At 40.0% G+C, this 72,089-nt stretch overlaps 1 protein-coding gene across 2 annotated transcripts; it reads right to left on the bottom strand.

The window, feature by feature from the left end:
* Positions 1-33,900: 33,900 nt before the first annotated feature.
* On the bottom strand, positions 33,901-63,858 carry CDC42EP3 (CDC42 effector protein 3). Of its 2 annotated transcripts, none has more exons than XM_068156467.1 (2): positions 63,681-63,858; positions 33,901-36,063 (listed from the first exon to the last, which is right to left on the bottom strand). In XM_068156467.1, the coding sequence occupies exon 2, from the start codon at positions 35,730-35,732 to the stop codon at positions 34,965-34,967; it is 768 nt and encodes a 255-aa protein (XP_068012568.1). In that variant the 5' UTR covers positions 35,733-36,063; positions 63,681-63,858; the 3' UTR covers positions 33,901-34,964. The 2 variants fall into 2 exon arrangements, with proteins under 2 accessions (XP_068012568.1, XP_068012560.1); XM_068156459.1 differs by lacking the exon at positions 63,681-63,858 and adding an exon at positions 63,131-63,309.
* Positions 63,859-72,089: the final 8,231 nt, after the last annotated feature.

The raw sequence follows: 72,089 nt of genomic DNA, 5'->3' as shown, positions 1-72,089 counted from the left end.
GTGTATTTTTTGATGGCTGATATGGTGAGTGCTCTGCCCAGCTTTCAGCAGTGTAAGTACTAGAAATATGTAGTTGCTTATCATTACAAAGATGGAATTTTTCCAATGAGACATGGACATAAATTACAAATAAGAAAAAAAAATATTTTTACTTGTCCTCTGAAGGAGTGCAACTGATTATGAACCTCCCCTCTGCCATTTGCTACCTTACATGTGGAAACTGCCTAGAATAAAGTCAAAAGCAGTCTTAGCTTGTATAAGTGATGAAAATATGGAACACCCCCATTATTGCCTTCTCCAGGTATTTCTTCATGATTTTGGAAACAGAAAATTGAGATGCTGACCTAACTGAACAATTGCCTACAATGCCTGCACTATGCAGGTTGTTAATGCACTAAATACACTGACCACACCACACAAGGCAGTAGCTTGAAAAATCCATCCACATGTATGAACCAAAATGCTTGCTAAAGAAGTAGAAGCAAAATCTCACTTGAGGTCAAGAAATGGTACTATTTGTACTCACATATTAAGAGTTTGACTGCTAGTGGCATCAATAGCCTTAGAGCACAGCCAATAAGAAAAAAGTAACATTTATGTCTATTTTTAAAGGCCTACTCTGTAAAATGTATGCATACATAAAATGTATGTTTCTTCACAGATTGGTGATGATGCTTCTCATATCTCTCTTCCTTTAAGAACCTATAAGCAAAAGTCCATAGATTAGAGGAGATACTATGTTACTGGGGAGCAGTTGATGTATTTTTCTTTAGATACTGTAGCAGGACATTGCTTTGCCTACAATTCAGTTTTAAAAGAGCCTCTTTGTTGCCTGAGATGAGGTACATGCTATCTGAAGGGAATATATAGGACAATTAAGTAGTAAAATCAGTGATACAAGACTCAACAGGAACTAAGCCTTATAGACTTAGTAAAATTGTGAAATATATAAATTTTAAGAGGCTAATCTAAACTACAAACATATTTCAAGTTTAGCATTTCACTATGCTTTAATTTGAAATAGGAAAGATTATTGTTGTCAGTTTATATCTAACAATTGCAGTTGCTCAGAAGTCTGGTAGAAAGGAGGGGTTTTTTGAAAACTAGTACCAAAAATATTCCTTGGGGTTAGAAGAAATAATAATAGTAATAATAATAATGCAGATGAGAACACAGATGTCTTTTCCTAGATTAATTGAGGAAAAGTTCAAATGAAGTAATTTTGTCAAGTTGTTGAAAGCTTGCAGTACACAGGCAGATTTGTCACCAGCAATTCCCTCACCCAAAATAACACTGAAGGAATAATTGGTAAGAAATGGATATGCTCAAAATGGTAAAAAAAACCCAAACCAACCAAAACCCAAACAAACAGCAACAACAAAAAAACCAAAACATCAAAGCAAACAAAGACTTTAAATCCTGCCATCTCCCTATCATTTGCTTATATATGGATTGGATCTTTTCAGTTGCCTAAGTAGTTGTGGTCTACCTGTTGCAGAGGAGCAGAGACTACTTTATTTTCACATTGTAACAATTATCCCATTTTAATCGCTTTCAGAGGTGTAAAATAAAATACTAGCACAACTTTAGTGGTTGTAGTCCTGCAGTTTGCAGGCTCCATTAATTTATTTGTGAGTTGGTAAATATGAGTGGTGCTGAGTAACTCCTAAGAACAGGGAGTATTCTCAGAATCTGCTCTGTCATTCTTCTTACCAATCATCCAGTGCCTTTCATTCATGCCACCTATTTGTTTAAAACCAGCTGTGACTTTAATGCAGAAATTAGTTTATAGAGACAGTTGATACAGAACACTAACATTTCTTTCTCTTTTTCTTCTGGCAAGATCTGAAATGGCTAAACCACTCCCCACCCCACCTCCCACTTGATTTTGAAGCCACAGGAAGTATTGGTGCCACACAACAACACCTAATTATAAATGGCCATCAGAAAAGACAAAAATTAACTTGTATGAACAGCTATTAAAGTTCTCCTTCTGCCCTCAGAGGATGATTATTTTCAGTTCCTCAGGGGATGGTCATCCTGTTGTTAGGTCTTTACATCACTTTTATACACCTTCCCTAAAAGTTTCCTTTGCGTGAGGTGTTTGCTAAGCTTGCTGCAGTGATGCAGTCCACTACGAGCTATCTCTACAGGCAAGTGTGTAGCCCTACTCACTGGGAACTGACTAAGACACAGAAAATTTCTTCTGCACATAATGAGGATTTTGCCACTCACATCTTTGTGACTTAAGGTCCTATTTATTGTAGATTAAGTTTTTACAACTCATGGTCCTGGAGTTGCTGCATATAAAATACTGGAAATAGAATTTTCTTATCAGGGTAAAAGAAAAAAAACAAACCACCCAAAAATTTAACTGAACTGAAAAAATGCTGGAAAGGAATTTGTTTCCATTTTCTCCCCTCACAGTATATATACAGAATATTAATCTTCAGAGATAGGCAAAGGATGATAACTGGTGTGAGCAGGCATGCACTACAATCAAGGATGATTTAATTCCATTCCAGTTCTAACATTTAAAACCATTATCCTTTCTAAGCATCACCAATCAAGTCCTTGTTTAGCAAATACCAAATTAGTTGCTGTTGCTAAAAAGCATTGATAGATTTTTATATTTAGGGGGAATATTCCACCGTTGTTTTTTGCTCAGATTTGGTTGTAGGTTATTAACTTTTCAACAGGAATGTTACAAAAGGCTTGTTAAGCACATCTCTATCTTCAGACTTGAGATGGAAGGGAACCATCTGCAGAGCGTAAAATATCCTTGGCATGACTGTGATCTTACAGACAGCTGCACTCCCATCCATGACAGGGGTTGCTGGTTTCAGTGCCTGTGATTTTCTTCTAAATTATTTAAAGTTAATGTAGTTCAAACAAGTGAGTGCTGGGGTTTGTTTTGCTTTGTTGGTTTGGGTTGTGGGTTTTTTTTTTTTTTGGGGGGGGGGTGGTGTTGTTTGGTTTTGATTTTTTTTTTTTTGCTTTTTTGGCATATAAGTAATCTAATTAAGGTTTGATCACTAACTGGGTAACTCTGTGGTTTGCTAAACAGTCTGGTAGGAAAAAAAATAAATGTGTTTTATGCCTAGGTAGGATGAATAACAATGAGGTAGGATGATACTGTTAGGAATGAAATTATTTAAATCTACCTTGAGTTTCCTCATTGAGTTCCATGTAGCGTGTTAAGGAGAGGAAGGGGAAATATGAGCCTGTTTTCCATCTAACCCAATTTGTAGTTCATATACCCATTTTATAGCAGTTTTCTTCCATTTGTAATTTTACAGTTTACATTTTAGGAATAATATTGCAGTGTTTGGACAGATTAGCTTTCAGACAACTTTGCTGCACATTTTGTGACCTCCTGCATAGTAAGTATCCTGCACAGAGTATCATATGTTTGCACAGTGGAAGGAAGAATGGATTAAATACAGGGAAATACATCACCATTTGAAAGTGTTGTTCTGTGTATGAGTAGTAGAAAACCATGAATATTTGAGCAATTTTGTTAAAATGAGTGAAATAGGCCTGAGCAGCTGGTTAACGGCTTCATGAAATGGCTGCTCTATTAAACTGATCTGAAATTGCACCAGTTTCCTCCAGAAATGTCTGGCACATGTTTCAAGCTGTATTTTTTTGTGGCCTGCTCAGAACATCACCAATGCAGTAGTCCACAGATTACATCATAGCTTCCTAAATGAACACTTCAATCAGGATTTAACTTTCAGTCCAACTCTATGCCAGTTAAAATCAATTGAGAGAGCTTGAGAATAGAGAAACCTTCAAGAGTTCTTTATAGAAACACTTCTCTAACATTATGCTTACTTAAGAGTTGCATTTGCTTATGTTGTGCCAGGATGAAGTTACTATTTAGGAAAGATTTGTGGCATTCCTGTAAAATCCATAGAAAACAAAATATACTCACCAACCTGAAATGCAAAGTAACTTTCCTGGGGCAAAGAATTCAACTAAAGGTAAAATCATGATCAGAAGCGTCTCAGACAACTGCCTAAATCTCTAGGCTATATAAAATACCTTTGTCCCCAAAATTCCCAAGTCATCTTCTTAATCTGTAACACTAGGGGCTATATTACATAGCAAGGGTTATGTTGCGTTTATGTCTCTGTTATCTCCTATGAATGTTCCAAATAATATTGGTGTATGTTCAAGTAAGTTTGGTGAATGATTTCCTGGAAGAAATCATTTACTATGGAAAAGTTCAGACAAAGTAAGTGTCAGTCACTACAATTACAAGAATAATCTAAAAATTATTAGGAGGATACATGGACATTTTCTAACATATTTGGATGCATTTGAATTGATCCCTTCAGTGTAGCTGTGTCTGCCAAGGTTGTCTCTGGGAGAATTAATATGGGCATCCATTAGAGGACTGGCTTTGCAGTGGCATGCTCTGATACCTGAAGTTACTCTACTGTATCTGCAATCTGCAAACAGTGAACTGTCTTTGCAAAAGGAAAGAATATGTGAGCAATGGATCACCTTATCTCTTTCTCATACTTTGACAGCTTAAGACAAGGAAGTTGTTGGGGGGGGGGGGATTTTTTGCTTATGCTTCTCATCTGCATTAGGGTATCCTTTCTTGTCTACTCTTCTTCCCTATGTCCCACTGTCTTCACATCCATTCTTTTCCTTATAATTCTCCAAAAGTTTTCCTTATTCTCTATTTCTATTTATTTCTTACTTCCATGAAGAGCTAATTCAGTTCTTGAGTGAACTCTGCCCTCCTTACCTGTTCCTCATATTTAGTGGTTTGCCTCAGTTTGTAACCTCTGCTAGCTGTCTCTACTTCCTTTACTGTGGCTTTCTATTATATCACTTCTAATCTCACTTTCATAACCTTCCTATGTCTTCTCTTCGTGGTTCTACTGCCTCAGAACCCCACTTTCCTACCCTAAATACAGTGAATAGTTTCTATTGCCTCTTTTCAGTTTCCTCCTCCTGACAATTTTCCATGGTTTTCTTCCCCTTTTTCAAGTTGTCTTAAGGCTGTCAGGCCTGCTCTTCCTTGTTTTCTCTTGTGAACTAGCATTCCTCTTTCAAAACACTATGTATCTCACACTTTTCTCTGTGTGGCTATTGTCTCCTGCCAGTTCTAACCATGTATTGTGTGTTCTCACAGTCATCACATGGGAAATAGACATTTTGAAGAGATTGCTGCAATTTGATTCTAAGAATAGACTCTGGAAAGAGAGAGCATAGCTACTCCAGTGGGTTAAAGACAAGTACTGAATGTGACAGTTTGATTTAATAACAAAGATGAATATGGACACATTCTATGAACACATACCTGTGTTAGGGGTAGATATCCATGTCCTGAACAGTTTCATTTATGTGTCAGTCGTAAAAAAGCCCCTAGGCTGCCAAACTCACTCCAATACTGCAAAATTTCAAACAGACTGAGCCCTGTTCAGACCAAAACACTGCAATGAGTGCCCTCACACTTCCCATTCATGATTTGTACTTCTGAGTGACTGCATTTTCTTTATCATGACAGGCTTTTGAATCTGAAGTTGGCAGAATTCTATTACAAGACCAATTAATTATACTCCTAATTCTGACAACCTTTTTTTCCAAACTTTCCATCAGTACCAATTAACAAAATGAAAGGAATATTGAACTCTTAGTGAAGCACCTAAGTCCTGTTTCAAAAGCAATGACAACCTGAAGGCAGAATATTCTTGGGTTTTGTATCAAAGGCTGTAACGTACCAACAAGTTGTATTGCTGGAGTTAGTTCTCCTCAAAGCATCCTTCTAGTGCTGTGTTTTGCAGCAGTAGTTGATTACACAGCAGTGTTTTGGCTACTGTTGAATAAGTATCCAGGCTGTGTCTTTCCAACATTTCCCCATCCCAAGAATACACTGAAGGGTGAGCAAGATCTTTGGAGGGGACATGGCTGAGCCAGCTGACCCAGACTGACCAAATGGATATTCCATGCCATATGATGTCAGCTCAGGTATAAGAATGAAATGAAAGAAGGAAGGGGGGGATTCGTCCATGGTGTCTCTCCTCCTAAGGAAATAACCAAGCTTAGAGAGCCCTGCTCCCTGAGACCAGCCATCATCCTGCTGATGGGAAGTAGAGACTAACATCTCTCTCTCTGCATTTTCTTCTGGCATGGTCTGTTGCTTTTGCTTATTATTGTTATTAAATTGCTTCTATCTTATTACTGGCTTTTGTTATATTGCTCCCCTCTCCCCTGTCCATTTAAGAAGGGCAGTGATAGAGCAGCTTTGGTGGGCATTTGGCCCCTAGCCAGGGCCAAACCACCACACAAGTACATCAAATTCAGCCCACTGATAAGCCAGCCTCAGCCTGTGCAGTTACCTGCCTTTTGGCAGCAGAAGGCATACTTAAATACATCTAATTTTGACTTACTGTATTGAAAAAATAATTCTGCTTCTCTCTATTGAGGGAGGTATTTCCCCAGCTTTCATGATGAGAAATGAAAAAGTGCATGTAAGCTAAGTTAGTATTTCCTTTCATCAGTTCATAAAAAATGTTTTCTGACACATTAGCAGAAATTTACATGCAATTGCCATGTAAAGGCTTGGAAATGCTGTGATCACTGAGTAGAGTTTGCTGAGTAGAGTTGCTGAGTAGAGAACAGCTGATTGGTTTTTTTGTGTCTTCAAAATATATTTAACATAACCTGCCACAGAAATAAATAAAAATTAAAATCAGTTATCCTAATGAAAGAACTTTTTAGCTGAAAGGAGCTTCAAAAGATGAAGCATTTCCCTGATGCTCATGACTGCCAGAACTGTTCTTTCCTGAAGCTGCTGCTGGCAGAAGTTCATGTTGTAATGGAACTATGGTCCATATTATGAGAAGAAAGGTCAGAAAAGCACTGATACATTTTTCTAGCATGCTTGAATATGTCAGTAATAACTATAAGATTGTAACCTGGTGAGCTAAACTTTGTGCAGTTGCCAGATACAAGAAAGTTTGTTCTGTTCAACTTTTGTTTCATTTAAACTCTTCTCTTTGGTTTCTAATATAATCAACATTGCATTCTTTAATACAATCTTGTTTCAGGAATTGTTACTGAAGTGGACTGCTCCAGAGCAATGTAAGTGAACTTCTGACCTCTGGGGATGAAAGAAGGGAGGTAAAAGACACTAGGTCAGGAGCTCTCTGCAGAATATGACACTGGCAAGAGTTAGTCAGAGCGTAAAGCAAGTCAAAAGAGAAGGGCACATCAGCCACAGGATCAAATACTGACAGGTGTCAAGAAAAATTCTCTATTAAAATATCAACATTTTTGGTTTATGTTGTAAAAACATCTGCCCTCTGCTATCCTGCAAACAGCATTATTAGAAGCACATTTTCAAACTATATAAAGAATCACAGCCAGAGATGGCTATTTCAATAAAAAGTATTTCACTTAATTTGAACACAGTTAATTGGGACAGCTGCTTTCTTGAAAAAGTTTATAGAAAATCAATTTGTGATAGTACATAGAAAAGTCTGGGACTTAATTAGGACAGTAGTCTCAAGTTTTGCTTAATGAGGTGTATTTGGCCACTGCCACAGGCTTACATGGTGTTTAAGCAGGTGTTAAATATGTGTGAAACACTAAACTTCGATCTTTTCAGAGAAACACTGCCAAACATTTACAGACGAATCAATGAAATTCAATATTATTATTCTTATTTTCTTTAGCAGTTCATTTCATCCTGAGCCTGCTACTATCTTTTGTGTGGCGTTCAGTGTCAGGTCTAGGAAATACTACAGATTTCCACTTTTGCATATGAATATCTACATTATAAAAACGATAATTTCCTGAATGTGCTAGGGATCTGGAGGGCAGCAGGCTTCCAGATTCTGGAAGGTCACATGCATCATTCCATATATGTTATTTTAGCTCTAATGTTCTATTTCCAAGCCTCAGATTGCTCTGGAGTCCAGGTGAATGTGCAGGCCTGAATTCAAAATTACTGAGACACCATTCGAACAGCTTTTTCTAACAGTAGATGTTTTGGCATGAGGATTGAGAGCACAGCTTTATGTGAAGGAAAATATTCCTCCAGTGGTACCCAAAGGAGAGGGAAACATTTGTTTCCTTCTATGGGACTTCCACAAAGTTCAAAATGTTTAACTATTTTCAGTGAGTTTTCCTCAAACTGAATTTTTAAAAGTAAAATACACACTTTATCATTGCTTGATATTCCCATTCAGAGATTCTATCTACACAAGAAAAGTACTTATTGTTTTGTATAACCTGACATGTGTAAAAACAGTTTATGCTTTCTGAGCAAATAATTTATTTTACATTTTTAATGTGCTATTTGATTTAGTTCTTTCATATTGAGAATTGCTAACTGAAAAGCTGTTCTAAAATTTAGTGTCAATAAAGAAGCCCCCAGTTAGACTGGTGAACTGGGGAAAAGCACCCTTTGTTTTCAACCTCACCAAGGATAGCACAATAAGGTTAAAAACTGGAGTTCTTGTATGTCCCATGGCAAAAGACATCAAGGACAATGTTAAGGAAGACTTGAGAAAATAAAGGACTTTTAGATGGGAGATGTTTCTTTAGTTTTCTACTAAAGTACATGAAGTTTAATCTTCTGCTCCACCTATTCAGGACAGGTTCTTTTCAAGATATTTAGATGTCTAAACAGAGGGAATAGGTTCCTAAGATGCTCCTAGTCTTCTGAACTCACTCACAGTAAAATCAGTTCTTGGTAACTACATGAGACAACTAGGAACAATCCTTTAAAAAACAACATAGTACTGAAGAATGAGATCACAATCACTAGTGAGAAACAGGGCTTGTCAGAACTACAAAGTTGACTTATCTTTCCTCATCATGTTGATACTCTCTGCTACATAGATTGATTGAGCCTGCTGTAGTGATTCTGAAGAGCATTAGAAAGAGAAATTCCAATTACTTTGCGGAGCAAGGACCCCGACAATAAATGTTTCCCTATTCAGCTGTGAGCAAAACTCATGAAAGTGGAAGACAGAGACTTTAATCATGGAATGCTTTGCTATTCATACTGCTTTGTACAGTCTGGAAAATCTTTACCTTGCAATGGGAGAAGACAGAAAGAAGTAGCAAGCTTTTCTGACTTATTATGGATGTGATATGTCTTCATACATGCTTAGCTTTTCTAAGGACTGAAAAGAGACTACTATTATTCTGGCTTGCTTTGTCTCCATTTGGAGATGAACTGGGGTTTTGGGACAACCAAGGCAATCTGAGGAATCAGGCAGTAAAAAAACAGGAAAAGTAGAAAGCGGCTCAACACATCAACAGAAAAAAGAGATCCAATCTAGCCCTCCTCCATGTAAAGCTAGCTCTGTCCCTATACCCATAATGGTATACTCATAAAAGAGCTTTCCATATATGTGATTAGGGGGTACACTCTTGAGGCTTCCTAACTTTTTCAGTTTGGCAAGTTAAACCTGCAGCCCTCATCTCAGTTCATGGATAAAAAATGTGACCCCTAATGACTTTCAAGCTAATACACGAAGCAGTTATATTTGTACAGCAGCCTAACTGGAGAAGTGTCCAACAAAGTCTGCCAGTAGAACTTCAGCATATTTCCTATTTTAACAGTCTGTAATTTGAGTGGTTGTTCTCTTGAGTGCCTTCAAATTATGCCAATTTCCAGAGATCAGAGTCTAGGCTAAGTACTCTCCATGAATAGATATACAGTCGATCTCTGTTTTAGTTGGAATAAGGTACATATTTGAACCGATTGCTCCTTGCCTCAAAGAGCTATTCAGCTGGCTATAAAAAATGTGGTTTTGACATGGGAATGTTCCTGTGGCATTGTTTTACATATCACTGGCTGAATCAGAAACCTTAGATTCTCTTTGGACATTTCAGTTGTGATGTGGTTTGAACTGGAGTACCTAAGGCTCTCTTTGATTTACTACCAAGGGAGAAGTAAAATAATATCGCATGCTTTCGATGTTCAGAGAAGTCTGTTACTTTCTCTGCAGGACTGCCTTGTTATGGTGCAGGTGCATTACCTCCCTAGTAATAATGACAGCTAATTGATTTTTTTCTGGTGCAGGAAGCTGAATTAAAAATGTCAAGCTTATAACCTTGAACTTAGTCTAAATCATTAAGTGGAAAACATATATGTTTTGACAGACTAAAGGTTAGCAAAAGTATCTTATTAATCCTATTTCCTATACTGAGTCAAAAAATAATCATAGATGTACATCAAGACTACACCTGCTTTAGGTAATGCAGCTAGAAACTGGGTAAAACAGTAAGCATTGTAGATACTGTGATCTATATATAGCCTCAATATTCTTTGACTAAGTTAAAGTTCATTAAAATGTAGATGGAATAGTGATGTTTAACCAAAAAAAGTTTGTGTGCATGGGTGGATTACCACACACCATACAAAGTAACACTGCCTCCTGATAACAGAATGATACATATTTACATGAGCAACAAGAACTAGAAAAACATTGAGAAACACATGTAACAAAATACTCAGGATTTTATGAATTATTTCTTCTGAAAAATAGATATGCTGGTGATCTCCCTGATGTGCTGCTGTAGATTAAGTTAACAAGACAGTGAATGTTTTTCAGACCATATTATTCACCATCAATTATTAAAACAAAACTTAATTTCAGACAGTGGGGAATCTTCTAGTTTTCACCTCACATATAATTGCAACTTTAAATTAAAAGGATTTCTGATATATATATATTTCAGTTGAGTTTTTACATTTGCATTACATTTGAATGAAGAGATTTTTGAACCATGCATGTACAGTGGCTTCAGCAAGGATGACCTGGGTTTTTTAGAGTACACCATTCTTAGATGAGCTGAGGCAAAGTTTCTTTCTGAGTTTTGCTTCAGTAAGCCCTGTAGGATTTGGCCTAGTTTTGCCTATTTTCAGTAAGAATGGTGTAACTTTGGTCTGTTCTTAGCCTGCCACAACATAAATGGCCTTTTGAAACAAAGACTTATAATGTCAGCTTCAGCAGTCTGTATGAATATTGACTTTAACTTTGCTTACTCAGGAACATTATAAAAAGAAAACTGCATATACATGGGAAAAAGATAAAAACATTAGAATGAAAAGATTCAGTTGTTTAAAAATATGTTGAGTCCTAAGTGACCATTAAAAAGAACTAAGCTGTAACAGTCACACTTAGAAAGGAAAAAAAAAAGTTATACTGTACAACTTTTGCTTTCTTTCAACAGAACAGTGTTGTGTTGAATTTCAAGGCTGACCCTGGAAAGCATCCTAGGTGGCAAACCAAAGATCAAGGCTAATGTCAAATTTTTCTAATTTATATTTCTCCAATGCTTTCAAAGTCTTGAGGCAAGATGGAGTCTGACTGGATTGAGGGTATTCTATTCCCACATATGTCTCATGCAGAATTGCTTAGGACTAAGAAAATCATAGAAGAAAAAAATCCCTTATTCTTTTTGGCTTAGAATAAGATGTGCATAAGTGAAGTGTAACTCAAATGAGGCTTTTCAAAATCTCTTGTTTCTGGCTAATACTCATGACTGTGGTGAGTTTTCTTCAATAACAAAAATGCTTTCAGCAAATGACCCTCTTCTCCAGGAGTGAATGCCACTCTACCATACTGAAAGAAGAAAATGAGGAAGTATTTCACTTCAGGGAAAAATGAAAATTGGAATTTGTTTCATATTTCCCCCCATATTTTCAATTCTCAATCATATCTGCATGGCTGATGGTTAACAGGGTGCTTGGCTTCTATGCGAGGAGGCATTTGTTATTGCTTGGTAACTATTTTCCATAGCAACAAAATGTCTCTGTTTAAGATCCAGTGGAGATGAGCAAACAGAAAAGCCTCCAAGAAGTAGTTTGTACAAGAAGCTAAATTAAACTTAACACTTTCAGGTTAACTGTGCAGTCAGTATTTTCTTCTGGTATTGAAAAATACCTTGCTAAGGGCCAGAATGACCTCAATTTTTAAGCATAAGAATGGCTATATTAGGTCCACTATCTCCTTAGCACAGAAAGCCATCTCTGCCAGCACTAGGTAGTGGATTCCTTAACCAGACTGGCATAAAAATACTATTCTCTTTCATTTCTGGTTTTAGTCAATCTTATTTGCATGGTTTATTTCATTACCAGTCCCACACAAACGAATAGCAGCCATTTTCCACATGACTTAGAGCTGCTGTATTGTATCAAAGTATCAATGTATGATATTATAATTAAAATTGTTTTCAACAATTACTACAACAAAATTATGGTTATAGATGCTTTAAAATATGATTAATCAATCTTAATATACCCAGGGATCAAACTATGAAAATATCGGTCAATACTATAGGGTTTTTAACCTCAAAACCATTAATTTAATGGAAGCAACAGACTGATACACTTTACAAAAGAGAGTAGGGAGAAAATGAAAAATGCCCAGGAGTTTTAAGTATGCAACAGCAACAGAAGAGAAGCAAGAAGGCACACAGAAAAGCATATCACAATTTGTGTCAATAATTTCTATTGTCACAATCCAGTCTGACAGCCTTTCAATAACAGCCACATGTACAGCATGGGATGTTTCTTAGAGTCATTTATAAGTTATAGAACTAAGTGTTTCATGTAATAACTATTAGGTTTTTGGTTTTTGGTTTTTTTTTACCCAGCAGGTCAATATGATGAACATAAGATAAAAATAACATCCTAAAGTCTGAACTGATTTCTAGAATTTGTGTGTGGCTGAATCTATCACCAAAGTCCAGACGTGCCAACAAAATATCTCAGATTCTATGTGATCCACTCACAAGGTCTGAATAGCATCTGTCTTTCAAGTGTCCGTTCACACATGCACCACCTGCAGAAATGCTGACTTTTTGCTGTGTGGTAAAAGGCAGCTCTCACTGCTGGCATGCCTCAGCCAGGCTTTGGGACAGCAGCCAGGGCTGCACATTGTCTGCCAGTGGGCTCTTGTGCAGGCCATCAGCTGGGCTGAAGGGGCCACCATGACACACAGGGCCATGCTGGAGCACCTGGGCCCATGGAGACACCTGAGCCAGCAGCTCAGTTAAAAATTTAAAGATTCTTACTGTCACAATGTCTTCCAGGGGCTCCTGCCTCTCCTCCAGAGGTTTCCAGGATCCAGAGCTGCCTTTTCTCCTTCAAATGCTACTCATTATTTCCCGTGGGCAAAGCCCCTAGATTTAAACCAGGCTGCACTGGGTTCATGTTGGGCTATCTGTTCATTCTGACCCCCAAATCTTCTTCTGCAGACAAATTCCAGAATCCCAGCATGGAGGGGGGTGGAAGGGACATCTGGAGATCATCTAGTCTAAGCCCCCTGCTCCAGCAGGGCAGGTCACACACGACACATCCAGGTGGGGTTGGAAGCTCTCCACACAAGGAGACTCCACAACCTCTCTGGGCAGCCTGCTCCAGGCCTCCAGCACACTCACACCAAACAACTTTCTCCTCCTCTTCACATGGAACCTCCTGGGTGCCAGTTTGTGCCCCTTGCTCTTTGTCCTGTCCCTGGGCCCAACTGAGCAGAGTCTGGCCCTAGCCTCTTGCTCTTCACAGGTCCTTTAGTTCTTGCTGAGCATTGATCAGATCCCCTCTGGGGCTGCTCTTCTTCAGCTCAAACACCCCCAGGGCTCTCAGCCTTTGCTCCTCACAGAGCTGCTCCAGTCCCCTCAGCAGCTTTGTAACTTCCTCTGGACTCTCTGCCTGTCTCTCTTGAACTGGAGAATCCAGAACTGGACACAGCCCTCCAGCTGTAGCCTCACCAGGGCAGAGCTGGGGGAGAAGTCCCTTACCTGGTGGCCACACTTTTCTTAGCATCCTCCTGGAGAGCACACAGTTGGCCCAGCCCTTCACACAGAGTCTCAGCTGCTGGGGCAGTGTGAGGCTCTCACCCAGGGCCACAACAGTTCTCTTCATTCCAAGGTATTACATGCATTTATTATGCTTTGATTAAAACTTAGGTGTACGGTTTCAAAAGGCGCAGCAGGCCAATCTAAAGCTCATTGTTGCCAAAGGGAGCATGCATACTTGCCTTCTCTCCCCTCCTCACCATCAGGCTGATGCTAGCATTTTCCAGAGCCCTTCTTATGTGCAATTTTATTAGCTAAAATGGCAAAAATCTCACCCCAAGAAAAACACAATGAAAAGTTGAATAGGTCTCTGCCATACTAATAAGTTAAATTAGATCACAGCAGGGTGCCAAGGGTGCCAGATGAGGAGTAAGAAAGGTGTGCAGCCAGCAACAGGAGAAGGAAGAGGAAGAAGGAGAGATTAAGTTTCCTTTTCACCATGTTTGATCAGTTTATTTATCAGTCTTTGTTTTAGTGTAACTCTGAAACCTTGGAGCTGTGGTGGTGTTAGTTCTTTCCTCTCAGTCACTGGTACATGCCAATAGCATGCTGCCAACAGTTTGGCACCTGGCTTCTCCCTTGAATGCCAAAAAAAAAAGCCCCCAAGCCCTACTTCAGTAATATTTAGGATATTTATAATACACTATATGCCATATACATATAATAATACATAATACATATAATATCTTAATATTACTTTTATAATAATTAGGAACTGATGTTACCATCATGCTACAATGGCCGAAATGCAGCCTAAGCCCTTTCCATGATCAAGAATAGAATCTGCCATAGTTCCTAGATAGGCACACCCCCATGGTTTCATTCATAGAAACATTATTCTAAAGAGTGATGCTAGTTTCCCTTATTCAAACCAACACATTCATACAAATGCCTCCTCACTTTTCTAAAGTGGGATGTGAATATTCATCTTAAGGAAATAAAAAAAAAAAAAAAATGTGCAGAAGAAAGCATTATAATCTGCATATGGATTAATCTAATAACACGATCTAATAATCTGTTTGTATTGGCATAATCTTGGAAAGCTCTCATCAGTGTAATAAAATCTAGCAACTAAATAAACACATCTTTCTATGCCTCTCCTGGAAAACTGGAGAGAGCCAATATATTGAATTTTAGCTTTGCCTTTGCCCCCTTTCCTGTCCCACAGACAAGAAAGGTTTTTACCAGATGTTTGCTAGAACTACTAGCATGTTTTCTTTTTCTTGCAAATAAACAGATGAAAGTGTCTCGAGCTAACACTGGCTTGTTTGCATTCTTAACAAAATAACTTATAGAGCAGTGCAGTAATTCCACTTCAATATCTTGTAGGTGTGCTTACTAACAAGACGCATTTTATTTTTCAGTTTCAGGGCCAGAATGATTTACATGGTGGAATATTTGTGTAAGGTGCTTTGTGTTCCCACGTGTGAATAACAGTGTAGGAAGAAATGAGGGTAAAAGATGGTTCATAAACTAGCACGTTCTGTAAGTATTTTCAGGCAGTGTAATAACAGCATCATGAGACAAGAAGTACATTGAATGTTACTGCTTTGCTCCCACCATGGGAAACAAACTTGATCCTGGGCATTGGATCACTCAGTGACTTGTTGAGCAGAAAGCAAACCGGACTATAAACATGTGTATGCACAAGAGCTTTCCACTGAGCCTGGCATTAGACCAGGTTTCTCATTGCCATGTAAGCTAGCTAGTGCTATGCATCATCAAAACTCTGACTAGAGATATTGTACCAATCCTTTTCTGAAGTATCCACTTATTAGTGACAGGCAGTTCAGCACCGAGACAAATCCAAACAAAAGGTAAAAATTAGGACCCAGCACCAAGACTTCTACTACCACTTTGTTAAGAGGTACCCTCAGCCTGTTTGGCTACTCAGCCAGGACTGTAACTCAGCTTTCCTTGGACTAGAGCTTTTCTTTGAGCAGTGGTATCAAATGTTCTTAATGCCATTTCTATTTTTTTTTTCCCAGCTGGGGGCTAACTGAACAGATACAGGTGGGATTCAGTCCTGTTCCTTAAAAGGCTTTCTCAGAGCATAACAGTGTGAATTTTTTTATTTACACTTGCTTTCTCAGGTTTTTCTTGCACTGCAGCTGCAGGAAAGTAGTAATTCAATGACCTACTAACTTTTTCCACATAAAGAGCCAACAGCAAAAGAACACACATATCAACATAGTTCCTCATATTGCAGTTCCTCATATTGCAGTTCCTCATATTGCAGCATGGATGTAACAGAGAGATATGTTAGGGACCCTGACCTTGCTATGTTTTACAAGTGTCACCTAACATCAGTAGATTTCTCAGCTATTTGAAATTAAACACAAGTTAATATTTGCAGGACAGGTCAAATAAAACCATAGGTCTGCACAGAAGAGAGAATGTAAGTAGCCTTTGCTGTATGTCCATATGGAAGTATACACTTCACCTTTTTTGTAAGAACAACTGAAGACAATGATAATGCCAGTTTACTCGTCTCTGTATGGTGATGGAGTATGATGAAGATGTCTATCTTTAGCATTGTTGCTTCTGGCTCATTGTGAGGCACCCTGCAGGTTTATACAGCTGAACTGTTCTCATTTGTTTTATAGGTTGTTGGTTTTTGTTTGGTGTTTGTTTTTGGTTTTCGGTCAATATAAACACAGGTCAAAGTGAAAATATTTTTTAAATGAAGCTAGAGACAAAAGATAGCAGTTGGTTCCCAGAGGGAGAGTTTGAGTCTCCAGGTCAGAGCGACTGGGGAATTTTCTCCTTTAGTCTCAAAGGCTGCTGCTAAGGGGGGCAGTTTTGCTCCCATGAGCCTGTTGGATGAACTACTTGACATGTATGCAATATTTCTGATACTAAGACAACAGAGAAAAGCAAGCTGTGCAGTCTTTGTTAGGTTAGAGCATGGAAACCCCTTACAATGCCCTTTTCAACTATTACACAATTGGTCACCTCATCATTTCCCCCCTTTCCTTTACAGTCACTTCATTTCAGAGGAGAAGGAAAATGTTGCTGTGAAAGGTAAGATGATGGTACAACTGATATAGTTGGGGATGTCCCTGTTTACTGCAGGGTTGTTGGACTAGATGACCTCTAGATATCCGTTCCAACGCAGTGCATTCTATGATTCTATGATACCTAACTCCAGCAGAATACCACAGAAAGCACAAGCTTTCCGAAAGAAAAGCTCTCCAGCTAGGCATAGTCCTCCCAACAGAATTTCAGCAGGTAATCATTCTAAACTTAGCACCAGCTGTTTATTCTCTAACAGTGTTCTTTTACAATAAGAGGAGGTTGTATAAATGAACCTGAGCTTGCTTTACTCCAGATAGTGCTCCTGTGCTACAGAGCAACTTGAATGGTGGTTCTAAGCAGTACAAATATTCTGCTTGGTTTAGAGCTCAAAATTACTATTGTTACATTTAATGTTCTGGCATTCCCAGTTTTGATGGTTTTGGTTTTTTTCACATTAACTTTTGTATCAATAGATTTGACATTCACATCAGTTGTGTGACTGAGGTCACAAGACCCCTTCTGTCCAATCTATTGTTTCCCCATGATGATCATTCAATGAGATAAATTAATCTTGATGAACATTTCCTAAAAAGGAAAAGAAAGAAGTTTCCACTGTGGGACTATTGAGAATCTAAAGGTCATTCCAATCTGATATACTTTCAAAAGTTTAACCATTATTACTCTTCCGCTTAGAAGTGTACTCTTTTACCAAAATAGTTATATGAAGGAAAGGCTGTTGGGTGGACACCCATATGTAAATGCTACACTGATATAGCTAATATAGCTTCTAGAATAAGCTGCATTTGAATAAGGGTATTCATTTGCCCTAAGGAAATTCTGTAAAACCTTGTAGCAGTCAAACTACTGTAGATAAGGCTCCCCTAGCTATCTATGGCTCATCTAGGAATAATAAACAGTAAGCCCTTCCCTTGTTCCCTGAACCTAACCTTAAATAACTGTTGTACAATACAGAGGAAAGGCACACAGTTTTTATGAAGGAGCTTCATTCTCTTACCAGATGAAGTGTTATATTCTTCCCTTCGCACCTGCTTTAGGTGCCTTTAAAATATGCTCTCTGTCACTGATGTAAAGTGAATAGAATAGAATAGAATAGAATAGAATAGAATAGAATAGAATAGAATAGAATAGAATAAACCAGGTTGGAAGAGACCTTTGAGATCATCACATCCAACCCATCATCCAACACCATCTAATCAACTAAGCTATGGCACCAAGCATCCCATCAAGTCTCCTCCTAAACACCCCCAGTGATGGTGATTTCACCACCTCCCTGGGCAGCACATTCCAATGGCCAATCACTCTCTCTATGAAGAATTTCTTCCTAACATCCAATCTAAACCTCCCCTGGTGCAGCTTGAGACTGTGTCCTCCTGTTCTGGTGCTGGTTGCCTGGGAGAAGAGACCAACCCCTTCCTGTCTACAACCTCCCTTCAGGTAGTTGTAGAGAGCAATAAGGTCTTCCCTGAGCCTCCTCTTCTCCAGGCTAAGCAACCCCTGCTCCCTCAGCCTCTCCTCATAGGGCTTGTGCTCCAAACCCCTCACCAGCTTTGTTGCCCTTCTAAGTAGCTGCCCTTCTAAGTGGCTGCAATACATACTTGAATTGAACAGATCTTTCACACTGAAGGAAAATTAAGCATGTTAAGTAGGTGGGTAGGAAAGATGATCCAGAAAGCCATAATAATTTTTTTTCAGTTTGTTTAAACTCTTTTATTTCACCAAATAGATAAAAAGTCTACAGAGAAGTAAAAGTAAAAATGGAGTATGGCAAGACATTTCAACCACTGTCTATTTATAATTCTCTAAAGAGAGATTATTCATAGATTCATAGAATACCATGTTGGAAGGGGTCTCACGAATCATCTAGTCCAACCTTTCAGGGTAAGAATATAGTTTAAATGAGATGGCCCAGCACCCTCTCAAGCTGGGCCTTGAAACTCTCTAATGTGGGGGAATCCACCACCTCCCTTGGGAGTTTATTCCAATGTCTAATAGGTCAAGTAGTGGATTTTTTTTTTTTCCTGGCATCCAATCCAAATCTCCCCAGTAGCAATTTGTACCATTACCCCTTGTCTTTAGCATGTGACTCTGTAAGATGTGAGTCCCTGTCCTCACAGCTGCCCTTTATGTGCTTGTACAAGGTTATGAGGTCTCCTGTAAGCCTTCTCTTCTCAGGGCTGAACAAAAGAAATTTTCTAAGTAACCAGTTAATTCAATAAAGCAAATACATGGGTTTATATTTTTCATGTATTTACACCTATTTACTCATTTTACTAGAGGACTGTGAGAACTATTACCTTTGGAGCAAACAGGGGGCATAAGTTATTTGATTCCTTGATGGTCTTTTGCTTTGTACTCCTGCACTTTAAGGAAAGAAAACCAAAACATTAAAGCTGCAATAAGATGGGTGCAAAAATGCAGAGGGACCTTGACCGACTGGATAGATGGGCAGAATCCAATGGGATGGCATTCAACAAGTCCAAGTGTCAGGTGCTGCACTTTGGCCACGGCAACCCCATACAGAGCTACAGGCTGGGGTCAGAGTGGCTGGAGAGCTGCCAAATGGAGAGGGACATGGGGGTGCTGATCGACAGCTGCCTAAACATGAGCCAGCAGTGTGCCCAGGTGGCCAAGAAGGCCAATGGCATCCTGGCCTGCATTAGGAATAGTGTGGCCAGCAGGAGCAGGGAGGTCATTGTGCCCCTGTACTCTGCATTGGTTAGGCTGCACCTTGAGTACTGTGTCCAGTTCTGTGCCCCTCAGTTTAAGAAGGACATCGAAACACTTGAACGGGTCCAGAGAAGGACAACAAGGCTGGTGAGAGGCCTTGAACACAAGCCCTATGAGGAGAGGCTGAGGGAGCTGGGATTGTTTAGCCTGGAGAAGAGGTGACCTCATTGCCCTCTACAACTACCTGAAAGGTGGTTGTAGCCAGGAAGGGGTTGGTCTCTTCTCCCAGGCAACCAGCACCAGAACAAGGGGACACAGTCTCAAGCTGCACCAGGGGAAGTTTAAGCTTGAGGTGAGGAGAAAGTTCTTCACCGAGCGAGTCATTATTCATTGGAATAGGATGCCCAGGGAGGTGGTGGAGTCACCATCCCTGGAGGTGTTCAAGAGGAGATTGGACGTGGCACTTGGTGTCATGGTCTAGTCATGAGGTCTGTGGTGACAGGTTGGACTCGATGATCCTTGAGGTCTCTTCCAACCTTAGTTATACTGTGATACTGTGATGTGAAAAATGTACCTCCTCCTTAACAGCCACTATTCCTACTGCTGAGAAGGAGCAGGTTCCAAAGCAGGCAGGTGAGTGAGAGCTGGTGGCAGGTGAGTGAGAGCTGGTGGCAGGTGGAGAAAAGTAAGGCTTATTTAGTGTGGGGGTTGAAATTAGCCGGGTGCCACTGTTTGTGTGTCTTTTGTAAACTAAAAGGTAATTTTGTTATTTGGTTTTGTGTTCTTACTCCTTGTACTGGGGGAGGTATAATAATGTTCTGCAGTACATAACATTTTTATGGAGCATTGTTTCATAAAATTGTCACATCCTCAATGCTGAACTAGTAGGAAATAATGAAATTTCATTCTAATGTCACTTAGATCTATTACAAATCATCTCTGGTTTATTCTGAATTATTCATCTCATCCTAAACTATTCATAACTTAGAAATACTTGGTTTATTTTTTTCCACTTAGAGGAATGCTACTAGAAAAAATTGAAAACAAAAGAAAAATCCTGAAGTTGCTTCAAAGTGAGTATGGAGTGATTCTTCTGAAAACCCTTTAGTTTCTTGAGAAATTATTAACACCAGATTTTGCATTTAGACCCTCCTAGATACACTCAAGATAGATTCTTCCCACACTTTCCCAATGGCATGAAAAAATGAGATATTTTTTTGTCAGAATATGTGAAACATTCACATAGCCACTGTTTCTGGAAGGGTTGAGAGCTACCTCCATGGTATGCTTCCATCTCCTCCAGTCCTGAAGATGACCCTCACTGGTGGCTCAGTTGTATTAGATTTCAGTCTTTCCAGATCTGTGGGACCCCACACCACCTTATCAATAAAGGATGAGATGGAGACTGCATGAAAACTTCCTGAGATTTTTTGCTGCTACAAATAGTATATCTCAGGTGCATCCTTTTACTTCATGATGATTTACTAGTGGTAACAACTCTGTATTCCATAATGGACCTATAAAGAGTAACCAGCTTTGCTGCTACAGCCTGGGTCATGGTGCAACAGGGTGGGTCGCAAGGTAAGCATACAGTACTAGTAGTAGTGGAGGATAGTCTTCAGGGTCTTCCTTTTGAATGTGTACAGCACAACTCTCAAAACTAATCACTGCTTTGAGAATAGCCATCTGGAAGTGAGCGGGGAACAAAAACGGCCTTGTAGCAAGAAGAGGGAATACAGTGGAAAAACATCTAATTCACAGAAGTGCTCAACAACTTTTATGTTCCTTCAAGTATTTCAGTGCTATTAGGGATCCAAATAATGTCTGCTTGTGCTTAAGTTTGAGCTTTCCTTTCAGAAATAGGCCTGACCACAGTGATCCCTAAGTTCAGTAATTTAGGACTATGTTACCATAACAATTGGGAAGTCCAGGCACTACTGAAATCACTTTTGGGAAACTGCATAATCATCTGTGAAGGATGAATTTAAATTGGAACATTTGCAAAAGAGAGCTGGAAGGATCATTAGGGAATGAAAGGCCTTCTAAGAGGTTTAAATAGAGCAGCTTGTTTAGTCTGACAAAATTAAGATCGAGGGAGAAAATGAGAGCTGTTGACAAATATGCTAGTGAAGAAGGGTAAACACTAGAGGGAAAAGCTATTTAGGGTAAAAGACAGCACGCACATGGCTACCAACTTAACCCTTAACAATTTCAGACTGAAAAAAACAAGGAGAAGATTTCTACAAGAGTGAAATGCTGGAGTTATGACAACAGCAGTGGAAAGAAAGGGTTTAAGATCTCAAGCTGTGCCAGGGGAAGTTTAGGCTTGAGGTGAGGAGCAAGTTCTTCACAGAGAGAGTCATTCACCATTGGAAAGTGCTGCCCAGGGAGGTGGTGGAGTCACCATCCCTGGAGGTGTTCAAGAGCGGATTGGACATGGCACTTGGTGCCATGGTTTAGTAGTCATGAGGTGTTGGGTGACAGGTTGGACTTGTTGATCTTTGAGGTCTCTTCCAAACTTACTGAGTCTATGTTTCTATGGAGTATGACCTAGCTATGAAAACTTATATCATAGGAGTAGCTATGGTGTGGGAGGCTGATCTTGATACCTGTAATACTTAATGTAGTTCTATCTGTTTTAATACCTAGTCTTCAAATGAGCATGTATGGAAATAAATCCAGTCATTGCCTCTCCAGCTGCAAGAAGGACCTTTGCAGAGCAGCTGCATTCCACAAGAAAAATTAAATGAGTCCAGGCTCCCTCACAAGCAAGAAAGGCAGGGATTTGGCTTTCCTACATTTGGAATATGTTACTTGTAGAACTAAGGATGAACTTCAGATCTCACTGCATTCATAACTAAATATAAAACTAGTTTTCTTGATTTCCTACAGTAAGCTTTGTAGGCACATAGAAGTGTTCTGATTTTAATGATCTTGTTGGTGTTTCTACCACTGGGGAGATAGAGCAAGTGGGGGAAAAGTGTGGTTGTAATTTTCAAAACTGTTATAAAATGTTCATTTTAAAAGCTTTTTTTCATAAATATGGGCAGGTGTGTAACTTCAGTGAAGGTTTCTTCATAAATTCCTTTGAGCAGTTTCTTCTAGAATATGAATTCGTAGAAACCTTCAGAACTTATAAAAACAATTTCAAATCTACTTTAAGTTTTGCAGTGTTGTATTAACAAATAACTTGGCAAAAAACCTTTGCCTTAATATATGAGCAGGTTTATGACTGTTCCTAAAGTTCTCTTTCTGTTGTACAATATCTGGAGACTACACAGAGCTTCTTAGAGTTTTGTCATGGCCTTTTGTTCTCATGCTGCTGATAAAAGTTCTTCTGATCCTCTAGTTGAAACAGATTAAAAGGGTCTCTAAAGACAATCTATCTTTTTCCTGTCCTTGCTGAAGAGAGACCTACAGGTGTCTGCTGGGCTGCTTTTGCTTGAGTGTGTGGCTTGTCTTACGATTACTGACTCCACAAGTCTTAAATAGACAGTTAAAACCAGAGCATTAGAGCTACACATCTTTGTGACCAGGTTTAGATTTGCTGTTTTGAAATTCCTTGTTATATTTTGTCTGATCAGAAGAAACTGTTCATCTAGTACAATGCTTGCAGGCAGACTATAAAAGTATTTGTTATTCTCTTTCAGCATATTCAGCTAATGGCTAATCTTACCCAAAGATCTAAACAATTTATAACACAAAATTAAAAAAAAAAAAAAAAGACAAAAAAAGCTTTCTGGTATTAAAAACTCTAAGAAGAGTTTGGGCCAACTGGATCTAACATTGCAACTGAGAAAAGGGAAAAACAATTCTATAAATGGATGAGGTGAAGACAATTTATGAAATCATCTTGAAATTCCCCTAAGATAAACATCAGGAATAAGTTACCGTAGAAAACAAGTGGTGATTATCTATGAGTTCAAGAGGTACTTCTTTCTCAGAAGCACTGAATTACATTATTCCACCTCAACATGAGGAAAAACTTTACTGTAAGGGTGATGGAACAGACTGCCCAGAGAGGCTGTGGAGTCTCCCTTATTGAGACTTTCAAGACCCATCTGGTTGTGTTCCAGTGTAGACATGCCCTAGGTGATCCTGCTTTGGCAGGGGAGTTGGACTCAATGATCTCTGGAGGCCCCTTCCAACCCCTATCATTCTATGATTTCAGAGTAGGGTCTTGCCATGGTAACATTTCAGATCTATGGTCTAAATGGACTGAATTGGAAGCTTCCAAGGTCACCTAGGTGTTACTGTCAAGGATTTTCTCACTATTAATTTCTGCACCTATTTCTTGGCTCTAGACTGGTCAAGGGGGGGTGACCAGAAGAATGACATGCTTAGTACTTTATTGTGGTCTTGTTGCAAGGAATTGAGAGGAAGAGGAGGGGGAAAACCCAGAACCACTGAAGCATTATAAACTCATATAGCTTCTTATAGATAGCTCTGTTCTCTGATTGCATTCTGACAGCCTCTCAGATCTATAGATAATATATTTTAAAGTGATCATTCTTCCTTCATTCCACAGGAGCTAAACCCTGCTTCAATATGAAAATTACCTGAAAGATGTTCAACATGAAAATACACAGAGCACCAGGGACTCCAATTATTCTCAGGTCGGATCTACAGTTTTCAGTCTGTTAAAACAGTTTTTACAATGGACAAATCTTAATTTGTACTGTGAGAATGCCTCACAGGTGTAAATCATTTTGATTTGAGATACCTCTTAGTTTCTTTTCTTTCTCAAGTATGGACATTACTCAGTTTTGCAGAACATAAGTGAAATCCCATTTAAAGCAACATCTTATGTTACAGAAAGAAAGAAAACCACCACTGTGTCATATGTTGCTTTTCAAGGTATTCTTTTGCAACCAGTTCTTTTGAGTTAGGAATTCTTGGTTTATTCAGTTAGAATAGCTAAGGATATTTCCCAGTAGCACAGCTTTCTAACTACAAAAAAGTTCCACACCTTTGTGAACTCTCCTACATAATACATACATTTGTAACTAGAAAAACACTTCAACTAAACAGGAAAACAGGTTCAAATGAACTGTAGATTTAATCAGGAAATGTGACTGAATAGATTATTGCATGAATTTTGGAAGGAAAATGTCAAAGTTCAAAGTATCAGATTGTATATCACCTCTACTTTGACTCTATCATGTGCAGACTTCTTGCACACAAATGAAAAGATCCGGCTAATCCAAAAAGCTGCCATATGTCAACAAATAATTTCAAAACAAATTTAATGCTGGTAGAAAGTATAATGAATATTAAAAACAGGTATAGAATGCAAATAACAGTATATATCTGTCTCATTTGACTAAAGACTAGTGGAGTTTTCCCCTAAAAGGAAGCAGTTCAGAGAATCCAGAAAACAGCCATATGTAAGCCCAGTTGTACATATCTCTGCCTGACAGTGATGAACTTTTTACGAGATAGTTTAAACTGTATCTTTAGTACATTTCCTAAAAAGGAAGAGATAGAATTGTCAACAGCAGATTAAAAGATGTGCTAAGAAACAAAGAACAAACAAGCCTAAATTGGACTCCATAATATTTAAATTCATTTGCACTTAGCATACGTCTGAGTATCAAAACACTAAAATTCAGCCTGACTTCCTAGGCTTCACTGTGGGATACAACATAGTGCACAATTAGCCTGACTTTCTGAAGAAATATGGTTTGGAAATCTCACTGTGTGTATGCGTGTGAGATCCTGAAGTGCTTCTGAAAACCTCGGTCTGCTTCAGTCAAAGTTCACAGAGAGGTAAAGGGCTCAGTTATATTTGTTACGAACTTGATGAAAATAAGCAGCTAGGCAGCTGGAAAGACCTTCTAAGTGTGCCTATACTTCCCTAATGCAGAAAAGGCTATATCATATAAGAAGCCTTTTTTAGCCCTGAAAAACATAACAGGATTTCCCTTTGCTCTTAAAGATGTCAAAGCTCTTAAAAGCCATTAGCACTAGTGGTTTATTTGTAAGTGTTCATATGTAAGTCTTAATAGATATAGATTGAGTTTTATTCTATACCCAAAAAAGCTGCATTACACAGTAGGTCAGCCACTAACATGTTCTTTCCTCACATTTGCCCACTGGCATGATGTCTCTTCTAACATGCAAAGGGCTAAAGGGATATGATTTGATGTATGATTTAATCATAGAATTGTCAGGATTGAAAGGGACCTCAAGGATCATCTTGTTCCAACCCCCCTGCCATGGGCAGGGACACCTCACACTAGATCAGGTTGCTCAGAGCCTGTGGTGTGTTGAAAATTCCCCCCAAAATTAAATTTGCCAGACCAGCCCAGTTGGAAGCAAACAAAGCTGTATTTACAAGCAGAACTACAATCTACAATGAAGTGCAATGAATATGTATAAAATATACAGTATTTACAATATTTACAGGTATTTGCAATTTATGAACAGCACAAGAACCCCTCTGGCCAAAAAACCAGGGGAGCTGCTAATAGCTTCTCCCTCCCTGCCCCACTTATTACCCCCTTGGACACAAAAGGGACAAGAGGAAGAGCAAAGAAGTTGTTGTTAATACCAGTCACAACAAAAGCAATGCAGTCAAGGTCAGTAAAGCCAGAAGAAGCATCAGCCAGAGCTGAAGAAGTGAAGAGAGAGGAAGACTGTTTATATTACTACCTTAAGTTTGTTATCTCTCCAATGGGATTGTTTAGTTATCATTATTTTCCTTTTTACACCCCATAGTAATTTGTTTACATCCTACTACTTTCTGTTCAAGATCTGTGGAAAATTTTAAAAGGCATAGCTTAAAACTACCACAGAGCCACATCCAACCTGGCCTTAAAACCTCCAGGGATGGGGCTCCCACCACCTCCCCAGGCAACCTGTTCCAGTGTCTCACCACCCTCATGGTGAAGAACTTCCTGACATCCAATCTGAATCTACACACTTCAAGTCTTGCTCCATTTCCCCTAGCCTTATCACTACCCGACATCCTAAAAAGTCCCTCATCAGCTCTCTTTTGGTCCACAACAAGGTCTCCTCGGAGCCTTCTCTTCTCCAGGCCAAATAGCCCCAACTCTCTCAGTCTGTCCTCATAATAGAGGTGTTCCAGCCCTCTGATCATCCTCATGGCCCTTCTCTGGACACGTTCCAGCACATCTGTATCTTTCTTGTAACAGCGGCTCCAGAACTGGACACAGTACTCCAGGTGGGGTCTCACCAGAGTGAAGCAGAGGGGGAGAATCACCTCCCTCAACCTGCTGGCTACACTTCTCCTGATGCAGCCCAGTGTAGAATTGGCTTTCTGGGCTGCAGATACACATTAAGTGAGCTTTCAGAATGCAACTTGCAAACACAAGTTAATAATGGATAGAGAGATGAAATAGGATATTTTAAAATCCATATTCAGTTTTCAGAACTGCAAGAGAAGCCCCACAAATGGAAAATTGTGTGATTCCTATTTTGCTTCCTGTCATGTTATATGATACATAGAGAAAGAAAGGGACAGTAGACACACTTTAATCTGAGTGATACTTTGGAGAAAGAAGCAAAGACCACAATTCCAGCAAGTAAAAGCTCTAGAACTATGGACAAATTGATGTGTTCTTGGGCTTCTGGCTGGAGGGTACACCCTGGAAAAATCCTAAGACTCAAGCAGACATTCATTTTTCATTCCTATATAGGCTCAGTTTTCACTAGAGGAACTGAACATATGTGGTAGAGGGCAGCTAGGCATGGTTTAGCTATGTCTCACTACCGTTCTGCTGATGGATCTTGGCCTCAGCATGCACTGTCTCTCCATCACTGAATGTCAACACAGGATGAATGAATTAATGTCAAAGTTAAGTGGAAAAGCACAGAGGTTTTTTAGGTTGGTGTGAAAGCACAGAGACTTAGTGAGCAATGGCATAGCTTCCTGCAGATTGTGGGAAAGCTACACATTGGGCTTTTAGAGACATTTTCTTGTTCCATGAAGTGCAAAGTAATCCTCTTGCTAGATGACTCTTTCTCACTCTTATGAAATGAACTGGTGAAAGTATAGCACATCACACACAGACCACTTAGTTTTTCTCCTTTCATTCAATAACAGTAGGAAATTAAAATATACTTTGATTAGTCCCACATCAGGAAGCAATGCACAATATTAAGAGGATAAATATTTTTCATGATGCAGTAATAATAAGGATGTGCATTTTTCTCTCTTGCTTGCTTTAGGAAGTGACAGATACAACATGGGTACAGCACAGTTAAAGGTTACAAATATTTCTAGGGTAAAGTGTCTCATGCATCATTTAGAAGCACTTAACCAGACTTATTTCATGGTGGTCTGGTCGCACCTGTTCACATTTAAGTGGTCCTGCACAAATTTGACCTCTGTGTGACATGTCATGACACAGTGAACATCCCTCTGCTGCTGGACATGTGTTGTATTATTTCTTGAACTGTGGTGACAGCCAGGTTATTCTACCCGCTCTCCAGGCATAAGATGAAACAGTCTTTGCTTCCCAGCACAGTTCCAAAAAGACAAACAATAATGGTTAAATGTAATACAAGTCTTGTCTGTGACTCCTTTACTGAAGCCATCACTATCCAATCTTGCCCTTTAGAACAAATCATGTAATCGTATTCCTTTATGATTAATTATAGCAAAGCCTAGATGTTTTCTTCAAAGGATCTAATTTTTCATGGGAGTTTATGGAATTTAAGGCATTTATCATTGAAACCTTATACAGTCTGTTGAACATACACCTTTACAGTATCATGTTGTATATAATAAAGCACTGCACTTCCATATGACAATACTCCTTAGATACTCCAGCTAATGCTTTTAGTCTAAGCACTGAACTCCAAACAAATTAATCTGATCTTTTTTCATGTAATTTGACAAAACAGACAAGAGTTGTGCAATGTTGTCTTTCTCATTCTAGTCAGGTTAGTCCCAGCTCTAGAGAGATTACACAATTTGTCTAAATTCATGTCCATGGTTCAAGTCTATGCTGTAGTCAAGAGAACCTAGAAGTTCAGGTTAATGTTGTAGCTGGAGGATTCTTTCCTTTCCCTTTATTTTTCCTATTAGCTTGGTTGCACCCTATACCAGTGCAAGTACAGCTGTCAGTGTTAGAATGTATGTTACTTCCAGTAAGAGAAATGGCATTTTGCAGCATGCACATCCTTACTGTGGTTAGAATTTCCCCAATACTGCCACAGGATACAGGGCTCACTACAGAACCCTAGAATATTTGTGGCTGGTATTCAAAAGTAAGTTTATAAGCCAAGTGCAGTTAAAGCTCTTGCAGCCCTGTGGATGCAGAAAGTCAACATTTACAGGCAGCTTATAAGTTACTGTCTCTATCTGCATTTTTCCAGTGGGCGCTATTTCAATAAAATAGTAAGTGAATCTTTTCTGAATTTAGAAAATACCTGATGATTAAAGGGAAATGCAGGAAGCATGAACTGCAGATAGCTGTATCTGCTGGGAGAGGAAATAGAAATATTTTGAATAAGTCTATTCTCACAATTTGTCCAACCCACCACATAACATTTACTAGAAATGAAGAGGAGGGAAAAGAGAACATATCCCCAGATATGTTTCTATGCTTTATCATAAAGGAACAGGTGGAAACCCTAAGAAAGAAGGCTAACATCTTACAGTATCATTCAGAAACAGAAAGTAATGTCTGGAAGAGGGACAATGTCATGTCTATTATCAGAAAGGGCAAGAAGGAAGACCTCACCTCCATCCCTGTAAAAGTAATGGAGCATCTCATTCTGGAGGCCAGAATAGATTCAGTTTGTATTTCAGCTCACCATGATGGGACCAGCTGGATCAGGCTCACTATATTTTCACAATACTCATGAGCAACCCCACAGGTGACAAAGCACTGGAACAGGGTGCCCAGAGAGGTTGCAGAGTCTCCTTCTCTGGAGACATTCAAACTTTGCCTGGATGTGTTCCTATGTGAGCTGCCCTTGGTGATCCTGCTTTGGCAATGGGATTGCACTCAATGGTCTCTAGAGGTCCCTTCTAACCTCCAACATTCTGCAATTCTATGATTCTCTGTGAATTCTGTTTCCTACCAAGAGAGAAGAGGGATCCAGGTGAGATGGCTTATTTTCAAGGATCACCTCCTCCAAGCTTCAAAAGGTCCATTGCAGTGAGAAGGAAGTCACACAGCGGTGGCAAGAGACTTGCATGGATGAACAAGGAGCATCTACTAAATTAAGATATAAATAGGAAATGTGTAAGACATGGAAACTGGGTCCAGTGACCCAAGAGGAGTATAGAAACACTGTCAAAGCATGCAAAAGCAAGGTTAGGAAAGGCAAATCTCATTGAACTGAATGGGAGGTGACAGTGAGAGATGTGAAAGGCAACAAAAGAGAGTTGTGCAAGCACATCACCAGCAATAAGGCACAGTAGGGAAAATGTGTGCTACCTGCTGAAAGAGGAAAGATCTGCGAAAAAAGGTCATGGAAAGGGCTAAAGTATTTGATGCCTCCTTTACCATATCCATTGCTGGTAAGACTGGCCTTCAGGTGTCCTGGGTTCCCAAGGGCAGTGAGAGAGTCTAGGGCAAGCAAGACTTACCCAGGATGGAGGAGGATCAGATTATGGAATATTTAAACAAAATGGACATACACAAATCCATTTGGCCTTATGGCATGCAACCACGAGTGCCAGTATTATTACAAGAGCATTTTTGACAATCGTTGAAAGGTCATGGCAATCAGAAGAGGTTCCTATAGAATGGAAGAGGGCAAATGTTACTTCAGCCTTCAAGAGGGGAAAGGAGGATCTTTTCAGCCCCATAATAATCCCTGGGAAGATGACAGTAAACAATCCTTTAAACCAGTTTGAACAAATGAAGGACAAGAAAGTGATTAAGAGTAGTCAGTTTGCATGTACAAAGTGAAAATTATGCCTCATCAACCTCAGAGTCTCAAGCTGCGCCAGGGGAGGTTTAGGCTGGATGTTAGGAAGAAATTCTTCACGGAAAGAGTGATTGGGCTGCCCAGGGAGATGGTGGAGTCACCATCACTGGAGGTATCACAGTATAACTAAGGTTGGAAATGACCTCGAGGATCATCGAGTCCAACCTATCAACACAGACACCATGACTAGACCATGGCACCAAATGCCACGTCCAATCTCCTCTTGAACACCTCCAGGGACGGTGACTCAACCACCTCCCTGGGCAGCCCGTTCCAATGACGAACGACTCGCTCGGTGAAGAACTTCCTCCTCACCTCGAGTCTAAACCTCCCCTGGCGCAGCGTGGTGTTTAAGAAGAGACTGGATGAGGCACTTAGTGCCATGGTTTAGTTGATTAGATGGTGTGGGGTGGACTTGATGATCTCGAAGGTCTTTTCCAACCTGGTTAATTCTATCCTATCCTATCCTATCCTATTCTCCTCACTGGGCACTCACTCTGGGCTAACAAGATGTTGGCTAGATGGAGTTTGAGGCGATCCAGTACAGCTGTTCTTATGTTCCTGTGACACCGATCTGTGGTGTTTCAGACCTAGAAAAGTACCACTTCCAACATGGTGAGAGAGAAAGCCAAGCCAAATATTCCCTGGTGAAGCTGTGTTTATAGACACTATGAAAGTTCAGTGAAGATATTGCTATCTTAGGAAATACTTCTCACAAAGTTACTCCTATTGAAATTGCAACAGATAGCTCCCAGGGACCAAATTATGGTGAGTGGTTTCCACTGGGGATAGTTCTAGCTCTGGGTTGGGTCTGGACCTGACTTGCTTTCATTAAGTGCAACTAAGCTGACTTAGAATATACAGTAGTCTGTCAAGAAGTGAGGAAAGGCCCAGGTCGATTGATCTTTTAGAAGTGCATGAGACAGCATATAAAGTAATGTGACCACTTCTGGGGAATACCTTGGGACAGTGACCTCTAAGCACTTAGAGCTGGAAAGATGCAAGGAAGGACTGACAAAAAAAATCAGGTTGGCTAACTGCTGACGTGTGGTATCTAACTTGATGTCTGCAGTACATGGGAGCAACTTTCTTCTTGAGTAGTTTTATTGATCAGCACTTTTTCTTCTAGCACTGCATGATTTTTTAATAAGGCAGATCACTGCCCTAGAATGGCATTAACAATTTGCTAGATGAGCAAATGGATTTGACTTTGCTGGACAGTTTCATCCTGACTGGCAAAAAGGAAATGGCCCAAGGCTCCTTTATTTATAGCAAAGCAAAATCCAATACTGTCTTAGATGGCTTCTGTTATTAGTTATGACCTACTGAAGACAAAATTTTTATCTTTCAAGTAAAAAATATTATCCACAAAAATCTGCCAGAAGTGTCAGGGTTCTCAGGTGGAACCCCACCCCTGTCCATGGGCTCAGAAGCCCCATTTCAGCTCAGTCCTGAGCATTCAGTCCCTGATCTAAATATGGCCATAGGAGTGCTAGTATCCACCTCTGTCACTACACACGACACCCTGACAGGAGGTTCTGAGAGAACAAACATTCCTAAATACATGAATAACTTGAGAAGCAAAGGAAGCATAGCATAGGCTAATAGTCATCCAGCCATAAAGCTAAAGTCTTAGTTTCTCAGAGCACAAGCTAAAAAAGAATTGTCTTACACAACGAGGAAAAGAAACAGTTTGAATAATGAGCAGGGTCATACTGCCACATACCTGTGAAAAAATAATATTCCCTCTGGTGTAAATATTCTGGGAAACTTAGTTCTCTCTGGGAATATTCTGCTGTAAATCACAATCTGTGATTTTATTGATTTATCTGAGGCAAATTCTTCCAGTTCTCTCTTCCAGTCAAAAGGCCAACATGCAGCAGTATCTCGGTTTTCAGGAAATTGGTGCGTAACTCCCCTTGGAAAGACTAATTTCCATTAAGAATTTTATCAGGGCTTCAAGAAGGCAGAACTTCTCACAAATCAGAAATTCAGAGTTTCAATCTGACAAGCTGTATTGTGACAGCTGAGATGCCAGATCAGATTACACAAAGCGGTATTTTACAGAAGACTGTCAGAACAAGCTGAGCACATTTCAACTTTGCATCTTCTGGGTCTTTACACATAAAACTGAGCAGATCAGAGCAATTCTGGCATCCAGCTTCTGAGGGAAATAACAAGAAAGCTTTAAAGAATGATTAAATATACTTTGCCAGTATAAAAGTTCTGTACTTGACTTGAGCAAAGGTTCTCCACCACAACAAGTTCTTTTGCCTGGAGCAATGGTTGTTATTATAGTCCAGACCACCCAGCCTCATCACAGGATCTAAGGATTTACAAATTTAGAAGAGTAATCACACAGGAAGGATAATACAGACAAAACCTCCTGCAATAATGGGACATTTTTCAGCAGACTAAGCCAGGAAATCAAGTGAAAAACACAATAAGGCAAAAATAATAACAACTGCAATAGCTGCTGTATGAATCTTCCTGCTTTCTAGAGAATACTTATTTGAAAAGACCTACAACATACTAACTTTTCATTCAGCAAATACTTTCAGTGTCGTAATCACGGTATTTGAAGCTGATTCATACAGAATATGTCTAATTCCCCACTTCCCTCTCTCCTAGTGACTGAGAGATTTTTCCAGTGAAAGTTTTGGCCAAGAAGAGCCTTGAACCTGCTTTCTAAAATACAAAAAAGCACTATAGACACAGAACCACCCTTCTTCTTGGATCATGAATGCACTGGAAATTTGATCCAGGCTTATGAACAGAAAATATGAAGTCAAAAGCAATTAAGCATTATCTAAAAAACAAACACATTTCTTGGCTGTTCTACAACTCAGTTCCTCCTTTACAGGAGTAATATGGGAGACTGTAGCTGCCTGTCACATAAGTGAAAAATAATTTAAGGGCTTAACCAGAAATGGGGATAATGACTGTGTTCCTAAAACACACTGAACAAACAGAATTAGTTGGCATTAACTCAACAGACATTTTAAGGATAAATATAATATACATTAAATTATCTATGACTTACATGTTCTGATAGTAAGGTACAGATAACTGTGGGTATCTAATGAAGAGCAGTTTACAAGCTGTCAGGATTTTACCTAAAGACTTCAGTGAAAACTTTGCCATTAATATCACTAGGACCAATGTATTACTCTCTTGTCTCCAATTACTCAATATATATCCCAGAAGATCCTACTTGCTTGGAATTTGCCATTAAAAAATCTCAGGAAGTGAACCAAACTGCAGTAGTTGACTGAATTAAGACAGTATAATTGATCTGCAGAAGTCAATTGAATTAAGACAGTAGAATTGATCCACCCCTTGGTGGCACATTTCTGCATCTCTGTTACAGTCTGTTTCATTACAGCAGAAACCAAAACTTCATGTTTTGGTGAATCTATATTGAATCACAAAGACACAGAATTTAAAGGATGTTTTTATTATTGCACGAGATAGCTATGCAATCCATGTAGGTAATTTCCCAAAACATTGTTTGTTGCAGCACACATCACAAGCATTGTGAATAACCAGTGCCTTCTTCAAAAAGTAATTGGCTGCAAGTTTAAGCATGTGTGGCAATAAATGAAAAAAAAAAAACCAACCCAACCAAAAAAAACAAACAACCAAGGAGTATCAATACATATTTCTTTTCAAACACACAAATACATGATTCTCAGAAGAGCACCAATAATGTTAAGCAACTATTCTGATGAGATACTGCATGTGTAGGCTCTGCAGTAAAAAGCCAATATGCACACAAAAAATATATTTTAACTTTTAAAATAATTTAACCATAATACCTTGCACGTGTCATCTGTTTACAACATATCATCTCATATACAATGTCAGGCCAAAGCCTCAACTTGTGTAAATCTATGCATACTCATTTAAAGCGTTTGAGACTCTGGACTGGGTATCCAAGCTGAAAAAGCCATCAAATTGTTCACGTCTGAATACAGAGTGGTAAGTGTAAGACTGAGAAAGTAGTTACAGTGAAGGTGTAACAGAAATGGTACAATGGAAAATGAAGAAAACCACTATTTAACCCTCAAACACAAGGTTCTATAAAGAGGCCTACATGTAAAATGATCTATAAAAGCAAATAATGAATACCAGTCTCCTTTCTGACACTTGGATTCTCATACATCCAGAAGCCCGTAGAAGTGAACTAACCAAATGTCACAATCAGCATCATCCTCAAACTCTGTTTCTTAAGTTTCTGATCATTAATACTGGTACTGAACAACATTTTTGTATTTGCTGAAAACTGTTATTAAAATTTACCTTCCTGCTAAGAGAATTTAGTGTAATAAAAATAATGGAAAAAAAAATAAGTAAAAAAATAGTATTTTAAGAATATTTTTAGAAAACCCGTCAAACAACTGCAAATACAGCTGATTTTAAGTGTCTCTACTTCTGAACTGTGGTTTTTTCTGTTTGGTTTTGTTTAAGTGAATCACTTAGAAAGAAGCAAAGGAGTACCAGTTCTAAGATTTATTCTTGTCCATTACATTGAGGACCTCATCCAAAAGTGAAGGTCCCAAGTCAAGTTGTAGTGAGAGAAGAGAGCCTGCAAGATCTGAAAGGGATTCTTCTGACTTAGTCTTTGTCTTGGTTAGTTCACATGAAAGTCGATTGTCATCAAATAAATCAACTGTTTGCCAATCAGTGCATCGTTCAGAGAAGCTGGATGAGTTACTGTCTCTACCGTTAGTAAAATGCGAAGAAGAACCATTTTGCTCCCATAGGTCATCTTTGTATGTTTCTCCCTCCTCCATCTGTTTACTTTTCTCCTGCAATTTTTCTTCTATTACTGGCTCACAGCTAAGCCTAGGATTTCTTGATGACCTGATGGATTCTTGCTTTGAATTAAATGTCACTGGTGACAATAAGGGCAACATGAGGGCTTGGGAACCCCCAATGGCAGGAAGGGAAATAGCATTTTTGAGCACTGGTGATGGAGTTTCTGTAAACATGGATTCAGAAGTGCTGTTTGCCCTTAAGAATTCATAGTGGCCACCAGACTGACTAACTCTGGTTTCTCCTTCATTTCCAGGCAATAGCTCATAGTTGCCCTGCAAAAAGGAGATGTCTCCAAAAACATCATGTTGTCCTTCTTTTCCAATGTGTATAGTATGACGAAAATCTCCAAGTGGTGGACTGATCATATCAGGAGATAAGATATCCCTTAGTTTGAATTTCTTCCCTTTCTTATTGTTAGCAGCTTTCAAGTACATGGGTGTCTTGGCTGGCATCTTGCTTGCAGTTTCTGAGAGGAAATTACAAAACAAAACAAAACAAAAAAGCCCCAACAACCAACCAAACAAAAAAACCCAACCCAAAAACAGGAAGAGGAGGGAGAAGCCTCTTAGAAAAGTCAGTTAATTCTCAGGAAACCTTCAGCATTATCAGTATTACATCATTATCTTGAACCACTCTTGCACATGAAGACACTTTCATTTGATGCAAAGAACTGTGGAGTATGTGAAGGTGAATGTCTCCCACTGCAGATCTTTCCAAGGCAGAGGAAAAGTTTCAGGTCAGCCAGCAACCAAACGCTCTGCTACTTCCAGAACTTGAGGAAACCTGCATGGAATACAAAATCACATTATCATTAATTGATTTTTCACGGTTCATTCAGTCTTATTTTCACAAAGAAGAGAAAAAAAAAAAGTAATACTACTGACAGTTCCAGTCTACAGATTAGCTTTATGATGCTGTTTCCCTTCATTAGGCAGGATAAAAGAGTTCAGATTAACAAGGACTAGCTAACCTTTCTCTGACTTCGCAGCATTTATTTGAAGTCAGAGTTTCTTAGACACAGTTGCTGAGCACAATTCATTTGATAAATATTACTATCTCAATCTCCTCCGTACTCTGGCATTCAAAATGCTGGCCTTTGAGAGTAAATACAGAAACATGTTTATAACATTCAGCATCAAGCTTTTGGTAGAACCAGAAAGACTGACAGAATCGTTCATGAAACTTTTTTGGAAGTGGAGCAGACCACCTTGGATTAGAGAAATTCAGATGCCCCCATTTAGTGCTGGAACTCTGACAAACCATGTAGGTACTTGAAAAAAGTTCTAGTCCAAATCTTTACAATTAGTTAGAAACATCCAAATGCAGATGTCTTAGAGATGAAATCTAGTGACTACAACCTTCAGACTACAGGAATTCTTCATAGCAATTAGTCATAGCCTACCTCATCAGTTACGTAGGCCTTGAGGCCACAGTGACTCAGAACACAGGGCTCTGTCCAACTAAATGACGCAGTGTTTGCAAACCAAATCATCCTATTAGAATGTGGTCTCTGAAAAGCTTGAGAGAGCAGTCCTCAAGGGCTAACAGGCTATTGCGTCAACAGTTGATGGTACAACACTCCTCCTTAATGCTTTAATGGTGTATGTCTTCCATACAGTACCAATTCCTGACTCTTGAGCAATCTTAGAATAAATGCATTTTTATCCTGGATATTTTTGTACTTTCCCCTATTATGTCCATGGACCGCCAGAGCATCACAGGCCACTCCTCCTCACCACAATCTCAGCCACAAATCCCTCACACTGTCCATCATCATCTTCAATCCATAAAAGAAGCTCGCAGGTTTTGCATTGAAAGACTTTATGCAACAAGTGAGCTGTCTGTAAAAATGGCTACTTTTGCTGCCTTTTATCCATGCCCTAGCAGACATTTTCCTTTATCAAATTAAGCCCAGGCTATACAACCAAATTGTCAGAAGTGTTTAAGCATTTTCACAAATCATTTAGCCTAAATAATTAATTCTTACAGTGAAGCATTCAACTGTGCATCACAAGGGCAGCTAGGAATCTAGCCAGGTTACTATTTTGGTGTTTTGATTCCCACCAGATATTAACTGCACTTCAGATATCACTGAAAAGCCCTCCTCCCCCAAATTACAACACATAGAAATAATGCAAAATAAGCTAAATGTTCAGTAAGTGACGAGGACATTTTATACTTTTAAGTATAATTTTGAAAATCAAGTTGACTGCATCAATCAGTTAAAGACACTTCAGAGCTTCCTTCTACACAACAAAATGGTAACTCATTAAGATCTATAGAATACTAGGAGATTCATATAACATACCAAAACTCCACCATCTGAGTACTGTAAGATACAAGGTAAGTCCTAAATAAGACCTCTACTTGTGCCACCTGCCATGGGAACAGAACTGATTAGTCAACACAGTTACCTTTCAGTTTTAAAATAAGACATTCACTGCATTGTTTCTCCCCAGTTATCATTCTACCAAGCAACCCACTTAGTTATCAAAATAGCCTTGACTCTAAAGAGAAGACTATTCTTAGCAAAGCCAAATGGTGAGGTTGTTTATCTAGTGAACTCGGCTTTATCTCACTTTTCAGGAGTAACAGGCCAAATTGTCTCTGATTCTTAATTCCTCATTCTTTCAGATCTTTTAGTCTGGAATGAATGGCAATGTAATGTCTATAAGGCCCAAAGTTATGCCTGTTGGTCACCTGTTTAAAAATGGGAAAAAAAAAATAATTCTAGTTCACTCAAAGCCCTCAGCTTCCATCATTTTGGATGTGTTCCAAAACCCATCACCAAACTTCACAAGGGGACGTCCAAGAAACACAAAGGACACAATGAAATGCCTAAACATCCAGAAATACTAATATCAAGGGTAAAAATAATGCTTAATATAAATAATTAGTTTTGACACACAAAAAGAGCACTGTATTTTATTTAGCTCAATGCTGGGGACAGGTGGAATGCAACCCCCCAAAATACAGCAAACTTTTGGGCACCCAAATCTCCTTTAATTCTTGCACTATGAGAAAACCCCAGTAAGGGGCAGTGTAAAACCACACTACCTCCGAGGTCATTGCAAAAGGCTTCAGCGTCAAGAATTATAATCTCTTTCCACATAGCAGTTGCTGCAATTGTGATGACCTCATCCACCATTTGGCCAGTGCAACAATCTTTACACTTGATGAGAACTGTCACAATTATGTGCTTAACAGAAGCGCCATTTTCTCTGCTAGGAACAAAAGCTATCCTTGCTGCAGCTTTCACTAGCACTCTACTGAAAATCTTCAAATTCCACCTTGTAAGTAAAAGATATGGGTTCCTTCCCCAATGGGAAAGCTTTTCATGCACCATAACATAGACTTCAAAGCAAATGTACATTGTTTCTGCATATCCAACCTCTCTGTCAACTACTGCCAAAGGAGTACAGACTATAGGCTACTTTGAACAGCTGAAAGATAAATGTGGAAACATTCACTTGGCAAATAAAGAAATCTTAAGGAGCCCCCAGTTCAAACCAAAAAAAACTAGCCCACAAAGTTTTAACAAGATCCTTACACAGTCCTTACATTCAGCAAGACTTAATGAAACCAACAGCACATATGGCCTAAGAAAAGGGACAGAACACATTCTAATCTTGATATCAAGCCATGCAGTAGCATTCACCTTGTCTTAAAATGAGACCTTTTTCTGATCTTGCTGCTAAGAGAGTCTCTGTTTTGGCTAATTCTGACTCAGTAACTAAGTGAATGCATAGCCAAACCGTAAAGCTGAGTGAGAAATTGTCAGAAAATCAAATGTGTAACCTAAAGTACACAATTCTAGACTGACAGCCTACGGTGGAAAGCCTTAATTTATGAGGAAAAAACCAAACCAAAACAAACATGAAAGAATTTTTTCTTCCAGTTGAAGAGATTTGCTAGATCCCTTTCCTAACAAATCCAAACATGAGCCAAGCCAGAGAAACTTCAGCCCAGTGAAAATGAAAGTTTCAGCTGGGCTGTAACTTGCTCATTTTCATTCCTGTCACTCCACACTCTCATATAAGTGTTTTCCTTGGTAACAAAGACTAATATTTTCAGAAGCACTTCTCAATCTGCCCTGTGAATCTTCTGTCCACTCAGCAGCCATCACCTTCCAGACAGTTCAGTTTTCCATGGGTGCCTTAGTTTCTTCCACAATCTCTTTTAAAAGAACAGACTATCAGAAAGCATCTCAACAGCTGAGATGACAGAGGCAGAGACAAATTGAGGGTCAAGGTGCAAAATTTTGTTTGTGCACAAATATCAAGAGACCTTAAGAGGTGTCCTAGGTAAAGAAATTATAGAAAGACAATTCTGTTTCCAAAGCACAGAGGCAGAAGCAAGTGTGCACTCTGGGAAGCCTATGGGCTTTCTGCAGGACAATCCCTTGCAAGGGTTCTGTGTCACACATCGTTGGCTTAGGAGCATATGAACTTTAGAGAAATCCATTTCAAAAGCATTGAATTATCTTATGGTGCAAGTCACTAGGAGATAACAGAGTCTGTATGTTATTTAAATATCCAAATGAGAATACAGTATCACAGAAAAAGACAGACACAAAATATGCAATAAGCTGCTGCAACTTTTCTGTGCAGTAAAATATCTGCAAGCATAGAAGAACTGGCTTTGAGGGTTCACTTTATGCTTTAGCTATGAATAGCTTTCAGCAGCACAAATAAAACTGTTGAGAATGTCAGTGATGTTAATTTCACTATGTATCAGTGCAAACCGTTTTGTTTATGTAACCAAGGGCTTGAACTCATGCAGTTACTATTCCTGACTTCTGGTAAAACAAACTCCTAGTACAACCACCTCTTCAGGTACAAGAAAAGCAGCACATGCATGACAGAGCTTGTGCCTCATCTTCCTGTGGACTTAGGTGTCTATACTGACTGTCAGCCTCTGAAGATGAGAGGCCACAAGTTAGTCTGCTTCTAGACCAGGTCACTAGTGAGCCTCTGCTAATAGAGCAACCACTTTCTGAATAGCTTTAAATAAATCATTTGGTAACACCCCTCCAGATTGTTCATCTGTATTTACTTGTTTTTTAAGAGGCCCATCCTTTTAACTAATTCATATTAAATATCAGAATCAGCTTTCCTGATACGGCATGAGATTTAACACATCCAAGTGCCGGGTTCTGCACATTGGCCACAATAACCCCATGCAGTGGCTAGAGAGTGGCCAGGTAGAGAGGGACCTGGGGGTACTGGTCGATGGTAGGCTGAACATGAGCCTGCAGTGTGCCCAGGCAGCCAAGAGGGCCAGTGGCATCCTGGCCTGTATCAGGAACAGTGTGGCCAGCAGGGGCAGGGAGGTCATTCTGCCTCTGTACACTGCACTGGTTAGGCCACACCTCAAGTCCTGTGTCCAGTTCTGGGCCCCTCAGTTTAGGAAGGATGTTGAGTTGCTGGAAGATGTCCAGAGAAGGGCAACGAAGTTGGTGAGGGGTTTGGAACACAAACCCTATGAGGAGAGGCTGAGGGAGCTGGGGTTGCTTAGCCTGGAGAAGAGGAGACTCAGGGGTGACCTTATTGCTCTCTACAACTACCTGAAGGGAAGTTGTAGACAGGCAGATGTTGGTCTCTTCTCCCAGGCAGCCAGCACCAGAACAAGAGGACACAGTCTCAGGCTGCACCAAGGGAGGTTTAGGTTGGATGTTAGGAAGAAGTTCTATACAGAGAGAGTGATTGCCCATTGAAATGGGCTGCCTGGGGAGTTGTTCAGGAGGAGACTTGATGGGGTGCTTGGTGCCATGGTTTAGTTGTTTAGGTGGGTTGGATTGGTTGATGGGTTGGACATGATGATCTTGAAGGTCTCTTCCAACCTGGTTTTGTACTATTATTATTATTATTATTATTATTATTGTTATTATTATTAAAGTCCTCTTTGCTTTGTTTCTGCCTCCATCAAAGAATTTGCATCTGATCCAAGCTACAGATTTACTTTATAAAAATGAGCTAATCACACTTCAACTAATTTTCCTCAAACTCAACCTATATCAAATCTAACCTATTTTATCCCATTTTCACATACACTTTTTAGAAAGTGAAGGAAATAAAAAAATCCTCAATCTTTCCTACAGTTACAGAAACACAGGTCAAGAGGAGACCCTGTGATGCATTTGCTTCATTTCTCCATTGTCCCTCAAAGATCCAGATGCCTCCTTTTAGTTCTGGAAGGCAACTGTCCACACTCTTAAAATATCCTGTAGGTGCAGACTGCACACATTAGTTTACTCCATAGAGGCTAGTCAGAGAAGATGCACCTAAAGTCCCCCATGCACCAACCTGGGCCCTGATGAATACAGTTCTGTATTTCATGCATTCTACACCTCCTTTCATCCTTTTCTTCTTCAGATTGAACAACACAAATATTTTAGTCTTTCAACATAGGACATGTTTCCTGCAGCTCTGATAGTTTCCCCCCAAAACTCCTTTTCTTGTTTTCCTCCTCTCGGCTCAAATTTTCTTTTAAATATGTCCCAAAGAAAATACAATATTCAAGCTGAGAGCTCAATTTCTCTCTTAATGGACATTGTATTCTTTCAGCATCATATCATCGTTGGCTTTTGTTTAGTTAGTGATCCACTAAAAACCTAGCTATTTAAGTGATGAACTGTTATCTAGCCAGTTATTCTACACCTTGTTCTTGTTCTACATCCCTGGAGCAAAGCATCTGTACTCACTGCACTGTTGTTCTATCCATTTCAAACACCTTGGACAGACAGAATCGCTTTGGCAACTTTAATGTCGGCTTCTACTGTGTACAGGGTTAATTAACATCATCTGCCAATGTAATAAGGATACATCCAAATAATTAATAAAAATATTGTGTAGTAACAGAGATGGAAGCCAGCCCTGGAGAGTTCCACCTGATATAGCTTTCTAGATTAATAGTGGCTAAATACTCCAAGGTACTGCTACTTGAATGCCTTGAGTTCTTGAAACAATTGTCTGCTCAGGGGTAAATAAGGGAACATGAATATACTCCATAACACAGAGATATTAACAAATTACAAGGAAGGTTTGGAAAACTCCAGCTATACTCTAGGCGTGGAGAATTTTACTTTTTATTATTTTTTAAGCAATTGAATTAATTCATTATCAGTGATCTTTGGAAGGGAAAGGAAAATGTAAGAAAAAAAATCCTAAGGACACATTTTCATCTCCCTTACGCTTTCAGGTGTAAATTGAAAGTAAATAGTGCATTAGCTGTGAGTTAATGTGTTAATTGTCAAGAATGGTAAGCACAGAGAGGGACAGACTGCATACAGTGCCTTTCTCTACAGGTACCTTCTGTTTCCCTGCCCCTCCCCCCCCCCCCAAAAAAAAAAAAATCTACTTTCAGAACATTCAAAACTGAAGAAAAAAGAAGTTCCTGAAACAATTTTTAATTGTTGACTCCTTTAAATCCTGCCACCTTTCCCTGCATAGTACCCCTTCAAATGGATCAAGCTAGAGAAAATTTACCAAGCTGTTTCTCAGTCATCCTTTAGGATCAAAATGAGCAGGGGGAATTCCTCATGTGGTGATGGCGGGTGAGTAACTTTAAGCCTTCAAACACATTTCTCTCTCACTCTCTTTTGAATCCAGTCCAATTTTCCAACCTCTTTTTCAGAGCAGATCAGAATTAGTGACAACATTTCAGTATCATTCTCCCTAACTGTATGTACAAAAACAAAACCCACCTTTTTCTTCCCATTATCACTGTCTGTTTACAAATAAGATCATATTTCCATTTTTAACCTCACCATCTTACAACATATTTACAGGGTAGCATTGTATTACAAACCATCTAAGAGTTCTTGTGCTGGTAAAATAAAAACACATTCTCCAAGCAGAATAAACTGTACTGGCAAAAGTAGGAGTTTGTTATCACTGTTATTTCTTGATTCAGAGAGAGCACCCCCCATTCTGTTTTTTTAGGATGAAATTTTGACAGCATGGCCAATGGTGGTGCCCATATGATACTGTTTGTCCAGTAAGACTCTTCCATATCAGAAAAGGGAAAAAAGAAAAAAAGAAAAAAGGAAAAAGGAAAAAAAAAGTAAAGAGAAACAAAAAAAAGAGGGGAAAATAGGAAAAAGGAGAAAGGAAAAAGGAGAAAGGAAAAAGGAGAAAGGAAAAAGGAGAAAGGAAAAAGGAGAAAGGAAAAAGGAGAAAGGAAAAAGGAGAAAGGAAAAAGGAGGAAAAAAAAGGGGAAAAAAGGGGGGAAAAAGGGAAAAAAAGGAGAAAGGGGGAAAAAGGGAAAAAAAAAAGGAAAAAGGGAAAAATAGGAAAAAGGAAAAAATAGGAAAGAGGAAAAAAAAAGGAAGAAGACAAAAAGGAAAAAGAAAAAAAAAGAGGAAAAAGGAAAAAAGGGGAAAAAAGAGGAAAAAGACAGGAAAAAGGAAAAAGGAAAAAGGAAAAAGAGGAAAAAGGAAAAAAAAGGAAAAAGGAAAAAAGGAAAAAGGAAAAAAGGAAAAAAGGAAAAAAAGGAAAAAGGAAAAAAGGAAAAAAGGAAAAAAGGAAAAAGGAAAAAAGGAAAAAGGAAAAAAGGAAAAAAGGAAAAAAGGAAAAAAGGAAAAAAGGAAAAAAGGAAAAAAGGAAAAAGGAAAAAAGGAAAAAGGAAAAAAGGAAAAAGGAAAAAAGGAAAAAGGAAAAAGGAAAAAAGAAAAAAGGAAAAAGGAAAAAAGGAAAAAGGAAAAAAGGAAAAAAGGAAAAAGAAAAAAATAGGAAAAAGGAAATTAAAAAAAAATAGAAAAGGCCTTGCAAGGTACCAAGAAATTGGCTGGATCTATATTCTTCAGTATTAAAAAAAAAGAAGGAGGAAAGAAGCAAGACCATACTTCACACAGGCAAAACATTTAATTTGGATACGCTCAAGCTGTCAATAGATGAGTTGAGATTTCTCCATCTTCCTCATCAATATGCTGCCTCACTAATCTCTATCACCTGCAAATTCATACTGCAGGCTGCTCACAAAAATACTATGCAGCCCAGTGCTGTATAAGAGATCTCTGCATTATTTCAATACAAATACATCTCTTTTTGATGCTGACTTCTTTCTGATATCTACTCTGAGATTATAAACATTTTTCAAACATGCTTTGTTGACACTGCAGAGGACCAACGTTATAAAAATCTGGTCATGATGCAATATTAAGTCAAATGCATTATAAAGTCTATTTTTGCAGATGTGCTTTTGATTGGCCACATATTAGAATGTCTTAAATAATTATCTCTTTTATTCATCAAGCAGGGTTTTTTTTTCCAATTTCCAACAAGGTTCACAGAATCACAGAATTATTGAGGCTGGAATAGACCTCTGAGATCATCAAGTCCAGCCTATGACCTAACAGCACCACATCCCCTAGACCATGTCACTAAGTACCACATCTAATCTTTCCTTGAACACCTCCAGGGACAGCAACTCCACCACCTCCCTGGGCAGTCCATTCCAGTGTCTAATTGCCCTTTCTGTGAGGAATTACTTCCTAACATCCAACCCAAACCTCCCCCAGCACAGCTTCAAGCCATGCCCTCTCATCTTGTCACAAGTTGCATGGGAGAAGAGCCCGATTCCCACCTTACTACAACTTCCCTTCAGGTAGTTGTAGAGTGTGATAAGGTCCCCCCCTAGGTCTCCTCTTCTCCAGGCTAAACAACCCCAGCTCCCTCAGCCTCTCCTCATAAGACTTTCTCTCCTTTCACCAGTCTTGTCACTCTCCTCTGGACCTGCTCCAGCACTTCAATACCTTTCTTGAAGTAAGGGGCCCAGAACTGCACACAGTACTCAAGGAGAGGCCTCACCAGCACCATGCACAGGGGCAGAATTCCATCCCTAGTCCTGCTGGTCACACTATTCCTGATACATCCAAGATGGCATTGGTCTTCCATGCCACCTGGGCACACTGCTGGCTTGTGTTCAGCCAGCCATCAACCAGCACTCCCAGGTCCCTCTCTGCCAGGCTACTCTCCAGCTACTCATCCCCCAGTCTGTGGCACTGCTTTCTTTCATCCAAGAAAAGTTAGGAACTACTAGAGTAAGAAAAAAATTTATTTTCTTATCTTCTCCAGAGAAAAGAATCTAATGAGGTCACCGTATTCTGTTGTTTGGCTCCATGGACTGAGACAGGTCCCTCTTTACTATTTTCTCCTTAGCTTTGTTGGCTGGTACATTCAGGCATACAAATTCAATACCATATAGTTCAGTTTTTTCATTGGCTTTCAAAAACTGGGTGAGTGCAAGACCATGCAGAATCAAGCATAGGTACATGTAAGCACAAAGCCTAGCATCTTACCTCATGCTGCCAGTGATGGTGAGGTTATGCTACATCAGACAGAGTCTGCACTAACATACAGTTACAGATTTCCTCCTACAAAGCCAGCAGCCCAGATGAGCAAATAGCTGAGGTCCATAAACTAATAAATCCATAAACTATTAAGATGCAGAGGCTTAAAAACATGTCCACCAATTCTCTTAGGGCAAAGGAAAACCATTGTAAAATGGGGCCAAAAAACTCCTATAACCTGAGCATATGTGCTGCCTAAGAGACCGGGTAACTGGTCTGTTCAAAACCTCATCTAGTGAGAGAGAAAAAAGAAACAGTTTTTAGCCAAATCAATGGCCTGACACAACTCAAGGCTTGTTCATGTAAGTGCAAGTATCGCCATAAGGAAGAATTTGGGAAGATGTGGATTAAGACAGGCAGTACTGCCCCTTTTGATGTAAACCAGCACTCGTGTCAGTTTAAATGGATTACAAATCCACACCCTTTTTAATTCTGAAGCAGGTTAGCTTTCTGTTTTGACACAGAGGGTGCAGCTTCCCAAACCAGCTCTGCCCTCAAAGCTTAACAAGTTCCTGCCCTGGATTCCTCACTCCTGGGTACTGGTTCCTGGTTCTGCACTGCAGTTCTTTACACCTTCGATAAGCAGGCAGACCTACACGCCACAGTGTGAACCAGTCACAGCAGCAATCCTCCCCACTGACTCAGTTTACAGTAAAGGCTTACCAACAGCTGCAGTGTGACTGATGGCAGTGCTTCAAGAGAGTTCAAGCCCAATATAACTGTTGCTGTCAGAAAAGCATTCACCCCTTCCCCCCTACTGTGTGCATACCCTTGACCCCTTAAGCCAGTTCAGCACATTGAACTGTGTGAAAACTAACTGAGAAAAGGGTGTAAGATCACAAGACTAGGAAGGAGAGTGCTGCTTTCATCTGCAACGAGTCATTTGAATATCTCAACTGTTTTGTGAAACATCCCTCATAGAAAGCAAGGAGTTCTGGCAGAAGGAATGGGCAATTCTTAACTGACTCCTCTGCAAGAAAAGAACACCCATGGAATTACATCCAGATTTTATTCACTTCTTACGCAAAATGACTTGGTATCTCCATTAGCTTGGGGCTCCCAAGGCTGCTGCCATGTTGAAATGAAAATTTTCCAACTAGAGTTAAGTTGTTTTGGTTTGGTTTGTTGTTTATTTCTAAAAAGGATCCCTAGCTTAAAACATTTCCTTATCTGAAAGCTCCTGACAAAAGGCAATGTAAAATAAAAGCATCTTGCAAGATCCCAATCAAAAAACCCAAACAACCAGATTACACCTTACCTGAACTCCCCACCTCCAATTCTCAAATACCTTTCATCTCTAAGTCAAATATTCTACATCACCAAATATTTGTTATCATCTCCTTGAAACACATGTGAGAGAGTCATATTATAATCACCAGTTCTCTTATTATTCAATTCTCAAAGCATTTCACTTGAAATAAATATTTACCATCTTGAAGTGGCTGATAAACTAGGTTTAAAACAAACTTGAAGAGCAGAGAGCCTTCTATATGCAAAGGCTAACAATGAGGTAGAGATATAAAGCTACAGAAAAATATACACAACTATAAAGAACTAGTTTTATTACACAGGAAAAGGATGAATCCTCTGCTCTGTTGCAGTTCTGCCTCCTTTAGAGAGCTGAATGGTCATTAGGATGAGATTAACAATCAGAAACAAGACAATTCTTCAATGGATTACAAAAATCTTCACTGAGTTTATTTATGTTTTTTTTCCAACTCATGCTGCTGTCATAGAATTGCTTTGGTTGGAAAAGACCCTTAAGATTGCTGAGTTCAACCACCTAACACCACCATGGCCATAAAACCATGCTTTGAAGTACCATGTATACATGTTTTTGAAACACCTCTAGGTATGGTATGCCTGACCACTTGCTTAGTAAAGGAATTTTCCCTAATATCAACCTAAATCTCCTTTGGCACAATTTGAGGCCATTTCCTCTTCTTCTATCATTTGACACTAGGAAGAAGAGATCAACTCCCTCCTCACTACAACCTCCTTTCAGGCAGCTGTAGAGAGCAACCAGGCCTCCTTTCAGCCTCTTCTTCTCCAGACTAAACAATCCCAGTTCTTCCAGCTGCTCATAAGACTTAGAGCCTTACCCAGCTTTGTTACCCTTCTCTGGACACACTTCAGCAACTCACTGTCCTTCTTGTAGTGAGGGGCCTAAAACTGAACACAGTATTTAAGGTGTGGCCTCACCAGGGTCTTTAGCAATGGAGATAAAATCATGGACTAAACAGGACTTCTAAAATGTTGTTATCCGCGTGCAATTCAAGCTTCATTGTTAACATAACTAAACTAACTGGTTTATCATCCTCTTACAAAACAAAAAGCAAAAAAAAAAATTACATCTTCCCTGTGACTTCATCCTATAGGCTTAACAAAACAACTCCACATTTTAAAGCGAAAAATCGAGAAGAGGTAAGAATCTGGTGGAATAAGTGGTAACTAAAAGATAAGTCATATCCTGACTCTGTTCTGCCAGTGACACCTGTGGCATGCCGCAGATGATAGGGAGGCATCACGATGGACTGCAAAGCAGGGGACCCCACTTCCTCCTGAGATCTCTCTGTCACAGATGCTCAGTTCTGTTGAGCTGCCTGTACTAAATTGATTAGACCTCTTATTTTGTGCAATATATCAGAGTGACAAGGCATATTTCGCATCCTGCTCTTAAAAGTCAGCAGTTAATTGGTTTAATCTGAGAGAAATTAATATCCTCAGCACTTGTACAGATGCATATTGTATTCAGAACAGTGCAGTGGCAATTCAGTGCTAAAGCTAGTTTACTGACTATCAGCTGATACTTCTTTCAAACTCTAACCCCCATGTGTTTATAACCTGCCTGAAATACTGCTGTCTCAATTCCTACTAAAGCTACCTTCTCACCATTCACAGGGTTTTACCTCAGCCAATACTCAGCACCTATGTTCCCCTTACTGTGGCCGTATTTCAAAAGGTAAGTACAGCTCTAAGACACAGCTTGAGCCAAATGGTGAGTGAGAGGACAGTATCTGCATATAGAGAAGACAACCACGAGCTTGCATGTGCAGGCAACATGACACAATAATTAAATGGGTCAGAGAAATGTGGTATCCAATGAACCCAAGCAGACCTAATGTACTGCAAGTCAAGTCCTCTCCTTTGCAGCTTTCTGGAAAAGCATTTTACAGATGTTTGTGTTCTCTCTGCACTCTGCAGGGGCTCCTGCACAGAACCTTCTTGAGACTGCAAGAGAACATAAATCCCTCTGTTTAAAGGTCAGTATTTCAAAGTGCTGGAAAATGGACATTTTGTTTTCAGAAGTAGTGTCAAGGGAAAACATATTGGCAGCAAAAAGAAAACTTCTAGTAGGCAGTCACATCAGGGTAATGCAATCATGACTCATGCTCCTCACCCATTTCCTGACTAGAGCTGTGCATGATCAAAAGAAAACCAGCCACAGTAATGCTGCCACTCATTAATGTTAGCTAGACTGAAAGGATTACAGACTACCAGAAAACAAACTCGTTGCACAGTATCCTATTTAAAGCCTGACACTTGGCAAACACAGTGGTGTAATACCATACTCAACCAAAGCAATTTGCCTTTGTTGCAAGGAAACAAGTTGCAACTTTTTATGACTCATTCTCCTACCCGAACAAGCCTTCCAAACACCTTAAAACACTGTTAATCCTTGAGGTGCATAGGGAAAGGGAAACAAATATCCAGTTATTAGTTATTATCTAGAGAAAGACAAGATAGATGGCCCTTTCAAAAAGAATCACAGCAAACTCAGACTGCTATAAAACAACTACTGCCTCCCCAGAAAAGCTACAAAAGAACACACACTCATAAGCCAAAGCACAAGCTGGGCCTAAGTGGCTGTCATCTTCTAAGAAAGCCACTTACAAGAGGCAGTTTCTGTCTCAGTGTCCAATCCTGTTGGGCATCCGGCATGGAGGATGTGCTTATTGATGCACACTGGCGTTCATTTGTATAAAGAGTTCTTCAGCACTAAATAAATTTCAGCTCCTTATTGGGACCTTGGTCACATTTAATTTGCTTCAAACTCCAAATTAATGAAAACCCCCAAAGTAATCAGATATTTCAACAGAAACTAGGCTAGACATTAGTCTACAAATTACAACACCCAACTGCATCTCTCTGTAGCCCTCAGAGGCCAAAGAGAATCACAGAATTATTGTGATGAGCCCAGTGGTAGGTTGCGTCTCTGCCTTGATGTCCTGATGAATCGTGACCCCGCTGAGCTAAGAATTGTAACTATTCTGGGAGTCACTGGTGGATCTCAAGAGTTGACTTAGATACAAGTTGATATAATTTTAACTGGGAAAGAGCGGAAGAAACATACTATTGTAACAAAATTTTAAAGGCATAGCCTAAAATTACCACAATCATCTAGGTTGGAAAGGACTTTTAAGACCAAGTCCAAGCCAAATCTTCTTTCCCCCTCCTACTTCCAGAAGCAGAGCCTTGAGCTTAAGGTTGCAAAGGGGAGCCCTTTACAAACATCAGCTAACTGCTAAATATGTCCCTCAGCACCAGCCACCCTGTTCCTTATCCTGCTCCCACCAAGGGAGGTCAAAGGAGACCAAGATTCTGAAGATCCATTAAATATATAATCCACTGTCAAAACCACTTCCCATAGAATTACGACTGATGAGCAGTAATGCTCAAGTCCCAGGATACTGAAAACTATGCCAGGTGTCTGACAGCCAAATCCAACCTCAATTTAACCTGGCTTTTTAGTAATGCCTCAGCTTACCTCTTAGAAACCTCAGATGTTTTGCCCCTCACATATATACAGAGTACTGGGGGCCTGGCAGGAGGAGCAATCACTTGCAAGAGGTAAAAGTTACGTTTAGGTTTGACTAAACCAACACCAGATAAATACACTAAACCTATACTTTACCTAGGTTGCACTAATTACTTCTGAGTTGAGAGAAGCTAATTCTGAAACTGAGCAAACATATACCAAGGCTGTATGCTGCACTGTGACATTTCCTCCTAGACAGCTATAACTGTACTTGATCATCAGATATCTTATTTATACAACTCTAACAGCACAAAAATGAGGTGCAGCAACCCCTTTGGCCATAGATGCACCTTAAACAAGAATGAGCTGTTACCACATGCTGCAAGTCATTCGTGTGCCAGTTCATACAGCTGGTATGGAAGGCAGTGGGGTGTAGGCAGAAAAATAAAAAAGCATAACTTGGGGACCTACTTTCCTGTGCAAAGGGCATATTTACTTAATCTTTTAATAAGTAAGATAAATGTTTTCTTTTACTGAAGGTTATTTAAAGCAAATTTCTAATGGCTCTTGCAAGCTTCAGGGAGTCAGAATTCAAGTCATGGGAGGATTGATAAGTTTGCTTAGTATGCTTTCCCATCCTTCAGAAATTTAAGAAAAGCTGTCACATTGTAGAGCCCTAGATAGACACCTGCAGTGCTGACAAAAACTTCTGTTGAAACCGTAGTTTAAAAACCATGCAAAGACACACAAAAAATTAAAACACAACAGCTATGACAAGAAAGATCTTCACTAACTCAGAAAACAAAACCAGTGTAAAGACTGTCAGAATCCAAGCCACAGAAGTGGCCAGGTATTCCTAATCCTAGTGTAGGCAAGGGGAGCAAAAACTGAGGTCAATTTGTTTTGTCAGAAGTGCAAATCTAAACCATATCCAGAGGAAAAAAAATCTCCCATCTAATACTGTAACAATGCATCAGGACTGCATTAAATTAAAGGCACAGTGTGGCACTCTATTCTCTTGTAAAGTCCATACTGTTTCTTTTAACAGAGCCTCTACAGGAACACAAGAAAGTAATACATTTCAGCTCCCAGAACTACAGAAGAGCAAATGACCAGAGACAGTGTATTCAAAAAGTCATGCACAGGAACTTCTCGAAGGAACAAGTATTACCAGACTGACATTCATTCTTTTCCTGTGTACACGGGTGCTACCTGGATTTATCAGAGGTATGCTCCTTCTGGTGCAAAAGCAGTGTGGCAGCATACTCAGGTTCCAAGGAAGGAGCCCAAGGAAATCCTGACTAGAGGAAATTGTTAAATTGTTCACTGACAGCTACAAAGATGCACGTTAGGAATAGTTCAGCAACATCCCTATTGCTACAGTCCTGTGCTTCAATTAAGCAATATCCTTTGGGAAAAGGGGATTTTGTAGTTTTGTTTGTTTAAGCTCTTCTCTTTTTGTTCTGTGTTCAGAACACTAAATATGGGTTATGCTACAGTAATTTAAATGTATACATTCTCTTAAACAAAAATCCTACCACAGTCTTTGCTGTTAAATGTGGTAATGGTGGCAACGAGCAGTGTGAGCAATCTGGCAGTGTAGGCCTAGAGCCTGACATGGTGGTAGGCTGTGTCCAGCATGGGTGCAGAAGTGGCTAGCAGTGTAGCAGAATAGCGCTGTGCCTGCACTGTGTAACCAAAGCAGGACACTGGTAGCTATAAACACAGAGAGTTATCTTGGAATAACAGGCCGCACACGTGCATCAATCTCGCGTGTTATTACTAGTTTAACCAATAATCAATAGTAGTACAGTGTGTGGTCACTCATGAGGGACCAATGAAGCTATGCCAACAACGCCCTCTGAGTTCATATAAGTTGTAAAGGTTTTCTTAATACGCACTTCTTCTATGCACTTCTTCTACGCACTTCTTACTAGCCTGTCAGCTCTACTGTCCACTCTGTACTATGCTTGCATTATAATCGAACAACACTGAAGCTATAAAGGAACGATACTAGATCATATTGATCAGCTGTATTGATTCCAATCTCCGTCGTCCATAGTTAAACTCTTGCCATTCCAGAAGACCATAATCCATTCACTTCATAGAACAAAAGTGAGAAGGCAGAGACAATTTAGTATAAGGAAGGCTTAAATTACAATGAAAAGAAAAAAAGGAATCTGCACCTAATCAGTAAACCAAAACTCTCCAAACACAAAGCCTTATCAGCCTGCAGTAAAACAATTAACTTCTAATAGTCACCAGGTTGCCAGGATAGCGGCTGTTGATCAAGAAAGTTCACACCTCCCAAAGTGAGCGTTTCAGACCACCTAAAACAAGGCAGACAGTTTCAAAGAGGGTGCTGAAAGAGCATTACATCTTAAAGTGAACTCTCAATTCTTAAAACAAATATTGTGAATACCTGAAAAATCCATAGAGACTCTTAATCTGCCTTGCATTTTGGCTGGTAACACAGAATCACTATGGTTGGAAAAGAACTTTCAGATCAGCAAGTCCAACCATTATCTAACTCTGCCAGGGCCACTACTACACTATATCCTTGAGCACCAGTATCTAGACAGCTTTTAAATACATCAACCGTTTCCCCTGGCAGCCTGCTCCAGTCTTTGATAACCCAGTGACTTACTATGCAACAAGACAAATTGTGTCATGCTTCAGGACTTAATTAAGCTTAATAAATAATGAAGCATCCTTCACACCTCTCACTAGTCACCTTTCTTAAGCAGTAGAAGATATAGGAAAAATGACGTGTTTTTCCAGAAACTGAACTAAGTCTTGAGCATTCCAGTGAAAGGCTGTCATTTATAGCCATTTGCTCCTTGGCCTAACTTAGCACTCATGCCCTCAGTTGAGTGCAACAGTTTACTAATATAATTAACATCTTGGAACACTTGAAAAGCAACCAGCCTTCATCCCAGGAAGTACAACAAACTCCTATTTATGATCCCACCACAACGACAACCAAAAAGTAGATATCTATGTTTGACACTACTTCAAATCCTGCCAAACCATCACACATGACCAGTTTCAGATCCGGAAGTTTAAAAATCTGTTTCTCCTTCGACGCTGTGCAGCAGAAGGGCATATATTTCACAGCCACTTGTCATTTAGCCTGGAGAAGAGACGGCTCAGAGGAGACCTTATTGCTCTCTACAACCACCTGAAGGGAGTTTGTGGGGGGCTGATCTCTTTTCCCAGGCAACCAGCACCAGAACAAGAGGACACAGTCTGAAGTTGCACCAGGGGAGGTTCAGACTAGATGTTAGGAAGAAGTTCTTCATAGAAAAAGTGATTGGTCATTGGAATGGGCTGCCCAGGGAGGTGGTGGAGTCACCATCACTGGAGGTGTTTAGGAAGAGACTGGATGGGGTGCTTGGTGCCATGGTTTAGTCAATTAGATGGTGTTGGATGATAGGTTGGACTCAATCTCAAAAGGTCTCTTTCAACCTGGTTAATTCTATTCTATTCTATTCCTATTTCTATTTCTATTCTCAAAGCAAACAGGGAAAACTCAGTGTTTTAAAGTGCAACTTTCTCATGAAGGTAACTCAAATCCATGGCTGTGCAAAATCCAGTGTCAAACTTCAACTACTCAGTTTAGAATAAAAGTACCATGAAAAACTTAGCTGTGGCTTCATCTACTTTTACTCAACTGAAACTGAGGTAGTTCTCAAATTTGATGACACTCTACATTACCACGTTTTTTTTTGTTACCACAGTAAAAGTTGACTTTGCAACCACATTTGTACTTTCAGGATATTCATCCAAAACCCACAAACTTTGAAATTCATAAAGGCCAGCAACTAGCGACCAGCTACCTCACCAGGTGGACTGAAGGAACACACTGAATCAGGGCACCTGAAAAATTATCTGGTAGCATTTCAGACAAGGATCTTTAACACACAAAGACACACACATCTGGTCATACTTCCACAGATACTACACACTGTCACAGAGAGAATACTCTCAGTTTCACAGATGCTTTATTCACATGTCCACCCACCCTTCAGATGTCTTGGCAGCTTTCATTTTTAAGCTCACTTTCAGAGTTTTGTTATAAATATCAGACTTTCCATTCAAGCCAACATTTTCTATCCTTCCTCTGCAGCAATCTGTACATGTTTGTTTACTGGAACGATTAGGAAGAGGTGGGAGAGTTTCAACCTAAGTTGTTAAACTGTTTCTCTAATGAGACTAAACAAAATTATGTATTTGCACTCTCCTGCCCCACTGTAACGTACTTTACTCCTATGCACACATCAACCATCAAACTTCACAGGCTTGCTAAAAGGTTCTGCCACTTCTATTCTTTTAAATTTGGATCTGGGAATGTGGCTTTTCCTGTCACTGTAACTTATTAGGATAATTAACTTTAAGGTGTTTAATCGTGTAATTTTTTCATTATTTGGTAGCTCAGTGTCTGTCAGCCATAATCTTCCCAAAGCCCCCTCTATCAAAATACCACCCCTTCCGTTTACATCGCTCTATTTCCACAAACAACTCAGCAGGAAGGAATAACTGTCAACCGAAATTCAGAGAAAGGATCTAAGAATTCTTTGCATAAGATCTGGGGAAGTGGAACCAGGAGATGGATTACAGTGGAAGTGGGGAAGGGATTGACCCTTACGCATAGACACAAGGGAGAAAGACCTATAAGCAGTCTTGGTGCCGGAAAACTGGAAGGAATTTAGCAACAGGAGTTAATTTCATGTTTAGAGTACTGATTTTGGCATTGAAGCATACTCCTTTCCTTACAGATTCTTCAGTTTTATGCAGATTATATCTTTGTATTTTCAGAGATCACTTGAGCACACAGAAAAATGTACATTTCAATGGATACACTTCGCTTTCCAAAGGCAATGTCAAAAGTTTCCAACTTGTCTGTTGTTGCTTCATTAGATGATACACCTATCTCTTCCTCCTATGAGGCTATAAAAGTATATTCCAGGAAACCAACTGTTATACCACGCCAAAAAAACACCTTATTTTCAATGCATACTCATCTGCCAAAGTAGGGACATTGTTGTGGGCTCAAGGTGAAATAGTTACTGTAACTAAAAGTGAAATTAATTCTAAGACAAAAATATGAAAGCTATTTGTAGTGTAAACAACTTGATTATTCATAATTTTTGTTTGGAGAGGGGGATTTTATTTTTTTGTCCTCACAAATTCCTTTAGGAACTTTTACAGATTCCTAACTTACTTGGGCTCTTGCTATTGTAACTTTCCATCTTTGAGATTAGAAATATGTATTTTTGAGAGAGCTGTACAACCTACTCTGCCATAAAACAGATGACTCTGGAGACTAAGATAGGTATTCACCATGCATGCAAGTGTATATAGGCAAAACCAGAAAAAAAAGCACCTCTCTTCCCACTATAATCACACTATGCAAGTGGGTGGAGGGACATACAGGGACACAGCAGTTGCCATACAAATTGCTGGTCTGTTCAGTCCACTACCTTGTTCAGTCTGTATGACTTACCTGTACCGCTAATTATTTTGCCTGTCATTATTAAGAAACAAGTTAGAGAAGATATAATAACATTAACAATCCACCCCTTTAATCTAAGGTTTTCTTCAAACTGACTAGATTCTACAATTTACTTCTAGGCAAGATGCCCAAACTGAGAAATGTATTTCTATAAATGTGCATTATTGTAGCATCAGAAGCCCTAATCACAAGCCAGGTATCTAGTATGTTAAAAATTATGCAGACACAATGACAACAACAAAATCTCACAAGAGTTCAATTACTGCATCTTTTGGGGCAGGGAATATTGTTAGCTTTGCAACAGAATTGTAACTGTTGAGAGCATCACCTCCCTTCTATTTCACTTTTCCACTCCAAGTGTTTGACTGAAGTAAAATAGAATTCTGTATGCTATATATAGAGCCTATGTGTGGATTCACTACTCCACTCTTTACCCCCACATTCCCATCTGTTTTTTAAAAATCCAAGTGAAAAAGCTCCCCAAATACACTGCACCTTACCCTCCAATGAATTGTGGTTATTATTCCAAGGCCATCTCCTTGAAGACCACCAGCAAGCAAACTTAAATTTTATGAAGAGCAGTAATCTTTTCTGCCTGGAGCCGGAACATGCAAGCTGCAACTGACATGTGGGACAAGCAATGGTGCCATTCTTTCCTGGTCCCTCTTTCACTCACCATGGAGCTCTCTGTCCAAGTCTTCCCTAGATTGGGTTGACTCAAAACATTATTTGTAGGAGTTACACATCCTTAAAAGAAGGGAAACACCTAGGACTACACAGCTAGGCACCATCCTCCAGATGAATACAGACAAGTTGCACAAAAGCTAAAGTACCTTTGCAAGGACCACAGAACTGGTGAGAAATGGTATGGCTCACCTGTACATCAAACTACACAAAAGACAGAACCTGAATCTTCTTCTTCTGTCACTCTCACTGTGACACGTGCAGCTTTTAGTATCAGAGATGCTTCAGGTTTTATTCTTTCTGGTTACAGAAATATGTACTCTCAAAGAACCAATGAGACATGTGAATGCTTCAAATGACAGGCAGCTTGTAGAATTAATATTGGTTAAGCTATCATTTGAAATCCGAACATCGAAAAGATTGGCCTAGGCATTCCATGGAGAAAAAAATTTAATCAAACTGAAACTGTGCTTCAGTTCTTGGAAGACAATTTACCAAATAATAAAAAAATAAAGATCAAAAAGTAATACTGATGATGATTGTCTAACAGAATTCATGATTAAAAGCAGTGGCAAGAGAGCCAAAACAAGATAGTGTCCTTAATGGTGATCTGTCACATTGAAGACAGGATATTTATGGTGTGCATCTTGATCACAGAAAAGGGGGGAAAAAAGGCAAACCAAAGCATTTACCTTAAACTCCACCATATCTTGGACTTATCTCTGCCTGAGTTTCAGGTCTAATTTGCCCAGTCTCATTAAAAGAATTAACGGCAAACTACAAAGTATGAATGAATTGTGTAACTGAGGCAAAAAGGCAATGTTAGCGGGTTTTAGAAAATACTTCAACTTTCATGAAAAACATCTATGTAAACACAGATGATTTAGGCTTTACTTATCAAGAACTGGAGATACACATAGAAGAAAGAAAGAATGCGATGTATTTCTGATCACTATATCTTGATAAATCCAATGTAAAATGTCAGATTTAGCAAGTATTAGAATATGAAGAGGCATTGGAAAATTGTGCTGGCATCACAAGGATTCTTTTTTAACATTCTAAATGATTTAAGCATTGATTTTTGTAAAATTTAAAAGTTTCCTAACCGGGAAGTATCCATGAGTGCTACCATATAAATGAAATATGTGGGGAAAAAATAAACCAAAACTCAAGAACATAAATGTGGGAGAAAAAAACCCAATCCATTACATTTGTGTACAGTACCTGGTAATAATGCACCACTCAAGCACTAGAAAAAAAATGAAAAACTGTCTGCTGCTCAGGAACTGACATAGTTATATGGCTTGAGAAAACCATCCTCTTGAAAGTCAACAAGAACCTTTACTAGAATAGAAGAAAAAGAGAAAGTGTTTATCAAAGCAACAAAATCCATCAACCTCTTTGCTTTAGACCTATGCCTCAAGTCCTGTCCTGGCTGAGGGAGCTGGGATTGTTTAGCCTGGAGAGGAGGAGGCTCAGGGGTGACCTCATTGCCCTCTACAACTACCTGAAGGGTGGTTATAGCCAGGAAGGGGTTGGCCTCTTCTCCCAGGCAACCAGCACCAGAACAAGAGGACACAGTCTCAAGCTGCGCCAGGGGAGGTTTAGACTCGAGGTGAGGAGGAAGTTCTTCACCGAGCGAGTAATTCGTCATTGGAATGGGTTGCCCAGGGTGGTGGTTGGGCCATCGACCCTGGAGGCATTCAAGGGGAGATTGGACATGGCACTTGGTGCCATGGTCTAGTCATGGGGTCTGTGTTGATAGGTTGGACTCGATGATCCTCGAGGTCCTTTCCAATCTAAGTGATACTGTGATACTGTGATCATCTCCTTCCTGCCTCTTCTTTGCTTCCTGCTGAAGACTTGAAACAATACTACTCATTCTCTTACAGGTATCAAGGTTTCAGCTTGTAAAGATCATGACAAAGTGCTCTGCTGGCCAGAGAACTAGTTTCACCACCTCTTTGAAGAAATGCTTCATAGATGCTGACTGTGGTAGCAGCAAAGGACCTTTGATCTTCCTTGCAAAGTGGTATCACTGAGAATTCTGAACCCCATAATTAGAAATACATGTGAAGCAGTAAACTGGCAAAGTCCAAGAATACAAAGTTAGGAAATCTCAAGATTATATTCCTTGTGCAACCATTATTTGGTTTCCTCACTACCCACATTACAATATTGCTCAGCACCACCCAAAAGGACTATGACAGTGCAGGACACAATTTCATATGTATCCTCTTTTTGTTACTTCTCTTCACCCTACATACTGTTTGAAGCAAGAGGGCTATGAGAAGTAATGATACCATAATGCACTTAAGTAAGTATCAGCACTTTCTATGGTTATTTCCACTTTTTTCTCCTAAAGCATAACAGGCTTTAGGCTTTTAGGTTTACAGAACTTTATTGTTATATTGTACAGACTTTTAAAAAAGTTAACGAAAAAAAGAGAAAAATTTGCAGAGTAACAGTTTGACTTTATTTACTATTTTTATGATAGTGTCTAATATTCTAACATGAAAAAAAAACATTTGGAATTAAGACTCAACACCTGTTTCCTTTATTTAAGGCACACCACCAATATTCAGATACACATAAAATTCCTACAGCAAAACAGTAAGAACCAAACTTGAAGCACCTGGTATTTCAAAGCAACAGAATAAAAAACTATATGCTAAGCCCTACATTTTAGGTCTTACCAGCAAAGTCAGGAAGAAATATTTATTTTTAGAAAGTTCTCTACAGATGTTCTAAAAAATAATAAATTAATTGCCATCTAAATACATCTAACAAGTTTGCAGACCTGACCAAGAAATCATACCTAGCTTCTTATCAGCACTTGCATCTCTATAGGTCAGCTGCTGTTTACATGTAACCACAGGAAAGTTCACTTAGCTTATTCAGAAGGAGCCCCAGCACAATAACTCACTGTATCAGTCCATTTAATTCCTTATCTAACTTTTCCCCTGTTGACCTTGTATCACACTTGGTGTGCTTTCTTCTTTTATTCATTACAAGTAAACAACATTAACACAACATTTGCATAGTTAAGTTGCATGTTGTTGCCCCACACATAGTGGGGGCTGAAACCCTTAATGTGGCTCCCTGGCATTCACAAGATGCTAGTCATCAAACTTCAGAAATATTGTGCAACTTGCATAATTTCAATGGCAAGTATAACTGTATTTCAGATTATTTTTGATAAACAAAATAAAATGATCTCACATAAAAAGCTAGTACTCATGAAGATACACTTTAGTCTGAGTATTCAATGATCTCTTTCACATTTTCAGAGCTTTAGGGATTAAAAAGTGTTACTCAAATGTAGGCTCAGCCTGTAAATGGCCTGCAAATGGCTTATATCCCCCCCATTAAAAAAAAAGGGAGGTGAAGGGCAAAAAAAACCCACAACAAACCCACAGAAACATAAAAGAGTACACCACATTTAACAGTTCACTAGTGTCTCAAAAGAAAAATCTCATAGTTGGTTACAAAAATTATTAACTGCTCTTGTGGACTTAACTGGTGGCAGAACCATAAAACATCTGTTTCTACACCTGACTATTAATTCCATAAATGTCAGTGAAACCCTAGCAAAGGTATAAATATATCTTGTTACCCTGGCTGACTCCATCCATTTGTAATCATCTCATTTTATCCTGGCAGTGTGTTTTCTGAAGCTTTGCTGTGTCTTGATTTAACCCTTAAACTATGAGGAAGCAAGACTTCTTGACAGCCAGTTCTACCTGCTCCTCTTACACCCATCTCCCCAGTAATCATCATGCTGGATCAATATATATTTGCTCAGTAACATTATGAATGTAAATAGAAAATACTGTAAAATATTGTAAACAGTGCTTGCCTTCATGAATGTCATTCAGAAGTCTTACCTATTTAAGAGATCACTCAGAAGACATCTCTGCTTCAGCATGAACTTCACCTGAGCTTGTACTCAGTATGTTGCACTTCAGTGTGCTGTCCTGTTTCACATAAAACCCTCCCCTGCCTAGATGGTGCTTCAAATCCTCTGTCACACCTCTACCCAGTTCTTTTTTACCACTGGCAGAGGGAGAGGCAGACAGTTTTTCCCAAGATGGTTCAGATCTTGACAAAATATCTCTGCCCTGATCATGACAAAAAAAAAAAAAAAAAACAACAAAACAAAACCAATACAAAACCCCATCACTTTTTATTTATTTTGTTGTTGGGTTTTTGTTTGGTGGTGGTTTTTTCCTCCCCAAAAGTAACATTTTCAGGTGGGGGGGTTGAAGGCCTGTGGTATTTTACATGACTATGAAAGGGCAAAATGGACACCAGGTGAGCTGTTTCACAGCAATTCTGTCAACGTGGGCAATGCACAGGAAGAACTGGTCAGAGGTTACAATTGAGCCCCTGGGACACAGTCTCACTGCCAAGAAGCAAAGGAGAACTTGATGGCAAATTCTGCATGGCAGAGGGAAGTGTTTTTAAATGCCAGCTCCCCCTCCTAGCCCAAAGTATTTCTCAAGACTTGGGCAGAGGACCAGAATTTCTTCTAAAAGAAGAAGCTTGGAAGACTATAAACCAAGGCAGCATACCTAATTACGAAAAGCCGAGAGCAAAACATGTTTTGCCAAGAACCATGGCTTTCTTTGGTTACAGTAAAGCTGATATAATTGGTTTGGAATAGCTTTAGATGCCTCTTTGAAGTCAGCGTGACATTCAGCCACAGCAGTCAAACAGCCACGATGCCTCAGGGAAAGAGTGTCTCTGGGCTGCCTCTTAGGTGATACCCATCTCTTTCCTCTCCAAAATCCACCCAGGCCACCTCCTGGTGATTTTGGCTGGCTTTACTGATCACAGAAGAAAGGCCGAACAACAGAGGTAGTTTCTGCAGCCTGATTTTCACTCTGTGGACGCACAAGGTACTCCTGAGAGAACTGTAACCGTGATTATCTTTAATCTAAGGAAGAGATAGGCCCCATTGTTTCCTTCCCAGATACCACTGGCTTATGCTGAGGCCAGGAAAAACGTTCCCTTCAGTACTATCCTACTGACAGAAGAACCTGCTCGGTTCCTCTCCTCTGCATGCTATAATAAAAAACAAATGTTTAAAGCAAGGAGTGCTTTGAACACAGGAGTTTTCTCATACTTTTCTGAATGCTTCTGCTGAAAGATTATTTTTAACATGCCATAGAGCTAAAGTAAATCTCAACACTAGTGCTAAAAAAGGCTGGACCTTTTCCGTACAACACACTTTAAAAATAAATCCTTGCAACCATAATCACCTGCTGATACATGCTTTTGTGTTTAGCCAGCTGCTGAGATGCCACATCTGTCACTTCTTGCTTCCAGAAATGAGCTTTCTTTTTCTGTACAGAAGGAGAAGATTCTGCTCCTGGAATTGTGCTGAGGATCATGATGCCTTTTTTGGTATCTCTGTCACTCCTCTAAGCATATGAACTGCAGCAGATGGATTATAAGATTTCTGGTACTGTGTGTCTTAAGAATTGTTTAGTCTTAAGATTTTCATACCTTAAAACCTCTGATTTTTTTCCCTACACTTAGCTGAATGACGTTCCATACTCATAACCTGTATCTAAGTGAAAATAATGGTTTATACATGAGTAATATAACTCCTGGGACCTCTCCTTGACTCCCTCCCCCAAATATTTTCTAAAGGAAAGTAATAGATCATGATCATATTTATTACATTAAACATTTCATAATTAAATCTCTTTCTATTTTAAAAACACAGCAACAATCTCCAGTGACGCAAGTCCTAAATTAATTACTTCCTCTATTTTGGTCGCTTTTTAATTTCAGCTGAAAATACATCAAGTTTGTCGTATTAATCTACTGTTCTCATTTCTTCACCATCAATCCAATACAAACTCTTACTTGAATTCCCGACCTGAATGCTTTGTTCGACAACCAGCATCTCGCCGGAACGCTGCCTTTCTCCCGGCCCTGCCTGTGCCCAGGGTGCAGCCCCGGCCCCACGGTGCTGCAGCGGCGGCGCAGTCAAGCGCAGGGTTAATTTTAAACCCATACAGAAAGGCGCAGCAAAAGGGGACACCCCGCACACAAATTCCCTCGCTATTTCGGGCCTTCTGCCTCCAAAACTAGGCGCAAGATCAGATATGTCAAAATACGCCGGAGCAAAAATGTAAACCGATTACAGAGGCGAATTTAATCTCGGAATTTCAGTGATGTAGCAACACCTCAAGACGGTCTTAGCGATGTGATTGCTCCGGCATAAATCCCCCAGGCAGTCAAACACGAGGATTACTGGATACTCTCTCTGGTCACCCCGAAATGCCTCCCCGCTTTCCCAGCCTCCATCTCTGTGCACCCCCCGCCCTACACCACCTCCCCCCCGCACCCCCCGTCTCCCGCTCTCAGCGCCAAAGCTGGCGCGGAGCGGCCCTTCCACCGCTCCGCAGGGAATCAGTCCGTCTGGCCCTTCACCGGCCACCAGCCTCGGCCGCACAGCCCTGCGGTGACGGCGCGTCCCGCCCCGCGCCCCGCTCCGCGAGCACGCCGCCCCAGCTCTCCGACTTACCGCGCTGCCGGCTGCTCCCCCGCCGCTTCCTCCTCCCTCCCTAGCTACCTCCCTCCCGCCGGTGCGGAGCCGGGAGGGCAGCAGGACCGCCCGTCCGCGACTCGGGGCGACCGCGGCACCTGTGAGCGCCTGTCAGTGCGCGGGCGGGCGGCAGCGGCCCATGTCCCGGGGGCGCGGCGCGGGGCCGCGGGCGGCGAGCGGGAGCCGCGGGGAGGCGGCGCTGCCGGCGGAGAGGGCGGCTGCAGGGAAATCCTGGCACCACGGAGCGCCGCCTGGGAGGCGGGCAGGAGAGGAGAGAAAAAACTACAAGAACAATAAAGGGTTCTTTTTTTTTTTTTTTTTTCTTTTTTTTTTTTCTTTTTTTTTTTTCTTTTTTTTTTTTCTTTTTTTTTTCCTTTTTAGCTCATTGCGGGGAAGGGGGCTACCCTCGCCCTCGGCAGCGTCCGGCTGAAGTCCGCGGGTAGACACTGCACCTTCCCCGGAGCACGGCCAGCTCGGAGAGGTGCTTAAAAGCTGACTGATTTTTCATCCCAACCCTCTTTCCCCTCACCTCCTCGACGCCCCATCCGCCAAGGCTGAGGCTTTCAGCTCGCTCTTCGCAGCAACGCCCGCCTCACTCGTTCATTCTCTCTTTCTTCCATTATTTACTCGCTCTTAAGGCGCGCTCAGGCTTTCACGACTCAACGGTCTGCGCCGTGCAGGTAAACGGCAAATACTGCGAGAGCCGGCGAGGCGCAAGGGCGTCTCCCCCCGCCCAGCGGCGGGGCCGCGACGCGGAGGTTCTGCACGGGGTGCGGAGCATCAGCATCGCCTCCGTGGGACTCGCCGGGGCCAAGAGCACTTTAATGACAGATTTAAGGGTACCTGCTCATCTGTTTTATACAAGTGAAACTGCCTTGCCCAGGACGGGAAAGAGCTTAAAACAGCTGCTGGCAGTCCGGCAGATTACTGACTAGCAAACCCATAAATACCGAGCTGATGTTAAATTTTTTACAAGTCCCTTGGTTAATCCCGATAGAGACCCTAATATTGTTTCATTTCTCCTGGTGACATCCTCCCAAGGGTTTCTGTTAGCAGGTATCTGAACTCAACACTCCACATCTGACAGTTTTACCAAAGGGTCATTTCTTAAAAGGTTAGTGTTCGCACTGCTACGCAAGCACTGCGTATGCATTTATTGAACTTGTGTGTGGTACATACCAAGCCAAAGGTATTTTGGTAACTATTTGCATAATTGTCATCACGTGTTATATTTTAAAATAAGTGTCAACAGTGGATGCACTGCCTATAAGTGTAGGTTTAATTGAAAATATGTTTACACACCCACATCTAGGTGAGAGAATTTTCCCATTTGCCCTCTTTGCATTGTGAGCATGGGAGCAATTTAATGCTTAAAGCATTTCACCACAGGGCAATTGTATTTTCTGTAAATACAGTGCCCAAATTCAGAGGATATTTTCATTTCACAGTGTCAGTCCTGTAATATTCAGCACTCCCACAGACTGATGGGTCCCTACATATACAGGGTGATGTCTCCAGGCAGGAAATATCAGGTAACACAGATGTTTTACCTTGATCCTGCTATCTGAAATAAAACTTAAGCAAAAAATACTGCCCTTTCCTCATTGCTGAAATATTTTCAAGTCTATGAAAACTCTTTTAGCCATTTGGTTTACACATATGATTTTTTAAAAACGTCCCAAGCTCTCCATATGTCAGGTCAATAGCTGAGGGTGAAGTGGCTTTGTCTGTTGGACCAACGGCTTCCTGCAAACAATCCTGCCCCCTGCCCAGCATCCGGCCCCCAGCTGGGAGCAGGCCGTGCTGAGCAGGTGGTTGGAGGGAGCAGCCCCACCGCTGCCCAAGGAAGCAGGATGGCTCTGTGTCCCGGCCTCCAACAGTACCAAAGGCATGGCCGGAGACTCCACAGTTCCAGTAACTCTTAATTACTATTGCAGAAGCCAAAGTAAATTTGAGAGCAGCCCAGAGGCTGCTCCCAGTTTATGCAGAACAGTCATAGAAAACAGCTATTATAAAGTTTGTGTAAGCAAAAGGGAAAAAAGAGTTCTGAAAAAAATCCTGGGTGTTTTTTTTTTTTTTTTTGATACATTTCTATCCAACTTTGCAGTTATTATTCAATTGTTTAGTCTCTGCGAAGGCACTTCACTCTTCCTTTCATGTACAAACTCTACTCTTGAAAGTACTTTCTCATTTAGGAACCTAATTTAAGTGGTTTAAAACCTTTTGAAAGGGACACTTGAGGCATGACATTGCTCATACTTCTTTTTAGTTCAGAAAGGACGTGTGCAGACATGCATGTGTATAGCTCCACATGCTGAAGCTGAAGAAAATCCACACTACTGTTTCTGAGGACAAAACACACAGACGCAGAGATTAATTTGGTATAATAATATGCTGGCAACAATTTACAGTTACACACACACACAAGCTTGTCTCTGTCATGTCACACATCCCAGTCTGTGAATATTTTCCTTGGTTCTTTTCAGAGTTGAGTTCCAAACCTCCATGTGACACTGTACTGTGTCACAGTTGGTTTAACTTAAATTTCTCGCTTGTGATCTTCCATATTGTGGCCTCCTGTGCCTCACATCTGCAGCACCTGTTCTAGCTTTCCCTCTTCAGTTTTTCCTTGTCTTTATCCCTTCTGAGAATCATACCTGTTCTCACTGTAATGAGATGACCTGCTTTTCTTTAACCTTAAAAGCCTATTTGGCCCAAAGCTACAGCCATGCTATTTCTGCAGTTCTTGTATCATTGCTCTTACTTGTTCCAATCCCATATTAGTCATCCCAAGGTTGTCAAAGGCAGTCTGCATTTCCTAATACAGGGAGCACATTTACTCTGTACTGCACCCAAGTGTACTGTCAAAGGCCATAACGATACTGGTTTGTTCTCCTATGAAGAAGCAACAGACATAACAACACATAAATACATTTAGTGTTTTGAGACAGTAATGGTTTAGAGAAAAGTTTAAGTTTCTTTGCAGAAAAAACCTTTCTTTAGCTTAGGATGCCCTGGAAGATGAGCATAGGGGCCAGAGGCAGTACCAAGGTTCCTAGGAGAGCCTCAGTTTTTAGTGGTTAAAATATTAGCATTATTACTAACATGCAGAATTTGAACTGATCACCAGGAAGAAGCAATGGGATCCTCTGCTGTTTAGCTTCTTTCTGTCCCAGAGTTACGCTGTCTCTCCTGTCAATTCAAACTTCTCTCATTAGAAAGTAAAACTGAAGTTTAAATCATGGTCTTAAGATTCCTAAATGGCAGGCATACCTGAATACTTAAATACCTGATTACTTGCATTGCTGTGATATCTCGAGAATGTAAGTATCTGTTTAAGTGCTTTGCTGAGTCAGGATGATATCTCTTCATCATCATATTGGTTTTATTTATACATGCCAAACTCAAGTTCATGGTGCTTTTGCTTTTTTTTTCCAGCTGGAGCTAGATCATGAGTTTAGTGAGGATTGTTAAGCAGTCTGTTATGCTTTGAAATGGCCTGTTTAAGGGCTGTACTTTCACAAAGGTTTTATGATCCTTAAAATACACATGATTAACATAATCTCTAGAAGCTAAGAAGTTAAACTGTTTCATGTAAACACTTTCCATACTACTACCATAAACAAGAAAATGCTACTAGAACATTTTTCAAAAACTATCCAAATTTATTTTCCAGTGTTCCTGAAGACTGCATTCCAAAATATATTGCTAAATTTAGCAATACTATATAGGAATAGTCTAAATATTTGTTTTTATATATATATATATGTGTGTGTGTGTGTGTATGTGTGTATATGTGTGTGTGTATATATATATATATATATACATATATGTATATGTATATGTATATGTGTGTGTAATTCCTGTGAGTGAGTTAGAATAATAGAATCAGTAAGTTTGGAAGAGACCTCATCAAGTCCAACCTGTCACCCAAGACCTCATGACTACTAAACCATGACACCAAGTGTCACGTCAAATCCCCTCCTGAACACCTCCAAACACCTCCAGGGATGGTGACTCCACCACCTCCTTGGGCAGCACATTCCAATGGCTAACAACTCTCTCTGTGAAGAACTTCCTCCTCACCTTGAGCCTAAACTTCCCCTGGTGCAGCTTGAGAGCGTGTCCTCTTGTTCTGATGCTGGTTGCCTGGGAGAAGAGACCAACCCCCACCTGGCTACAACTACCCTTCAGGTAGTTGTAGACAGCAATGAGGTCTCCCCTGAGCCTCCTTTTCTCCAGGCTAAACAACCTCAGCTCCCTCAGCCTCTCCTCGTAGGGCTTGTGCTTGAGACCTCTCACCAGCCTCAATGCACACATATCCAAACACATAACATTCCTGATAAGAGCAACAGAACTGTAGGATCAGAAGGGACTTTGAGGTCATCTCCTCCATGTTGTGCCCTGATACAGGATCAAGCACCTGCCTTTTAACACCTTCCAAAATCTCTAGACCCCGCCATGCTCTTTTCCAGAGGAGATGCAGTCCCTTTAGAGTTTCCTGAGACGAGTTGCTACATAGCATATACTAACTAGTCTCCTCAGACACTGTTCGCTATACCTCCCAGGTCGCTGTGGCACTGTGGGTAAGTTGGGTAACCACACACCTAAACTATTCATACCTGTGTTTATTTACCCTCTGTTCCCAAAATTACACACTGATGGAAATTCCATAATGTCCTGAGGTAGCTCCATAGTTTTTTCTTTTCACTATCTGTATTTTGTTTCCATTTTCCCAACTCTTTGCTCCAAATAAGTCTGCTTTATCCTCTCACTGAGCCCAGAAAACAGTGAGACCATCTTCTTTATATCAATCCTATTTGGAGGCTGTTATTTTTCCCAACCTTATAGTTTTTCTGCACCGTTTTCTCTTTCCAAGTTGAAACAATGATCAGGGCTACATAATACAGCTTCTTTTCATGGAAATTATTATGCGGTGTTGGAAAGAAAGAACATGATCTGACTGAGAGCAAAATCTTCTGCAACTTGTTTGCCACAGATTATTTCTGTAACTGTCACTTTGGGAATTTCTATAAATAAAATCACTATCACTCTTCTGAGAAGTGAATATTTACTACCATTTTTCAAACAATGAGAAAAATACAGATCTGTTTTTCATCTAAATTCTTTATATATTTGAAATCACTCAGAGAAGAAAGTCCAAAGAAATGTGGTTAGGTTTGATGAAAAGAAGCCTCCCAGTGGGGTATTTAACAGAATACCTAGAAAAAAAGTGTTGAAAGACTTGTAATATTTGGAACCCATTTTTTCAACTCTTGTTGCATGACCTCTGAGCTCCAGAGGACCTTACTTGGCTTTAACTCATTATCCTTCATGGTGATAACACTTTGGACCCCAGGGAGAAAAGAAGGACTAATTGACCCACAGTTTGAGCAAGGCTTTTGCCTGACCCTGTGCATATTAATGATGAATGTTTGACTTTCAACTTTTTTTTGGTATTCAAACACTGCAGAAACATTGGCTTTCCTAGTCTTCTTTCTCTTACTGCATTATTAAATGCCAAGTGGAAGCACATATGCGTGGGGCAGGGGGAGCAACCTTTCCCTCTATGCTGTCTTCCCAGGCTGCCCAGTACTGCCTGAGGGAGTGCAGGGGTGAAGTGATGATTCAGCTGGTGGAAGGAGATGGTAGTTCACAATTTTGCCAAAGGGCATTTCCTTTATTTTGTCATCTTTTCTCTCTGGGTCCCCTAAATTCCACAGCTTTGGATGGGAGAGGATGCAAGTAAGTCTGTGGAGCCAGATGAATGCCACCATCTATAAGCAGCAGCAGCTTTAAATGTATCAAGAATGAATTTTTCATTAAAGAACATTAATGGTTCTTTTAAGATTAGAGGGAAAAGTAAACCAAAAGTCACTTTAAAGGCTATTGTAGTATCTTGTATAAATGTTATAAATGGACATGGCATGGAATAAATAATACTTTTAGCAATAATTGCTCACTTTATAAAGAAAAAGAAGAGTGAAAGAACAATGAGAGCTCTTCAAATATTGTCTTGTTTAATGTGAAAATTTGTGCATCGCAATCAGCATTTAGGGACTTAATTCTGAAACTGATGAATACTCTTCCATTAACTACTGTGAGAGTTGAGAGCACCTGGCATCTTGAGGAGTCAGACTCTTCAGCAGTTTTAATTTAATCTGACAATAACGCTGAATAAAAATATTCTTGGGGATAGCCCACAATTATATAGCATGAGCTCATTTCTTCATTATAAAATGTGCGCTGAAACCATTCATATCTGCCAGCCAATATTACAACAGGCAATTCCAGTTTTTCATTGCATGGGAAAAGCACTAGCAAGATTTAATGAGTTTCAAAAATAGCTGCCACATCAGAAAATTGTAATTGTGCTTGTTTTCTAATGTGAATACCTGCTCAGCAGACATCACTTAAACAATGTCATCCAAATAGACCGGGGCATGTAAAATAGCTACCCCTATTTGTCAGCTGCACACTCATTGTTTTCAGTCAGAGCCTGCAGAGCTGCTTCAGCTGTACATTCCTGGGAAGTGAATAATATCAGTTGAGATTACACTACAGTACCACATCTATTACAAGCACGTTATAAAGATTGAATATAACCTAATTAGGAAACACTGAAGTCGACTGAGTGTGGATGTGGGCTGCTAAAGAGTCATTTTACATGACCGTCACTTACTGAAAATGAGAGTTCACAGAGGATAAAGCAAAGGTAACAGTGTAGGTTTCAGTCCTGAGTCCAGATATCCCATACGCATCTCACATTCTTCATAGCTTTGCTACTGGGGCAAACAATTGCTCCCCAAGTTTCACTTCCATGAAACTCTTTTGTAAGTATTTTACAAATTAAGCAGGACAAAGCAAATTCTTATTTTTGATGCAGATGAGAATTAGGGCTCTCTTCTGAATTTTAGTGCTAGAAGCAAGAGGTTGCAGAGAGAGGCAGCCAGCTTCTTGCAGAAAGCAGTTTTTCTGCATGCCCTCATAGGAGGTTGTATTTCCCCAACAACTGCCTGCTACAGAGCCACTTTCTCACCATCACACGAGAAAAGAGAGTTTAGCAAGTCAGACATCTCCTTTAGGTGCTTGCACATTCCCTCAGTTAGGTGTTAATAAAGCAGCAAATTACTGCAGATACCTGTAGAGCACAGTGACTTATCTAGATGATGGGACAATTACAGCTGTAGTGTAGCTACAGTTTTCCTTCATTTTTGGATTTGGATGGGACATGTTTGGAGGAGATCTTCTGTAGTTTTCTTTTTACAGGTTCTCTAAGGGCTCATCTTCACTGGACAGGTGAAGAGGCAAGCTCTTTCAACAGCTTCCTCTTGCAGATTCTGGCTCTTCTGACATCTGGGGCTGTTTGATCACTTTCTGTCTGTATCCCTACCATAACATCACTGATCAGCATTATGGAATTTAGTAGTCATAAAAATCTGTATCAGCTGCCCCCATGTTTGCATGTTGTTTGAGAGAAATTATGCTGGCTAACAAGAAGTCACTGACAAAATGCTTTCAAACATGTCTTGCATTTACCTCCTGGTTCCAAAAAGAAAGTTGCATTAATGCCAACAGCTGGAATAGATCAGTGCTCCAAGTTGGACTGATGCCTTACCGCTGACTGGAATAGAGGTTGCAGAGGGAAAACTTCAGTATGCCAAGCTGAAAGTAGTGTACTATGTTTATGTGAAAAAGTCTCATCTGTACAGGTACTCACAATGGACAGACCAGTTTTCCCACAGCACACCACAGAACGGTGTGGCTGAACATCCAGTTAAAACCAGTAAATATAATCTCAGACACCACAGTATGTCCCATAACTGAATACAGTACCAGAATACGCACACTTCAGCATAACTGCTGTTCACATGCTTAGAGCTGAGCTAAAGTCAACAATTACCCATTCTCTTTGCCATGAATATATTTTTGAGAATCTATTCCCATCAAGAAACAAAGGAATGATGCATCCTTTCTTGTGCTATGCTTTGCACATTCAGTGCTATGAATTGATTCTCAGCTGATTTTACTGTAATTCAAGAATAACTATTAAGATCAAGGTCATGACACTGGTGTGAAATGACATGAAGATGTAAAAGATAAGTGTATAAAGAAATGCACTTCATAAAGACATGTCTTTACTATGTATTTACTATGGCCTGCAATTCTGCATCTCCTGATGTTACATTAGGTGGGCAGCTCCTCTCCTGTGCCTTGTAGATTGGGAACATGTCTGCCTCTACCATATACTCCATAATCACTGGACAGTTATTCCTTCTCACAAATGTGAATAGCTATGTCTATCCTCTGCATCATAATCAACAAAACCTGCATTGAAAATGCAAAATAAAATGACCAATAGGTAAGGTGGTCCACAGTCCCACAAACATTCTCTAGTTTACAACTTACACAAGTCACAGTCCACACTTGACTTCACCAAAACCCCCAAGATTGTAGAGGTCTGACTTCCTTCTGTTGCTTGATGTCCCCATAGCAGTTAAGCAAGTTGCTATCTTACTTTTGAAGCCCTAGTTTTGAACCTGTTGTCTGTGGGCCCATGGTGTCCACTTCTGAGGGCCTTATGAAAGGCAAACAAGAAAAGAATGCTCATTGTTGGTAGGTTCATATCTGCACAGGATGAGTTTTAGGAGCCCTCAATTTGAGAAAGATGAAAATAGTGAGTCCAGAACACACAAGTTCACACCTTCACATGGTAAAAGGTAAACCGTGTAGTAAAAGTAAACTGTGTCCAGTTCTGGGCCCCTCAATTTAAGAAGCACATTGAGACTCTTGAACGTGTCCAGAGAAGGGCAACGTGGCTGGGGAGAGGCCTCGAGCACAAGCCCTATGAGGAGAGACTGAGGGAGCTGGGATTGTTTAGCCTGGAGAAAAGGAGGCTCAGGGGAGACCTCATTGCTGTCTACAACTACTTGAAGGA

Source organism: Melanerpes formicivorus, unplaced genomic scaffold, assembly GCF_026170545.1.
Source record: "Melanerpes formicivorus ecotype bairdi unplaced genomic scaffold, bMelFor1.0.p_v2 SCAF_2, whole genome shotgun sequence".
NCBI classification, from domain to species: domain Eukaryota; kingdom Metazoa; phylum Chordata; class Aves; order Piciformes; family Picidae; genus Melanerpes; species Melanerpes formicivorus.
This window is presented reverse-complemented; position numbering and strand designations above follow the sequence as displayed.

What these genes read in the sequence shown, in the direction of transcription:
- CDC42EP3 (XM_068156467.1), bottom strand. Translation starts at nt 35,732, where the DNA reads ATGCCAGCCAAGACACCCATGTACTTGAAAGCTGCTAACAATAAGAAA.